General features: G+C 39.1%; 2 pseudogenes; one reads left to right on the top strand and one right to left on the bottom strand.

Moving 5' to 3' along the window:
- Positions 1 to 43,745: 43,745 nt before the first annotated feature.
- Positions 43,746 to 45,779, bottom strand: LOC137236004 (apoptosis-inducing factor 3 pseudogene; annotated as a pseudogene).
- Positions 45,780 to 62,373: 16,594 nt separating this feature from the next.
- The window catches only part of LOC137236003 (putative ATP-dependent RNA helicase DHX57), a 17,108-nt pseudogene continuing 7,392 nt past the window's right edge, over positions 62,374 to 72,089 (top strand).

Genomic DNA, 72,089 nt, shown 5'->3' with positions numbered 1-72,089 from the left:
GGGACATTTCCCCTATTGGCTATATCCTCCCGATAAGAGCCACAGCTCCTGCACCAACGCCACGTCTCCAACTGTCCTTTTATTCTTAGGTTTTTGAGGTCTTTTCGACTTCGCAGTGCATCCTCCGACTTCATCACGCATGGTATCCTTACCTTAACTTTTGGTACCGTGGGGATTTGCGTTTTATCCACCACCTCAAACCGCGCGTTCGTGCCTTGCCTTTGGAAGAGTTTGGAACCACTTCCTCCAGCCACCGCAAGCTGGCGATGTTGTCTCACGCTATCAGTTATTCCCCCCCCCCCCCCCCCCCCCCCCCCCCCCCCCTCCCCTCTGGGACTGGGTCCTTTCTGCCGCTTAAAACCAGGCTTTTTACCTTCCGCCGAATGTTGCCTCTTCATTCCGCCATTCGACGCTTCTTCTTCGTACAGCTTGCTGAGCAGAGGGTTTCTCGCAGCAAACCTTTAGACCTGTCTTCGACCTACTTCTAGCTCCTCATGCGCCAATTCCAAGCGCTCGATCTCCACTTCTGTTGGGTCGACCACTGCTCCCAGGTGTTGGACAATCCTTAGTGATGCACGGTACTGCGAGAGAGCTATCTTACATCCTCTCCTCCATACCTTTCTCCACTCTACTACTCCGTTTTCATTCGTATGCTTTTCCAACACGAAGTTCATTGAATCAGCACTACACTCGCTCCCCGAGTCCGACGCATCGCTTAATGCGTATTTGTTGTCCTTGGCTTGCAACTCAGTTCTCATCTTATCATCGTCCTTATTACAATTAGGTAATGGATCGTTCATCTTGGTCGGTCGACCACCTGCCCGAAAAGGCGGGCACAGCGGTCCAGTATTATAATATACGGGGAAAGAACCGTTCGCCACAGCAGCGCCGCTGTCTGTGGTAAGACCATCAATACTTGCCGAGGTGGCCCGGTATCGGGAAGGCTCCGTTCGAATACAACTGAATTTATACCCTGGCTGCAAATCCTCCAATAGGCACGGTCCGCATAACACCCTGGATTAGGAGGTTTGTTGTTCTTGGTCAACGACATCCCGCCGCCACCCTATGAGGTGAAACGGCGTAGATGCCAGTCCTAAACAGCTCCGCCTAATAGTCGGGCGCTATGGAGTTCGGCTAAGCCCTCACACCAACGACAAAGTGCCTACCCTATTTAGGGCATTGACTTGTAGTAATTGGACAAGTTTTGGGGGTTGAGATCGCTACCTATCACCATGTCAATTTTAGAGGAGTGAAACAACTTGGCTCAGCCAATGGAAATGTTGCAATTTCCCGTAAATTGATGTTTCACACATTGACGCTGGGTAGGAAGTGCGTTGGTTTCGGTAATAAGATGGTTTGTGTTTTTATTTCTCTCTTTAGATCCGCTGCGTAGAGTGTTTTCTCGCAGATCTTGTTTGAAATTCAAATTACCGATCACCCCATTCCTGATATTTTATACTGAGTTGCCTTTGTTCGCAGTTGTAAAAGCTTCTGTATTCGTGAGGCTACAAAAGTATTTTCCGATCCTTGGTCTAGCAGAGCACGGATCTTATGATATCCGCCATTGGCTGTCACTGTGACAAACGCTGTTGACAACATAGTAGTTTCGCTGCTACCTGCGAAGTGAGTTGAGATCGTGTATTTCTGACCGGGGTTTTGATTTCTTCCGGAATCTTTCGAAGTTGACGGTCTATTCGGGTCTTCGCTGGCGGTGCCCTGTTCCTTTCTCATGTGCCTGGAATATGAAGCTTGCATGTGATTTAGATCTGGCAACGTCACGTTAAAACTGTAATACGTTCACATAAAAAGTATACTACTTTTATTTGCTGCATACTTTTAAGGTTGACATGATTTGCTTTAAGTTAAACTTAAGTAAAAACAAGTAAGGAAGGCTAAGTTCGGGTGTAACCGAACATTACATACTCAGTTGAGAGCTATGGTGACAAAATAAGGGAAAATAACCATGTTGGAAAATGAACCCAGGGTAACTCTGGAATGTGTTTGTATGACATGTGCATCAAATGGAAGGTATTAAAGAATATTATAAGAGGGAGTGGGCCATAGTTTTATAGGTGGACGCCATTTAGGGATATTGCCATAAACGTGGACCAGGGCTGACTCTAGAATCTGTTTGTACGATATGGGTATCAAATGAAAGGTGTTAATGAGTATTTTAAAAGGGCGTGGGCTCAGTTCTATAGGTGGACGCCTTTTCCAGATATCGTCATAAAGGTGGACCAGGGGTGACTGTAGAATTTGTTTGTACGATATGGGTATCAAATGAAAGGTGTTAATGAGTATTTTAAAAGGGCGTAGGCTCAGTTCTATAGGTGGACGCCTTTTCCAGATATCGCCATAAAGGTGGACCAAGGGTGACTCTAGAATTTGTTTGTACGATATGGGTATCAAATGAAAGGTGTTAATGAGTATTTTAAAAAGGCGTGGGCTCAGTTCTATAGGTGGACGCCTTTTCCAGATATCGTCATAAAGGTGGACCAGGGGTGACTGTAGAATTTGTTTGTACGATATTGGTATCAAATGAAAGGTGTTAATGAGTATTTTAAAAGGGCGTGGGCTCAGTTCTATAGGTGGACGCCTTTTCCAGATATCGCCATAAAGGTGGACCAAGGGTGACTCTAGAATTTGTTTGTACGATATGGGCATCAAATGAAAGGTGTTAATGAGTATTTTAAAAGGGCGTGGGCTCAGTTCTATAGGTGGACGCCTTTTCCAGATATCGCCATAAAGGTGGACCAAGGGTGACTCTAGAATTTGTTTGTACGATATGTGTATTAAATTAAAGGTGTTAATGAGTATTTTAAAAAGGAGTGGGCCTTAGTTCTATAGGTGGACGCTTTTTCGAGATACCGCCATAAAGGTGGACCAGGGGTGACTCTAGAATGTGTTTGTACGATATGGGTATCAAATTAAAGGTATTAATGAGGGTTTTAAAAGGGAGTAGCCCTTAGTTGTATATGTGAAGGCGTTTTCGGAATATCGAACAAAATGTGGACCAGGGTGACCCAGAACATCATCTGTCGGATACCGCTAATTTATTTATATATGTAATACTACGAATAGTATTCCTGCCAAAATTCCAACGGCTTTTGATTTCGCCCCACAAAACTTTTTCATTTTCTTCTACTTAATATGGTAGGTGTCACACCCATTTTACAAAGTTTTTTTCTAAAGTTATATTTTGCGTCAATAAACCAATCCAATTACCATGTTTCATCCCTTTTTTCTTATTTGGTATAGAATTATGGAATTTTTTCATTTTTCGTAATTTTCGATATCGAAAAAGTGGGCGTGGTCATAGTCGGATTTCGGTCAATTTTTATACCAATACAAAGTGAGTTCAGATAAGTACGTGAACTGAGTTTAGTAAAGATATATCGATTTTTGTTCAAGTTATCGGGTTAACGGCCGAGCGGAAGGACAGACGGTCGACTGTGTATAAAAACTGGGCGTGGCTTCAACCGATTTCGCCCTTTTTCACAGAAAACAGACATCGTCCTAGAGTATAAGCCCCTACCAAATTTCACAAAAATTGGTAAATTTTTGTTCGACTTAGGGCATTAAAAGTATCCTAGACAAATTAAATGGAAAAGGGCGGAGCCACGCCCATTTTGAAGTTTTCTTTTATTTTTGTATTTTGTTGCACCATATCATTACTGGAGTTGAATGTTGACATAATTTACTTATATACTGTAAAGATATTACATTTTTTGTTAAAATTTGACTTTAAAAAAATGTTTGTTTAAAAGTGGGCGTGGTCGTTCTCCGATTTTGCTAATTTTTTTAGGCATACATACAGTAATAGGAGTAACGTTGCTGCCAAATTTCATCAGGATATCTTCAACGACTGCCAAATTACAGCTTGCAAAACTATTAAATTACCTTCTTTTAAAAGTGGGCGGTGTCACGCCCTTTGTTCAAAATTTTACTGATTTTCTATTCTGCGTCATAAGTTCAATTCACCTACCAAGTTTCATCGCTTTATCCGTCTTTGGTAATGAATTATCGCACTTTTTGTGTTTTTCGAAATTTGCGATATCGAAAAAGTGCGCGTGGTTACAGTCCGATTTTGTACATTTTAAATAGCGATCTGAGACGAGTGCCCAGGAACCTACATACCAAATTTCATCAAGATACCTAAAAATTTAATCAAGTTATCGTGTTAAGGGACGGACGGACGGACATGGCTCAATCAAATTTTTTTTCGATACTGATGATTTTGATATATGGAAGTCTATATCTATCCTGATTCCTTTATACCTGTACAACCAACCGTTATCCAATCAAAGTTATTATACTCTGTGAGCTCTGCTCAACTGAGTATAAAAATGTCTTAGTACCTCTAAATCGCGGGCCCCCTGAGAAACACATTTTTGTTTGATGTTTTTATTGTTTCCTCAGGCCCAGGCAAAAAATCATTATCAATATTCGTTGCTTTTGAAATTCGGCTTAAAATTTGCACATGGAACAACTAAAGACTTTGCTGAATTAAAAAAAAATGTCTTAGTACCTCTAAATCTCGGGCTCCCTGAGAAACTCCGGTCCCGGGGGAATCCCACCATACCATCTGGGCCCGGCGATTTAAACTTAGAAAACGTCTTCACTGCCTATTCGATCTTGGTATCAGTCACCAAGCCCGGCACTATCCGAAGTGTGAGTGCTGTCTACTGGCTCTTCTAAACCATCTCCCGATGGGAAATGTGTATCGAAAAGCACCTGAAGTGATTCCTCACTATTACGTGGCCATTCCCCGTTCTCTTTCTTTATTAGTCCCTGGACTATGTTTTCTTTTGCTAGGACTTTTTTCAACCGTGCTGTTTCGCTGGAGCACTCTATATCCATACAAAAATTTTTCCATGAGATTCTCTTCGCCCTGGAAATTTAACGCTCGCAGATCCTCAGTAGATCCCTGTACTGTCCCGACACGCTTCGCTTTCCGCGGTCTTCGCTAGCTTAAACATTTCCTTTACCTCTCTTCGTAGAAGACTCAGCTCATTGCTCCACCATGGCGGCTTTGCTTTTCCTGTGAATCTTCTTAGAGAACAAGTTTTGCTATACGCAATCTTAAGCGTCCTTTTTAGGAATTCATTTGACTCCTCCTCCACATTGGCAACCTCTTTGGGTTTCCCAGTTTTGTTTCTACCTGTTTCTGGAATTTAGTCCAGTTCGTTGACCTAGGGTTTCTAAAGGTTCTCCCTTCTCTACCCTCTTTAGGGGATGCTAAAGCTGATATACCCATGGTCGGAGATTGATGGTGTATCAAGAACTATCCAATCATACCTTGATTATCACCTTCGGAGCTCAATGTAATATCCAGAACATTGATGGATATTGGACCACTGCATGTAGGGACATTTCCCGTATTGGCTATCTGCATACGCCAAATCCGCTCGCGCTAAGTCCTTATCCTCCCGATAAGAGCCACAGCCCCTGAACCAGCGCCACGTCAAACGAATACTCCTCAAGGGTTAGGAGGAGTTCGCTGGATGCCACTTTACTGTGTTGGAGGTCGAAGCACCATTGTGATGTTTGTCACCCACCAGCACCTTCGTCGTGACGTCGTGGTCCTCCTCTTGCCCTATTGGTTTAGAATATTCGAGGCCCCCCTCAGCCTCTCATAAATCCTGTGCCGTGTTTTCCTCTGTGCGACTCGCAGCACCGTTTGGCTTTTGGTCCTCTTCTAACACCTTCTTGGTGATGTCGGCTACCTCTGTCCTTTTTTTCTCAAGCTTTAGAGGTCCTTTTCGACTTCGCCCACTTCTAGCGTGTTAGGATTTTTATCCTCGGAACATCTTTTCCTGAGTGGCATGTAAATTTTGCATGTACCAAAGGACACTTGGCAAGCCGCGTGTACAATATCTCCTCCGCCTGCTTGTTTATTTGGAAGATGTTGAACTGACCTTTCTCCGTAAGCCGAGATACAGTAAGTACCTTCCAACCCTGTGTCGGTATGTTCGGATTCTGATTCTGAAGAAGTCGCAGTATATCCTCCGACTTCATCACGCATGTTATCCTTACCTTAACTTTTGGTACCGTGGGGATTTGCGTTTTATCCACCACCTCAAACCGCGCGTTCGTGCCTTGCCTTTGGAAGAGGTTGGAACCACTTCCTCCAGCCACCGCAAGATGGCAATGTTGTCTCACGCTATCATCTTCACACAGTTATTCTCCCCCCCCCCCCCTCTGTGACTGGGTCCTTTCTGCCTCTTAAAACCAGGCTTTTTACCTTCCGCCGAATGTTCGACTCTTCATTCCGCCATTCGACGCTTCTTTATAGCTTGTGTTTTTATTTCTCTCTTTAGATCCGCTGCGTAGAGGGTTTTCTCGCAGATCTTGTTGGAATTTTAAATTACCAATCGCCCCATTCCTGTTATTCTATACTGAGTTGCCTTTGTTCGCAGTTGTTAAAACTTCTGTATTCGTGAGGCTGCAAAAGTATTTTCCGATCCTTGGTCTATCAGAGCACGGATCTTGTGATATCCGCCATTGGCTGTCACTATGACTAACGCTGTTGACTACAGAGTAGTTTCACTGCTACTTGCGAAGTGAGTTGAGGTCGTGTTTTTCTGACCGGGGTTTTGATTTGTTTCGGAATCTTTCGAAGTTGACGGTCTATTCGGGTCTTCAGCTGACGGTGCCTTGTTCCTTTTCTGTCTCGATCCACCCAATTATTATAAGCCGGTGTTAAGCTCATGAATTCTTAAATAATAAGTATAAATTGAACACACCATTAAACAAACCACGCAATAAAGTTCAATTAACTTACCAAGCAAGTAAACTGTTCCTCACTTTAAAGTCAACTTTAACGATTTTCGTTTTCTCATGTGCCCTATAAAATGAAGCTTGCATTTGATTTAGATTTGGCAACGTCACATTAAAACTATAATACGTTCTCACTAAAAGTATACTACTTTTATTTGATGCATGCTTTTAAGGTTGACATGATTTGCTTTAATTTAAACTTAGGTAAAAACAAGTAAGGAAGGCTAAGTTTGGGTGTAACCGAACATTACATACTCAGTTGAGAGCTATGGTGTCAAAATAAGGGGTTGACATGATTTGCTTTAATTTAAACTTAAGTAAAAACAAGTAAGGAAAGCTAAGTTCGGGTACTCAGTTGAGAGCTATGGTGACAAAATAAGGGAAAATAACCATGTAGAAAAATGAACCTAGGGTAACTCTGGAATGTGTTTGTATGATATGTGCATCAAATGGAAGGTACTAAAGAATATTTTAAGAGGGAGTGGGTCATAGTTCTATAGGTGGACGCCATTTAGGGATATCGCCATAAATGTGGACCAGGGCTGACTCTAGAATCTGTTTGTACGATATGGGTATCAAATGAAAGGTGTTAATGAGTATTTTAAAATGGCGTGGGCTCAGTTCTATAGGTGGACGCCTTTTCGAGATATCGCCATAAAGGTTGACCAGGGGTGACTCTAGAATTTGCTTGTACGATATGGGTATCAAATGAAAGGTGTTAGTGAGTATTTTAAAAGGGCGTGGGCTTAGTTTTATAGGTGGACGCCTTTTCCAGATATCGCCATAAAGATGGACCAAGGGTGACTCTAGAATTTGTTTGTACGATACGGGTATCAAATGAAAGGTGTTAATGAGTATTTTAAAAGGGAGTGGGTTAACGGCCGAGCGGATGGACAGACGGTCGACTGTGTATAAAAACTGTGCGTGGCTTCAACCGATTTCGCCCTTTTTCACAGAAAACAGACGTCGTCCTAGAATATAAGCCCCTACCAAATTTCACAAGGATTGGTAAATTTTTGTTCGACATATGACATTAAAATTATCCTAGACAAATTAAATGAAAAAGGGCGGAGCCAGGCCCATTTTGAAATTTTCTTTTATTTTTGTATTTTGTTGCACCATATCATTATTGGAGTTGAACGTTGACATAATTTACTTATATAATGTAAAGATATTAAATTTTTTTGTTAAAATTTGACTTAAAAAAATTTTTTTTTTAAGTAGGCGTAGGCGTTGTCCGATTTTGATAATTTTTTTAAGCATACATATAGTAATAGGAGTAACGTTCCTGCCAAATTTCATCATGATATCTTCAACGACTGCCAAATTGCAGCTTGCAAAACTTTTAAATTACCTTGTTTTAAAAGTGGGCGGTGCCACGCCCGTTGTCCAAACTTTTACTAATTTTCTATTTTGCGTCATAGGTTCAACTCATGTACCAAGTTTCATCGCTTTATCCGTCTTTGGTAATGAATTATCGCACTTTTTCGAAAAAGTGGGCGTGGTTATAGTCCGATATCGCTCATTTTAAACAGCGATCTGAGATGAGTGCCCGGGAACCTACATACCAATTTTCATCAAGATACCTCAAAATTTACTCAAGTTATCGTGTTAACGGACGGACGGACGGACGGACATGGCTCATTCAATTTTTTTTTCTATCCTGATGATTTTGATATATCGAAGTCTATATCTATCTCGATTCCTTTACACCTGTACAACCAACCGTTATCCAATCAAAGTAATTATACTCTGTGAGCTCTGCTCAACTGAGTATAAATATATTGTTGCGCCGAACTCGATAAGTCGCCGCTACTTTTTGCTGCTTTGAAAAACGCAAAGTGCGCTGGTTCGAATCTCACTGGTTTTTATTACGTTTTTTTATTTACGTTTAAACATAAAAATAAATTTTAAAGTGCAGAGGAGCTGCTGGCAAAAACAAAAGTTCACTTATAAGCAGGATAAAGATGAGAAAGCGGCCCTTAAGCTAACATCAACAGCTTCCATTTGATACCCACATTTTACAACACATCCAAAGGTTACCCGGGCCCACGTTTTGGTCTATATCTTGAGACCCTTGTCACTCAGCGGTATAAAAAATTCCCTGTACAAAAGCACACATCAGCAGCTTCAATTTGATATCCATAATGTAAAAAACGCATCCTAGTGTTACCCTGATCCACGTTTTGGCCTATATCTGGAGATCCTAGTCACCCAGGGGTACGAAAATTACTCCATACTAAATCACTTATCAAGAGCTTTCATTTGATGCCCATATTGTATAAACATGTTTTAGGAGTAAACGGGTCCACGGTTTGTCCTATATCTCGAGACCTTAGTCACCAATAGATATGACCTCTTCCTTTTCCTCTTCCTCTCCCTCATTCTCTTCATCTTCCACATCATCTTCCTTTTCCTCTTCTTCCTTTTCCTCTATGTCTTCCTCTTACTTATAATAATTTCCTTATAAGAAATTCCTTGAAATAGGTAGGTTCCTGGTTCACTTCCCGAAAAAACCTTCATGGTTGTATGTAGTTTTGAATACTGTATCATAAAAAAATAAAAAAAATGTTGCAAAAACAAAAAAAATAAGTGGTGGACTACCCTTAACATTTATTGGACCATACCGAGATATATGTAGACAAATTATCAGACCTACCCGATATGACATCCCATTCATTTGATACCTATCTACTGGTAGCCCTTGAGCAAACGAAAATTAATTTATAGGCAGGATAAAGTGAGCGCTAAAATTAAAGGCTAGATGAGAAAATGGCCACTAAGCTAACACCAACAGCTTCAATTTGATACTCATATTTTACAAACATATCCAAGAGCTACCCAGGTCCACGTTTTTGGTCTATATAACGAGACCCTTTTCACACAGGGGTATGAAAATTACCCTCTACTAAAGCACTCATGAACAGCTTTCATTTGATATCCATATTGTATAAACACATTCTAGAGGTACATGGGCCCACGTTTTGGCCTATATCTCGAGACCTTTGTCACCCAGGGGTATGAAAATTACCCTCTACTAAATCACTCATCAACAGATTTCATTTGTTATCCATATTGTATAAACACATTCTCGAGATACCTGGGTCTACGTTTTGGCCTATATATCGATACCCTAGTAACCCAGGGGTACGTCCCCTTATAAAGTATTCATAAACAGCTTCTATTTGATACCCATATTGTACAAACACATCCCAGCATTACACAGTTCCACGTTTTGATCTCAATTAATTCAATGAATTTCTAAGTTCAGTACTAGTGGGTGAAAATGACAATAATATTAATAATGCTAATAACAACAAAAACAAGAAAAACACCAGAGTAATCCATTCTAAAGCAAAATGCATTGAGAGTTCGACTAGTCTCTCAGTGAGCAACGTGAAAGTTTCCCCGCTGCATACCGTTGTTGATGTGTATGCTGTTGATGTTGATGGGGCTGTTGTTGCTGCCACGAAAATGTATCTAATGCGAATGGTGGTGATCAGCATATGCAATCTACTAGTGTCACCCAGTCTTTGCATACTCTTTCTTCAGTTTCGCCGTCAGCCACTAATGTGTATGCTGTTGATGCTGATATTGCTGTTGTTGCTGCCAATAAAAATTTAACTAACACGAATGGTGGTGATAAGCATATGCAACCTACTAGTGCCATTCATTCTTTCATTCTTGCATACTCATACAGTTTCGCCGTCGGCCACTAATAAAATGCAAAGTCATATCATCATTATCACTGCCAACGTCGCTGTCCCTCTATGTGCGCAATTATATTCGGATGCTTTGAAATCTCATTCCGCTGTTACGTCACCTCGCACAGTGGGGCATGCACACACAGATGCCTGAGAATGAGTTTAACGTTGTTGGCTTCAATTCTAACCTAGAGCTTGGGGTTGCGCCCCGTATGCAATGGGTTCATGGAAGAAGAAAGCTTCCTCCCAACCATCAGTCACCCCAGATAATATTACTGACTTCATCGTAAAATATGCGGGTGTAAGTAAATGCGATCTCGTGTGTAATAATTTAATAAAAAATAATACGCCAGTCGAGTGAGTTAATAGGGTGAGCTTCAAACTTGGAATTTCTGCCGCACTCTTTTGTAAGCTACTATCAGCTGAGCTATGGCTAGCTGGTGTAAGTATTCGCCCTTTCGATTTCTTCGCAAGCGGAATAAAACAAACAAATAACATTATTAATGCAATTGGTTAATCTAATACGATCGCTAATAACAGTCTCGGCATATACTATTAACAGCGGTTCGCCACATTCAATGGGCACGACCACTCACAAATTGTCTTCAATATCCTCTAACGGGAGTCGAAGGAGACTTGCTGTTTCAACGGGGGTGGACCATAATGAGAGACGCATACATTTTGTATGTCGGGGTTGATTCTGGATAGGTAAGAATTTAACCTGTTACAGTATCCAGATCGAAGTTTAGCTAGAGTGACTCGCTTTTCCCTAGGAGGTGTTCGTTCCTCATCTGCAAGTAAGGGGATTTTTCTTTTAGTACAGGATTCACCGGGCAATTCCTGACATAGAGGTCCGACGCCTGCTTGTGGAGTTCACTGAGGACCTGCTTGTGTTTTTGGTTTGATACGGCTGTGTTATCAGGTGCCGTATTTCCTCGTAATTCTTACGGAGATGACTCCTTAAGCCCCTGGACGGTGTTGGCTCATCAATCAGATGTGTGTTGGGATGCCCAGGTTTCTGGGTATTCAACAGGAACTGAGGGATAAGTTTTCCTATTGGTCGAGAGTGTAGTAGGCTAGGACCAGTTAGAATCAATTGGGATTAGTCTGGGTCAGTTGGGATGAGCGGCAGAATTTACTGCTGGGAATTTCAAACTATGTGAATGTGGCCGAATTTGCTGCTGGGTATCCCTAGTAATACTGATGTGGGGATATGTATTTATATTATACCGCAAGAGACACAAGTTAACTTTGTGAGAGTATGATAGGGATCCGCCGGTTTTTAATGCACCGATTTTATGTACGTGTGTATGGGGGTGGGAATATATATATATTTATTGCGCTGTCATGCAGTTTTTGCGGGAAAATATTAATTTTGGCGCGAAAAGGCTTACGTTTGGCGGGAAAAAGATTATTTGGCGAGAGCCGCCAAATTTTCCGGGGGAATATGCTTTAATATATGTATGTGGTTTTTGAAGTTGCTGGTTTCTTCAATGGCGACGAAGGACCATTAGTTAATTAGTCAGCCTACTGATCGTTGTTGTGGGGTTAGTTGGGGTGTTCTCCCTCCACTTCTGGGTGAGAATGAGCTTTAGGAGGTAGTGCGCTAAGACTTACTGCTTCAAGCAGGATATCGTTTCTTACTTCACTATATGAGGGACTTACCGTCGTATTTTATGAAGCAAATTACCTGGTATTGTGTACACGATGGAGATTATGGCAATGTAAAGTATCAGTACGTATGCGGGTGTGCACCGATTTGTGTGGCAAAATACGGCTGATAGCCGATAAAAGGATACGATACGCAGCCTTGTCCACTGTCCGCACTTCCAGTGATCAGAAACTTGAGTAGGTGATGATCCCGGCGTATTGTTCTCTGCATATGGGGCTTATTTAATCAAAGAATTTTGTATCCGTTGAAAATTGCAGCTCGAAGAAAACACTCGTTTCAATAGCTAATTGCTATATTCATATGATTCATCCAAAATAAAGGAAAGTTGTTAATTCGTATGATCGCAAAATATTGTATAATAAGCAAAGGTATTGATTTGCATAAAAAAAAGGAAAGCATAGAAAAGCATGTGAACTTTTTCAGATGACAATGATCAAAGTTTTTTTTATACACAAAAGGTGGTGGTTTTTTGACAGGTGGCGATCATGCCAGATCGCCATCCTGTACTTGCGGCGAATTCGATTTGGTGGATTTTGCGCGGTGGAGGCTGCCACACGGCCATGAGGATTCCCCATAGGGAATTTAAGGGTAAATACAATGCATTGATTTTAGGGGATAATTCAATATAATACACTTCAATAATCGAATACAATACAAGAGACGGGATATATATATATAAATTCATAGATATTCGATATAATACAATTCAATAGTCGAATATAATACCAAGTACGGGTTATATATATAAATTCATAGAGATACGTATAAAAAAGGGAGGGAGATGGGAAGGGTGACAGCCTACACCGCGTAACCAAAAGATTTACTTTACTTTTCGCCCGACGTTTCGCTGAATATTTCAGCCTCTTCAGGGGCTACACAATTTTTATTTTCAAATAAATAAAGAAATAAAATATCACAACACATAGAAGTTAACATGAAAACATTAAATTACACTTACAACAATATAGGACAATATGAACATACATATAAAGGTAAAAAATCGGTACCACCCTGCGTGGTAGTCTTGTCATTACTAATTTGTTTAATCAGGAATAGCAAATATGCAGCGGCGATATTGTCGCTGTCCTCCTTTCTGTTCATCGTCTTTTGTCTGTTGTTTAAAATGTGTAAGCTTTCAAGTGTGTGTCTTACCATCTCCCTTTTTTCCTTATCAATAATTTTAGTGTTCGTGAAATCTGCTGTATGGCCACAGTTGAGTATGTGCTGTGAGAGTGCCGCATTATATATTGTCGGCAAAAAGCGCTTGCGCATTTTTTCGCATCCGACAGCACTTTATCCTCAAAGGGGATGGACATTTTTTCATTGTGTTGGACGGATTCGATAGGGAATTTACGGTGGACCAAAGCTTACCCACACAAAGCTCATCCACAAGCAATCTGATGCGTTGGTTTATATCCCTTCTTTGGGGGTCGCCGGGATCGAGCTGTCTTATAAGGTCACGTTCTCTCGCTAAATTTTCGGCCTCCTTCGGAAAATGAGGCTGAATTTCGGGAATTCTTCTGGCGGGAATAAAGCGGGCTGAGACGGATTCAATGACTTTGCGGAAAGCACGCTCCCCTTGGTGAGCATCAGTCGGGATAGGGAGGGCAGCAAAGCGGTTGTCTGTAAAGGATTTGTATTCATCACCCTTTCCCTTTTTAAAGTTTATGAAAGTGCATTTTTCGGTGACGATGAAGTCGGCGGTATGCTCGAGTGAAATAAGTATTGGCAGGTGATCGGTTGCTTGAAATAAATGTTTACATACATTTAAAGCAATACGGGCAATCCCCGATTAACTCATACGAACAGACAACATTTGGTTAATTCGTTGTAGTTCTATAAATAGAATAAAAATAGCAACAATACCAAGTTCCTCTGAAACTGCCTTACAAACATGCATAACTTCAACACATAATTTACATACGAAGTATGTGATGTGAAGAAGAATATATGCAAAAGAAGGCAATTGGGAAATACTTTACAACAACTAAGGCATGACGTAGCTGAATGCGTTTGTAACCATTTCATTTCCCATTCCCGGGAGAAAAGGCTTTGAAGAGATTTACAAGGTATAATCGAAACAACTGTCGCCTTGTCCGTTCTGATGTCACGTTGTTTAAATTTTTCCCAAATTATTAAATATATGATATTGCACTGAGTGGTGTATGATAAACACGAGACCGCCTCCATTTCCGCTCTCGCGATCTTTCCTGTGGACATTATACCCAGAACAGGTCTGCAGAGCAGATCTTTCTGTGAGTTTAGTCTCTTGAATCACAGCAATGCGGATGTTGTGCCGCTTAATTGAATCGACTACCTTCGTGATCAGTTAATCCATTACAGTTTAACTGCAGAATTCTGAAGTGCAGCGGGGGAGACGTCGTCACTCTAGGAGTAAGTGTCGGGTGCCTACACCTGAATTGTGAAAGGCTAGGACGCAATTGCTCTTGTGGCCCTGGGACTGTACGCCCCTGGGAAAGCATTGTGGTACCCGGTGTATTTGGGCTTGCGGCCTGGCAATATGGCGCAATGCCCGTCGGGGGGTTTCCGTAGCGGATACGAGGACATCTAGGAAAGTGGCACCATCCAATGCAGGAGGTGCATTGGGCGGATGTCGCAAACATATATATTCTGTGCTGGCAAACGGTGCAAAAGGTGGTAGGGTCTAAGAGTCTTTTTCCCTGACCTACACGATTGCTGTCGGAAAAGAGGTGGGGAGAAGACAGGGGCGGGGCTGATGCTCGGAATTGCTACCCACTCTACTACGGAGATTGTAGTTATGAGTGGGAGCGGCTGTATGAGCTGGTGGCGCCGTAGGGCGCGAGCACCAGCGGGTACTTGTTGTGGCTTGTTGAGCAGCAAAGCTGATGAAAGGTTGTAAGGAGGGGGGGGGGGGGGGGGGGGGGGTGGCTAAGGCGCAGACTACGGGACGCCTTTGGGCGTGAACAGCAAGGAGCCACAAAAGATTTATAAAAGTTATGAGGACGTCTGGTTTTGGGTTCTAGCCTAGAACAACCTGTCCGTTTCAACCATCTCTTGCACGTGACACACTGACAAGGGTATGACCGTCCTAAAATGATTATTTTCCGGCAAACACAGTATAACCATTTCTCAGGACCGGGGTCAGGAGACGGACCCGGATTGGGTTCGATACCTTCCCGTAGCAGGAGAGTATGGCGCATTCCCGCTGCGAGAAGCTGCTGGGAAAATGACAATTTGTGGGAGGGATACAACAAATTAAATGGGGTTGTCTTATCGCTTAGCTCGCAACTGGAATATGACATTTTTGTTATTTCGTAAAGACAGGGACGTTGACAGAACTGGTCGGTCGAGGGACGGTGGTTTCGTCATTGCAGTCCAAAACAGCTGTTATACTAAATTTCTCAAAAAAAGAATCCAACCCTTCTAATAAGGGAAAAGAGCGAACCACGCCCACATTTTTACTTTTTCAATTTGCTGAACGCCTTAACAAAAAAATTAAATACAATTTCGAAATATAGAATTTCGAGCTTCGAAATTCGTAAGCCGATATCTATTTTTTGGAAGCTAAGTTCGAAAAACGGAGATATTACTTTGTTTACTTAAGCCTCAGTCTCTACGAAAAATTGGGTTTTGTCCAATACCCAGAAAAAAGGGTGGGGTGCGATAAAGCCATGCGAGATAACGCCATATGGCTCTATCTCACATCCAATTGCGAGGTAAAGCCATATGGCATTATCACGCTTCGTATTGAGAGATAATGCCATATATTTTTTTTGTCAATTGTGAGTTAAAGCCATATGGCCTTATCTCTCATATGAATTTATTTGTCATTGTGAATGTGCATTTAATTGTTATTCATTTCACCTGGAAACTGCATATTTTCATAATCCACGTGTTTTGTGCTTTGTTTAAAATGGAAAATCAAGAAATAATTTTTGAATATAAACATGTTTTGCAATATTTGCAATCAAATGTCATCGATTTGAAGCCGACGTCAGTAATCACTGATTTTGAATGCAGTTTACGTAATGCTTTTAAAAGCGTATACCCAACAGTGAAAACGGTTGGATGTTGGTTTCACTACACGAATGCTCTTCGACGGAAAGTTACGCAAATTCCTGGATTCACAGCTAAATTGAACAGAGATAAAAATGCAAAAAACCTATTTTCCAAATTTATGTATCTACCATTATTGAAACCGGCTAATATTATAGAAGCCTATAGCATTTTAAAACAAGATGCTATGGATGTAAAATTTGTTAATGCATCAAATAATACAGAAAGCTTCTTTAAACCATTTATAAATTACTTCGAGCGACAATGGATGAAAAAAGTGAGAGAAAACTGATTGGAAATAAAGCCGTATGGCGTTATTGCGTATGGCTCTATTGCACCCCACCGAAAATATTCCGTAAAAGGGAAAACCAAATGAGAGATAAAGCCATACGAGATAACGCTATATGGCCTTATCGCTCTTTGAAATTGGAAATAAAGCCATACAGAAATTTTGGCGCGAATATGGCTTTATCTCTCTTTGAATTGAGTGATAAGGCCATATGGCGTTATCTCGCAGGGCTTTATCGCACCCCACAGAAAAAAGTTGATTTTGTCGCATAGCGTTATTATTATAAATACGAAACAACAGGTTTGACTCACTTATTTACTTTGACTTCCCCTATTCACGATATTTGGCATATCTTTGTTAACTTTTCAATGCAAACCATGTAACTTTTCCTCCAAAAATATCATGAGTTTCAGATCTAAGTATAATAAGAATCAGGTAAAATAACAGTTGCAATAAATATTGAAAGTGCTATAACTTCGTTGTATATTATTTTAGTAATATGGTTTCAAAGCAACATTTTCTTGAATTTTTAAGTACTTTCGTTTGGTAAGGAAAAAAACATACATTAGGGGGGGTTAAATTTTGTTAGCTGACCTAATCATGTGAAAACGACTTCATAGCTTAAAAGGACATTAAACGGAAATGTGAAGCTTCTCAAGGCCAAAATACTGACATATCAATTTTAAAAATCGGATGTCAAATAACCAAGTTACAACGAAAATACTTTTTCGGCTGTATTTCTAAGGATCAAAAAAATTTTAAAAAAATTTCCCGAAACCCTCTCAAAATAATCTTCAAATTTAGGGGCGGACATTAGCACCTTTTTTTTTTTGTATGGGGGCCAACCCAGTCTAATTTTGATCCACTGCTTGATCAGCTTTGTGTGTGCATTGGTGGATCTTCTTTTTCCAGTTCGCTGTATATCTTTGCTTCGTATATTTCACTGAATCCATATCGCGCATGCTGATAACATTATAACGTTTGTACACAATAGACTGGGCGAGAACCAGATTTTTGTTTTTGGTGATTTTAATCTTGGTGGCGTTAGCTGGTCAAATAGCTATTCATGTACTTGTCTTGTTCCTAATAATCTGTCTTTTTTTCATGAGACCTATGTTTTTGATAATCTATTTAGCTTAAATTTATGTCAAACTAACAATTATGTTAACAAGCTCGATAGAATTTTAGATTTAATTTTTGTTGACGATGGATTGCATCATGATCTATCTGAATGTCTTGATCCAATATCGTTACCAGGGTTGCATCATGTTTCTCTGGTTCTGAAAATTAATTTTTATCACTTTGAACAGGCTTCTCCGGAGAAGGAAATGGCGTTTAATTATGCTCGTTGTCATTTTGATCATCTAAATATTATTTGTTATGATGTTAACTGGGGTGACTCTTTGGATGGCTTAGATGTTTCTGCCAGTTTTAACAAATTCAAAGAAATTTTGTTAGCGATTTGTACTACCAATATTCCTTTGATAAAAAGCAAACCATATAAGTTACCTTGATATAACTATCGTTTCAAGAAGTTAAAAAATCTTCGCAATAAATTTTACAAGAAATATAAGGCAACCAACAGTCAATGCTATTATAATAAATGATGTATATTGGAACGATTTTCCGTCATCCCTTGTCAAATTTGGTTTTGAGACAAACCGGTTTCGGCGTTGTGCCATCATCAGTGTCGATTTTCGTTCTGATCTGTTGTTGTCATTTGTCCTGTATTTATAGTTCGTAGGTATATGAGCAGGTATTGTCAAATTGATGCTTGTGTATATTTAGTTATGTGTATGTGCTGTGTGTTCGTTCAGAACCGAGGGTGGTTTACTAATCGATTTGTGTGGCTGACTGGGGTAGGTAGAAATCTGTGATTTTAGTCGTTTGACCTTCTTTGTCGGTTTTTTGTTTTGGTGTGTTAATTGTTTTGTGTTTATTTGTTGTTGTGCGTTTGTCTGTTGTACCTGTGTGATTAAGTTGTTTCCTGTAAACAAGTTTTAAAGGCTCGAATATTGTGTCAGAAATGGTGTTTATCTGTTCGTTTATTATTCTACCGTCGAATGTTTTCTGTTTGTAGATTTCCATGTTTTCGAGTACGTTGAGACGTCGGCCCTTTTCTTGTATGTGAAGAACCCTAACTGTTTTATTGATGTTTGCTGGGGAACATTCATTCTCGACCATGTGATTCGCGAAGTTAGACTCGGGTATAATGTTTGGATTCCGTAGTTTTTTGTTGTAATCTCTAATATGTTCTCTGAACCTCGTTCTTATTTGCCGTCCAGTTTGTCCTATGTAACTATGCTGGCATCCGCAGGTAAGCTTGTATACGCCGTGGCTGCTAAACGGATCCTCTGAGTTAATGTTAGTTCTTAGTTTTCGCCCTAGATTGTTCGATGTTTTGAATGCTGTGTTAATGTTGTATTTTTTAAAGAAATTTGCCAATTTATATGTTGCTTTTCCAGTATATGTCATAGTCGTCCAGCTATTATTTTCTTTTTCATTATTTCTTTTTGGTTCTCCATTTGTCCTTCTGAGCTTATCTACTAGTGCTTTTTTATATCCGCTGTTTGCAGCGATATTATATATGACCTCAAGTTCTCTCTTATATGCCTCTTGTGTAAGAGGTGTTCTTTCAAGTCTATGTACCAAGTGCCTTAATGCTGCATTTTTATGATGTTGAGGGTGATTTGAGGTATTGTGTATTATTGTGTCGGTGGCCGTTGACTTTCTATATATGTCATAGTTAAATCTTTTGGCTTCTTTATCAATATTTATCGTGAGGTCTAGATAGTTGATTCCTCCGTCTTTTTCGGTTTCCATTGTAAATTTTATATTGCCGTGCTGTTTGTTGAGGTACTCCAGTACTAGCTCTTCGTTATTAGTAGTTAAAACGCATATTATGTCATCCACGTATCTAGCATAAAATGATACGCCTAATTTGGACTTCAGCTCCTGTATGTACTTTTCTTCCGGATTTTGCATGAACACTTCCATAAGAATTGCTGATGTGGGGCTTCCCATTCCAAGACCGTTTGTTTGTCTATATATTTTATTGTTGAATTTAAAATAGTTTTGACGTAAAGTGGTTCTTAGCGTATTTGTGATTTGCATACTTTTTACTTTGTTTTTTGTGTTATGAACTATAGTTGAGCTAACTATGTCCAAAGTCTCCGATAGTGGTATAGATGGGTATAGATCTTTTATGTCAAAAGATACCAATTTGCTGTTTCTTGTTAGCTCTACGGTCTCGAGTCTCTCTATTAGTTCTGTTGTGTTAGCTATTGCATATTCGTTCCTTAGCTCCAGAGTGTCTATCAATATCGTTTTTAAATATTTGGACAGTTTGTAACATGGTGCCGATTTAAAATTAATGATGGGCCTCATTGGCGTGTCCGGCTTGTGGATTTTTGGTAGCGCAACCAGTGGAGGAGCCGAAGGGTTCATTTGGACCAATCTGTGTGCCATGTTAGAATCTACTATATTTGTTGCATTTTTTATAGCAATTTTGATTTGTTTTTGGTATTCATCTGTGGGATCCTCTCTCATTCTACGACATTTCATTTCCTCTATGAGATCCTCGGTTTTGGATATATATTTCTCTTTTTCGATTAGCACAGTGGTGTTTCCTTTGTCCGCTTTCGTTGTGACAATATTGTTTTTCCTTAGTTTATGCCGTAGATTCTTTATTGTTTTCTCCTCTGTATTCGGTTTTTGTCCTTCCTGTGCTTTCACCTCCTTTCTTATGATTTCTCTGCACATGTGTCTTGCGTGCTCCTGTTCTTCCTGTGCAGAGAAATCATAAGACAGGAGGTGAAAGCCGAGGATCTCATAGAGGAAATGAAATGTCGTAGAATGAGAGAGGATCCCACAGATGAATACCAAAAACAAATCAAAGTTGCTATAAAAAATGCAACAAATATAGTAGATTCTAACATGGCACATAGATTGGTCCAAATGAACCCTTCGGCTCCTCCACTGGTTGCGCTACCAAAAATCCACAAGCCGGACACGCCAATGAGGCCATCATTAATTTTAAATCGGCACCATGTTACAAACTGTCCAAATATTTAAAAACGATATTGATAGACACTCTGGAGCTAAGGAACGAATATGCAATAGCTAACACAACAGAACTAATAGAGAGACTCGAGACCGTAGAGCTAACAAGAAACAGCAAATTGGTATCTTTTGACATAAAAGATCTATACCCATCTATACCACTATCGGAGACTTTGGACATAGTTAGCTCAACTATAGTTCATAACACAAAAAACAAAGTAAAAAGTATGCAAATCACAAATACGCTAAGAACCACTTTACGTCAAAACTATTTTAAATTCAACAATAAAATATATAGACAAACAAACGGTCTTGGAATGGGAAGCCCCACATCAGCAATTCTTATGGAAGTGTTCATGCAAAATCTGGAAGAAAAGTACATACAGGAGCTGAAGTCCAAATTAGGCGTATCATTTTATGCTAGATACGTGGATGACATAATATGCGTTTTAACTACTAATAACGAAGAGCTCGTACTGGAGTACCTCAACAAACAGCACGGCAATATAAAATTTACAATGGAAACCGAAAAAGACGGAGGAATCAACTATCTAGACCTCACGATAAATATTGATAAAGAAGCCAAAAGATTTAACTATGACATATATAGAAAGTCAACGGCCACCGACACAATAATACACAATACCTCAAATCACCCTCAACATCATAAAAATGCAGCATTAAGGCACTTGGTACATAGACTTGAAAGAACACCTCTTACACAAGAGGCATATAAGAGAGAACTTGAGGTCATATATAATATCGCTGCAAACAGCGGATATAAAAAAGCACTAGTAGATAAGCTCAGAAGGACAAATGGAGAACCAAAAAGAAATAATGAAAAAGAAAATAATAGCTGGACGACTATGACATATACTGGAAAAGCAACATATAAATTGGCAAATTTCTTTAAAAAATACAACATTAACACAGCATTCAAAACATCGAACAATCTAGGGCGAAAACTAAGAACTAACATTAACTCAGAGGATCCGTTTAGCAGCCACGGCGTATACAAGCTTACCTGCGGATGCCAGCATAGTTACATAGGACAAACTGGACGGCAAATAATAACGAGGTTCAGAGAACATATTAGAGATTACAACAAAAAACTACGGAATCCAAACATTATACCCGAGTCTAACTTCGCGAATCACATGGTCGAGAATGAATGTTCCCCAGCAAACATCAATAAAACAGTTAGGGTTCTTCACACACAAGAAAAGAACCGACGTCTCAACGTACTCGAAAACATGGAAATCTACAAACAGAAAACATTCGACGGTAGAATAATAAACGAACAGATAAACACCATTTCTGACACAATATTCGAGCCTTTAAAACTTGTTTACAGGAAACAACTTAATCACACAGGTACAACAGACAAACGCACAACAACAAATAAACACAAAACAATTAACACACCAAAACAAAAAACCGACAAAGAAGGTCAAACGACTAAAATCACAGATTTCTACCTACCCCAGTCAGCCACACAAATCGATTAGTAAACCACCCTCGGTTCTGAACGAACACACAGCACATACACATAACTAAATATACACAAGCATCAATTTGACAATACCTGCTCATATACCTACGAACTATAAATACAGGACAAATGACAACAACAGATCAGAACGAAAATCGACACTGATGATGGCACAACGCCGAAACCGGTTTGTCTCAAAACCAAATTTGACAAGGGATGACGGAAAATCGTTCCAATATACATCATTTATCCACCCTGTCGGAAAATCAACCAAACAAGATAAGTCGGCTATTATAATACCTACAAGCGTTTGCTCAAAGAGTTTAACTGTCTGGATAAGTTTTTGCGTAGAAATTATATTCTTAATATCGGACATAGCATCAACTCTAATCCGAAGAACTTTTGGAATTTTTTGAAGTCGAAAAAGTCCTGTTCTGTAATACTACCAACCGGTTTTCTTAATGATAAATCAGCTCATACTCCTGTAGATGTGGCAAATTTGTTTGCCGACTTCTTCAAGTTTAATTTTGATAACAATTATTCTCAGTCAGACCTTGATCTAAATTTTTCTTCTGACGCAAATTTATCGTCGGGTTTTCTGTCGCTTCTTCTCACATATGAAGATGTTGCTAATGGTATTTCGAAATTGAAGCCTTCCTCACGTACTGACGTAGATGCAATATCTGCAGTGTTATTAAGGAATTGTCCAGCTTTGATATTCCCTTTACTAACTATCTTTAATAGACAGCTATCCCCGGATGTCTTTATAGATGGTTGGAAATTGGCATCCATAACCCTGGGTTTCAAAAGTGGTAGCAAAACCATGCAAGCAAATATAGACCAATTTCCAAACTATCTACTGTTTCAAACCTCTTTGAATGTATTATTAAGGACAAAATGTATTTTTCAGTCAAAAGTTTAATTGTTCCAAACCAGCATGGTTTTATTGCAGGGCGCTCTACTGTTTCAAATTTGGCAGTGTTTAGTGAGTATTGTTTATCGGCCTTTTCTAGTAGATGTCAGGTAGACTGTGCTTTTCGAAAGCCTTTTACAAATTGGCGCATAGGATTCTGATTGCGAAGCTTGAGTGTCTTGGCTTTCATTCTGGATTTTTAAATTGGCTTAAGTCGTACTTATGTCACAGACCATGCGTGGTTATGGTTGATAATGCCTCTTCTTATTCGTATGTTGCGATATCAGGTGTCCCACAAGGTAGCATTCTTGGTCCATTGCTCTTTGTGTTGTTTATAAATGATATTTCCTCATGCTTTAAGTTCTGTTACTTTTTGCTATATGCCGATGACTTGAAGATATTTTCGAGAGTTACCAATCTAACTGACATGGTTAAAATGCAATTAGACCCTAATAATTTATACTTGTGGTGCCTTAAGTCACACCTTTCGCTTAATATCAGCAAATGTTTTCGTGTTTATTTTTCAAAATCGAATAATCTTTTGGCATCATCTTACAGTATTCCAGCTCATACTCTGCAGATATTCAGTGAAATAAAGGATATTGGTGTTATTTTTGATGCCAAGCTCTCTTTCAACTTTGCTAGGTTTTCTTAGAAGAAAAGTTCTGAATATTAAAATTGCTTTACACCACTTTTGTACGTCCCTATCTGGAGTATGCAGTCTTTATCTGGCGTCCATTTCATCAATTTAGGACAGACAGGATAGAACGTGTTCAAAAAGTGTTTCTTAAATATGCTTTGCTTTGCCGTCGCTTCTCGGAACCAGTTCCTTCCTACAGGCCTCGATCATTGTTAATAAATCTTGGATCTTTAGAAAAAAGAAGGTCTGTCCTCTGGTTAACTTTTGTATTTGGAATTATACAAGGAACTGTTGACTGAACTTGCCTTCTGGAGCGCATTTATCTTAATGTTCCGCAAAGGACATATGAATTCAATATAATTTCTACTTCTTTCTGTATACTTTAAATTTAATATAATCTATTAAGTTGCTACATTTTAATATACTCATAGTCTGTAAGAATATTTGCTATGTTCGTAGACTAATTCAAACAAATAAATAAATAAATAAGGTCAAACCCGCACTCCTACGATTGTTGAAATGGTTACAAACATGCATAACTTCAACACATAATTTACATACGAAGTATGTGATGTGTAGAAGAATATATGCAAAAGAAGACAATTGGGAAAAACTTTACAACAACTAAGACATGACATAGCTGAATGCGTTTGTAACCATTTCAACTATCGTAGAAGTGCGGGTTCGACTCCCACTCCCGGGAGAAAAGGCTTTGAAGAGATTTACAAGGTATAATCGAAACAGCTATCGCCTTGTTCGTCCTGATGTCACGTTGTTTAAATTTTTCCCAAATTATTAAATAAAAATTATAAAATCAAAAATTGCTTGAAATAAATGTTTCCATACATTTAAAGCAATACGGGCAATCCCCGATTTACTCATACGAACAGACAACATTTGGTTAATTCGTTGTAGTTCTATAAATAGAACAAAAATAGCAACAATACCAAGTTTCTCTGAAACAGCCTTACAAACAGGCATAACTTCAACAAATAATTTACATACGAAGTATGTGATGTGTAGAAGAATATGTGCAAAAGAAGGCAATTGGGAAAAACTTTACAACAACTAAGGCATGACGTATATTCACTGAATGAATCGAAAGAACTGAAAGATTGAAAATAACATTCGAACGCTCGAGAAAAGTAATAGCAAGAATACATGAGCTGCTTATTATAAAGAAATTTGGAACCATGGTATAGTCCAAGTGGCATAGCCCAGAGTTTTTTACTTGGGAGTATGTCACCCCCACTGCGGCGAAGTAACTCCAAGTTTTTTTCTTTCATCATTGTTAAATATCGTTTTGGTTCAACTAGTACCATTGAAATAAATTTTTCGAACACAAACGTCTGCAAATTTTGGCCTTCATTTAAAAAAATGTATCCAGGGACCCATGCAGTTTTAGCGTAAAGAAGTACAGGGGCCACCTAAGGATTAACTATTTTCACCCGTTAGTTACCCAATGATATCCACTTAAACAGCTTATGGTTTTGGAATAGTTATTCTCTAAGGTATTAAGATGTTTCAACGATTATTCGTTTAATCTCTTGTAACCTACGTAGCTCGGTAACATTGCGCTGAAGTGGAATTCAAGGGGTTGATAAGCGCAATACAAAGCTTTGTAGTTTACAAGCTTCCGCAACCCAATTGTCAACCTCACCTACGCGAGGGTAATCCCGTTACAAATATGAGTGTCTCATACACATATTTTACAGGTGAGGCTCTGGCGACCCCAAGTCACTCATGGAGCCAGGGGGTGGGTAGGGCGGAATGGCCTAGAAGGTTTAATGTGGTCATATTAATCGTTCCCGAGATGGTCGGGCTAGTACCTTAATGGTGCTTTGTTACCGAAACGTACCGGATCCATATCCTGCAAAGGACCATCAATATCGATAGCACTCACCAAAGCCTTCGGGAAATGTCTTTATCGTAGACATACGGTGCACACGGTGTGAGTCATATTATGATCTTGTCTCACATGAATGCTTGTGCCGGAAATGTTGGTGGTATGGTATTTCGAGCTTGTGAGATTGTATCTATTAACTTCAGGTGCCTTTTAGCGCTAGCAACAGACGACAATTTTGTCTGGCTATCAGACCAGCTTTGATGCTAATAGGTGATGAAGGAACGGAGGTGCGCTTAAACGCGGCGCGAATCGCTCTTGGTTGTGAACAGAAAGGAGCCAAATATGTTTTAAAGAAATCGCGTCGACAACAAATATTAAGGGTTAGCCTAAAACATCGCGTTTTGCATGTGACAATATGTGCCCGTTTAATAAATATGTACTTCTTCGGTAGATGCGGCAGTGCTAGTCTCTAGGACCGAATGAAGGACAGTCTATCCACAAGGAGCCACTCATTGTATGACAAATTTTGAACGATCCCAGAGAAATTGAGCCATGCTACATAGAAATGCCATGCTTTGGTCCCGGAAAAAAACTCGAATGACTCCAGTACATATACCAAGCTACCGGTGGAGGTGCAGATTTTCTACGTACGTATTTGTCTTTTTTTTTTAGTACAAGCATGCGTATATATGTGTGTCGGTGGTTAAAACAATATAAAAACAAGAAATACCTACCTTTAGATGAAGGCCACTACGATCAATACATTGTTTGTATATCCCTTTGAAAATCAAATATTTCTGCTGAAATAACAAAAAATTTACTTTTACTTATTTTCAGCAGGTAATTCGAAACCAGAATTTCGGCTGTTAAGAAAATGAAAAATGGTTACTTAAAAATAATTTATCATGAAATACTTATAGCTTCCAAGCACAGTAAAACATTAAATTTTTTTTTCCATTCAACTTACATCTGAAGTAAAATGAAAAAAAAAAACAAATTTGTTTGCTTTGCTTTTTTCTGTTGTTGAAATATTTTTCAAATACAAATTTAAGCTGTATACAAAATTTCCAAGCCGACAAAAAACTCATTGCTGATAAAGCCAAAAATTTGTAAATTTTACTATTTTTCAGTAAGCAATTCAAACCCTGTTTTTATGCACGGAAAAGAAATAACAGCTGTTTTTTGTTATCCGTGGAGCTACAAAACTAACGATGGTACTATCTATAGTTTTATTTTAGGAAAACCATAGATTTTTTTCTGTCGAATGTTGGGAGTGGTATGATAAAACACGCTTCGACCTCATGAGCGTTTATACTTCATCTCATGCACATACAAATTGTATGAGAGCAACCGAAATTGAATTTCTGCGGAAAAGTTGAGATATTGCAAGCATGCCACTGTCAAAGCATTAAAGCGAAGTGACGCGTGAAGCGTTCTATGTAAACGCGTAGTTGCGTTACTTCGCCTGCTATATCTATCTATAAATCTTATAAAATAAAGTCGCTAAATGCCATGTATGCACATAACTTCAAACAGAATACTCCGATTTTAAAACGGTTTTTTGCATTTGAAAGCTTAGCTACGTGAGATGGTACAGTTAATATAATTTGAACATATATAGTATAGGGGCGTGGCAAATTGCCAAAATGTAGCAAAAAATCATAAAATTTTTGTTTACACAGCTATAACTCATATACGGATGGATGGATTTCAAAAATTCTACTTTTCAGTAAAACTTTGAAATATTTACCTTCGATCGTTATCAAAAAAAAAACTTGATTCCTTTCTTATATCAGCCAAATTGTTTAAACACAAGTAACATTTTTATCAAAAAATGCGTATGTGTGTTCGTTCGCTGTGAACTGTCCGCGCTAATTGCTTTTGTGTGAGGCTTCGCTGCGTTATTTAACTTCGGGCGTAGGTTTATAGGTATGTATGGATGTACATCACTACATAGTATAAAACAAAGTCACTTTTTATGCCCCTATTAGGTCCGACACATAAGCAGCTTTTCATATAGATGACACAAGCTTATGCATTATGAGTAGATTGCACGCATTTTTATGGAGAACCGTAGAATGAGCGACACTGGCGCCATCTGATATTGAAAAGTAGCCATCTCCCAAATTTTGTTACAAGCAAATCATAAGAAGAAGAATGTGACATTTGTTTTGGTTAAGGGTGTTGACACACTTTGCAAGAGAAATTATTTTTCCCACTGGTTGGTAAATTTTCTAACATTTTTCGCAAGTAAAAACTGTAATATAACAAATGAATACGACACAAAATATGTTAGCAAGTATCTTTGTTGTATAGGGATAATGTTTATACCAGTGCTTTGCGCAATTTTTTATGTGAATGGGCAAGGCGAAATAAACTTCAATTGCCAAGTCTGAAGTTCTTTCATATTTACAAACGCAACATCTTGGTTGATTGTGGCGATATTATTGGAATGCATAAGCTTGTGTTAAGCGCATCTTTATGAAAAATGTCATTGTGTCACGGCCTTATGTCCCTTTGAATGCTTAAACCTTTAAAAATACGCAACGGATTTTGATGCGCTTTTTTAATAGATAAAGAGTGATTGAAGAGGAAGTAACGGATGTACATATTTGGCTGAAAATTGGTGGAGGGGTAGCTTAGAACGAGGAGACAGGCATAGGCTATTTTTTATCCCGTTCTGGATAGGGCCTTGAGATCAAAACGTGGACGTGGGTAATCCTGGGATATGTTTGTACAATATGGGTATCGAATGAGTACTTTGATACGGGGTATTTTTCGTACCCGCGGGTAACTAGGGTCTCGAGATATAAGCGAAAACGTGGACGCGGGTACCCCTAGAATGTTTTTATAGAATATGGATAACGAATGAAAGCTGTTGATGAGTGCTTTAGTACAGGGTAGTTTTCATACCTATTGGTGACTAGGGTCTCGAGATTGAGGCCAACACGTGGACCCGGGTACCCCTTGAAAGTGTTTATACAATATGGATAACAAATGAAAACTGTTTATGAGTGCTTTAGTACAGGGTAGTTTTCATACCTATTTGTGAAGGGTCTCGAGATATAGGCCAAAACGTGCATCAGGGTAACACTAGGATGTGTTTTTACATTATGGGTATCAAATCTAAGCTGTTGATGAGTGCTTTAGTACAGAGTAATTTTTATACCGCTGGGTGACTAGGGTCTCAAGATATGGGTAAAACCTGGACCCGGATACCCCTAGAATGTGTGTGTAATATGGATATCAAACGAAAGCTGTTGCTGAGAGCTTTAAAGTAATTTTCATTGTGATATTCTATTTAGTTGCATTAACCTGGCAAAACTGACAAATGTGCATGCGAAGCCACATAACTATTTACATACGTCCTATGCGATTTGCCTGGCAATAAGGAATGAAGAAGAATGGGAAAAACTTTAGAGAAGAGAAAAGAGAGAAGGAGACTGAGAAAGAGATAGAGTGAGACGAAAATAGAGATAGATGTAGCGAAAATACGGAAGGAGGAGTGAATAAAAGGATCTGAGGGGGCCCGCGATTTAGAGGTACTATGACATTTTTTTTTAATTCAGGAGAGTCTTTAGTTGCTCCATGTGCAATTTTTAAGTCGAATTTCAAAAGCAACGAAAATCTGCATTTCGTTTTAATATTGTAGTGTGAAAAATAAAAATCTATATATATAAAAAGAAAGGCTAAAATGTGTGTTAGTTGGTCGCCGGTGTTTGAAGAGATGCGTAGGTCGATTTTGTTCAAACCTTCAAACAAGTTGCGTAAACCTCGCGCGGTAGTTACTACATAGGTTTGGTTGCGATCGACGTACAGGGTCTCGAGATATAGGCCGAAACGTGGACCCGAGTACCCCTAGAATGTGTTTATAGAATATGGATAACAAATTAAAGCTGTTGATGAGTGCTTTATTAGAGGGTAATTTTCATAGCCGTGGGAGACTAGGGTCTCGAGATATAGGCCGAAACGTGGGCCAGTGAATGCCTGGACAGTGTTTATACAATATGGATATCAAATGAAAGCTGTTGATGAGTGCTTTAGTACAGAGTAATATATTATGCAGAGACGGACTGGGACTGGGATTAGGACTAGGACTGGGACTGAGACTCGGAGTGGGACTGGGACTGGAATAAAATACGTACCACCCTCTGGGACAGGCAATAAGGGATGCAGAAGAATGAGAAGGAATTGAGAGGAGAGAAAGGAGAGAAGTAGATTGAGAAAGAGGTAGAATGAGACGAAGATGGAGATAGATGAAGCGAAACAGACGGAGGGAGGAGTGAAAAAAGGATTAGGAAAAAGTGAAAAGAGGGGAGGGCAGAGTCAGACGCAAAAAGTTTATTAAAACGTATGCAGATAAGCCAAATTTAGAGCAGGACAACGTCTGCCGGGTCTTCTAATATTCAATATATACAACTTGTGTAAAGTAGAACGATGCATGACGCACCAAGTATTCTATGTAAATCCTGCCTTATATAGAACGCTTTTAGGGCCGTTTAAACTTGACGTATCCATATCCATATAACACAGCTGGTCCAACCATCCTTATTGAAATCAATGTAATTACAATGGTGCCATACCATAACGCCCTAGCGATAACCATACCATAGCCAACCAATTGGTTTTTCGCCATATCCATAATCTAAAAATATTTGAGTTGGAGAAATTAGTAACTTTTTGTATATTTTATTTATTTTTGGATACGCTTTGACTAAGAGACTTATTCTTTGTGGTATGTGTTTGTAATTTTTTGCGTTTTCTTCATCTTTATGAAAATTTCACGATTTTTAGGTTAAGGTACCGATAACTGATTACAATTGATATGGTTAAGCAAAAATATGGTTATGACTCTGTCAGCTTTGCCAGACCCTTTTCCCAGTTCTTTGATTTGACATATGATCTCAACTATACAAGTTTAAACATTGTTTACAATTTTTACAAAAAAATTGCATGCAATATAATTGGTATGCAGTCAAGCTTTTTTTTTATAAGATAATAATGACACGCCTTGACGTTTTCTTCGGGTTGAAGCGACCAGACTATACCGGCAAATAATATATCTGGCGTGCATATTCATAAGGATAAATGTCAAAATGTACCTTATTTAATTTATTTGTCACAGCGGCTCAGTAATACGTTTTTCCTATTATCGGAATAGTAGATGAGCTATCACAATTCTATCGATAAATTTACGTGTAATGTAATCGGTATTTGGTGGTCATTAGCTTTGGCAAATTAAAAGTGATTAGTGGAAAATCAGACAAAAAGTTTGTGTTTAAATAATAAATTTTTAGATAAATTAAATAATCAACGATAGAGCGCAGAATGAGTAAGGTAAGTAAACGCCATATGCGTCGATTAGTTAGTAAGGAAAGGGAAAAGTGTCGTGCAAAATTGAGTTTGGATAGAAGTGAGACTGGTCCGGCCGTGATAATTTCTAGACCGGCAGATATTGAAGAAGTGCTTCCTGATGAGCCAAGTTGCTCACAGAAAGCACATCTTTGTGAAAAACTGGAAAAGTGGGGCATTCGTAACAAAATAACACATAAAAGTCTTTCCGAACTTTTAACGATTCTTTTAGAAGAAGGTATTAATGTACCCAAAAGTGCGGAAACTCTTTTAAAAAATAAGTCAGGAATTTTAGTTAAAAATATGAGCCCGGGATTCTACTGTAATATAGGCATTAAAACGCAACTAAATAGAATTTGAGAAACACTAAATAACTATAACAACATAACTGTTGATGTTAATATTGATGGGTTACCATTATATCGTAGTTCGATGGTACAAGTTTGGCCAATTTTGTTGCGAATAGTTTATAAACCAAATACGGCAGTTTTCACTATTGGCATTTATCTAGGCAAATCGAAGCCATGTTCAATCACCCAATTTTTGACTGAATTTACTGAAGAAGCGGCAGAACTTCGGGAAAATGGCTTCGATCTCAATGGCCACTGCATCACATTTAAAATAAGGGCGTTTGTTTGTGATACGCATGCAAAGGCTTTTCTTTTCGGAATACTTGGGCATACTGGGGGACATGGTTTTCCAAAATGTACTCAAGTGGGACACAAAATTAATGGCGTCTTACCTTATAGCACAGATGTTGGAACGCTTGTTTCTAACGAAGATTTTTTAGAACGAAAATTCCCTGATAAACATGCGCCTGCTTTTAGAAATATTTATCTCCTTTAGAAAATATTGGCATTGACATAATAAAACAAGTACCCATATATGTCATGCATTTAATTGATTTAGGTGTAATGCGAAAATTTATCATGCGTATTATTAGCAATGAGTCAAACTATAAATTTAGAAGAGAATCAAAAATTAACATATCCTCAAAACTAGTAGTTTTACGTCCCCATATAACAAAGGAATTCGTTCGAAAACCAAGAACTTTGGTGGAAATATCGAAGTGGAAAGTTACAGAATTTCGTATGTTTCTTCTCTACTATGAAATATAGGTTTTTAAAGACGAAATTCCTGGAGATGTATACTGTTAGGAATATTAGCAACACTAAGGGGTACTGCCATCTTTAAGCCGATGCTAAGCAGTGATTGTATGCACATCCATATATCAATCATTATGTATCTACATAAACGAATCAATCATTATGTCTACACAAATGTACGTACACGCAGCGGAGAAGCAACGCATTAACACATGCAGATATCTTATCTGAGATGCTCCCAAAACCATGCAATTGTAATTGTGGAAGTGTCGCTCACAAATAACGCGCATATGAGAGCTACACACGTGCATCTGTAGCTATAATTATATACCAGTGACTAAGTAAATTCTGGAAGCGCCTAGAAGATGCAACGAGGAAATCACACAGTATAAAAGCAACAACAGTAGAGGCGCGAGAATCAGTTTGAATTAAGTAAGCTATCTGTCGGGCAATAGTAGTATTATTGTACTTTAATAAAGGCCATTTTGCATTATTGAAAAGTGGAGTTATTTATTAAACAGTTTAGTGATTCGAACCTTAGTAGAAGATTTGCAATAAGCGGAATTGCAGTAAATTCGTTACAATTGGTGTCAGAAGGGGAATTGTTGAATAAATTCCGAAGACTTCGAATACAACTTGGACATGGAAAAGTTGGGTGAATTGACGATCCAGCAACTGAAGGAGGAGTTGGAAGTCCGTGGATTGGCTACTTTTGGCGATAAATCCCAGCTACAAAGACGACTAAGTGTGGCTATGGTATTTGAAGGAATCAATGCTGAGGAGTATGTTTTTCATTATGATAGCGACAAAACAACAACAAAAATGGAAGAAAAAAACGAAACATCCCAGACAGTGACGAGCAGAGTATCTGCACAAACATCGACAATGGCACCTCAGCTGGAGTCACAGGAGGCACGCATTTCAGAAATGGCGTCGCAAATGTCATCTCAATTGGAAGAACAGAAGACATATATGTCATCTCAACTGGAAGCGCAAGAGGCACGTATATCTGGAATGTCGACAAAAATTTCGGAACACGTATCATCGCAGCTCTTTCCGAAACTGGAAGAGCAGGATGCAAAAATTTTACAACTCGAGGACAAAATTGATGCCGAGATAGAAGCGTTGAAACGTCTTATGCAACAGTTACAACTAAATCGCCTAGCTGTTCCAGCGAGCAATCCGAAGGTAAAAACTCCATCTTTTGACGGCTCAGTTCCTTTCGAGGTATTCAAGCTTCAATTTGAAAAGACGTCAGTGAACAACTGAAATGCTGAAGATAAAGTCGCTGCACTGTTCGTGGCACTGAAAGAGCCTGCAGTTGAAATCTTACAGACAATTCCAGAGTACGAACGGAAGAACTTTGCAGGAGCAATTCAGAGCAAATTCAGAGCTTTATAAATGGAATACGGGATGCCGAAACGCAACGAGCTACATATGCGAACCCAAAGCCAACATTTGCTGGATATCCCATGCACTAACTCAGGAACAGCGTCACTTTTGAGTAAGCCCGCATACAAAGCTCATCGCGTGGAAGTGGAAAGGCCAGATTAGGTAGACACAATTTTGGAAGCACTGAAGGGATTAAAACAAAAAATGCCGAAGTTATGAAGTGTTTCAAGTGCGGTAACCCAAGTCACATTGCACGCCATTTCAGCACCGGTCATGGTAGTTCCAACTTGGCTGGCCGTAAAGGCAAAGCTGGAGGAGATAAGCAAGTGCGAGCCAAAAGTAAAGATCGAGAACTTGCCCAAGCTATTGAATTTCGTATGATAACTATCTCGCAAACTGGAAGGAAATCGAGCAGTCTTACCGTCAAAGGAAATGTGGACGGCAAAGAGCGTGTACTGACTGTAGATACGGGCGCATCTCATTCTTGAATCCGATCCGATTTGGTCAACAGGAGAGTAAAGCCATTACCTAGAGCAAGATTGCGTACGATAACTGGATAGTATAACCAAGTCCAAGGAGAAGTGGTATGTGGAGTATTAATTGGGGAAGTCATGGTTCTACACAAATTCGTTGTGGCAGAGATCGTTGATGAAGTCATATTGGGTGTGTATTTCTGAGTTGACTATGACATATGGATCGATATGCAGAGAAGGATTATGCAGTATAAGAACAAGGATGTGCCACTTAACCTCAGTTTTGAGCAAGGGTTCAGCAGTAAGCGAGTGCTGGTGAAAGAGATTCGACAAAAACCACAAAACTCAAAGGAAGCAGATCGGGAAAGGGTTGATGGAAGGAATGGGCCAAACAAATCAAAACCGAAGCTACCTGCGAGAAAAACACTGGCATTGACAAACCCTAATGGACGCACTGAAACGACTGAAAAATTTTCCAGAAAGAATGCAAGGTTGGTTTCAAGTCAGCGCGCACTACTGTTGTGAAACGTCAAGACGATACTGATGATGCAAAGTCAATCCGTCAGGATCAAGCTATGCGAAGTAGTTCTTCATTAACCAAACAACAGAGTGCGAGGAAATGATCCAGGATAATGAGTATTAAGATGAAACGCAGGTACGATGAGAACAATTATTCGGAAGGTTTCTTGGAGGGAGATTTGGTACTGTTATACAACCCTCACCGGCGGAAAGGTGTTCAATCCAAGATTCGGTGCAGTTGGGAAGGCCCGTACAAAGTTGTGAAGAAGATCAGTGATACCATCTACCGCATACAAACCATTGGGAAAGCACGGAGTAGAAGAGTGGTACATTTGGAGATGCTAGCGGCGTTTAGATCGGAAGATTTGTCTGATCGGGACGATCAGACTTAGGTGGACGGCAGTGTTACGAATTGTTTAGGCAGGATGCCTAACTTTTCCGCATCTGATTGCGACCCCCCCCCAATGCAACTCTGCAAATCGATACTCGAATTAATTTGTAACCACCCACACCATCGCCGCCACATGCATGTGCATGCACGTACATGCATGTGTATGTGTGCTTTTTGTCAGCACTCATGCATATGCATGTCGGGGTTGATGTGTGGGTGCCTTTCCCCTCCCAAACGGAGGATTTTGCGGGTCAACGGTTGTAGCTTGCTATACAACCGGCCTCTTTGATTTCAACCGCCAACCAGCACGCATCTGCCGCCAACGATCTCCACTGTTTTCCAGAATATATTCAGGTAATATTGTAACCAGGTTATATATATATTCACATAATAAATTACATCCATTATAACGAGAAATCTCGTCTACTTTCTTATTTCCACACGCATATTCCCACTGAGATCGACCCGGTGCGCCCACCTCTCGCAAGGATCAGACGCACCCCGGCCGAACATTTGGTCCTATCACCCCGAGAAAGGAATATACAGCACCTAAATTACAGTCCACAAAATACGACCATAGCTGACCGCACAAATTTCAAATTCCTTACATAAAAAGTTATACGGAGAGTTTTTGCCACAATCAACAGCGATAACACAAAAAGTTTAAGAACGGCTATTATTTAACACCAGCATCAAACACTGAGCAATCGACAGCGAGCGGAAGCCACTGCAACACCGAGTTATCTTGCCACATCATCACATCATCACCAGTATACAAGTCACCAAAAAATACCTGAGTAAGTGCAATATTTCTTGCCACATTTTTTTTTGGTTAAAACAACAAATAAAAAGTGCGAAAAATCAATTTAAAGTGCGTAGTGAGTTGTTATATTAGCGCGCGCACTTATTTATAACAAATTTGAACGTTGAAGTGGCGAGTGGCCCCTTTTAATTCCATAAAAGACGTTGTTGTTGCTCTCCCCTTCTCCCTGGTTTTCGGCACAAATAAGCTGCAAAGTCAGTGAAAAAATAAACAAATTGAAAGCGTTAAATAAAGAGTTTTTTCTATATTTTAATCATTGTTGGTTGGGTGATTCGCACAGGTTTTTTCAGTTTTACAACCCCTTTTTAATTTGATCACAAATTTTAATCCATGAACATGGAATCATATATTAGATTGGCCGATCGAATAATCGAATTCGAGGCCGATTTTAATGACATCAATGCGGCTCTGCACACTGTACACACTCTTGCAATACAGCAAAAAGAGTTGCAAGCTAAGTGGGAAAAAGCAGAGAACGCCCTAGAGGAGTTGCTTGGCTCTGACACGCTCGACGCAAAGAAAATTGCAGCGGTCAAGATCAAGCATAAAGCGGCATATGCCGTATTCCTAAGATGCATGTCGAACATGGCTGAACTTCAAGCCAAATTGAAGGAGGAAAAAGATAGGGCAGTCAAACCTGAGGGAGAACGTGCGCGCGAACATAGTATCCGCCTGCCAGCTTGTGATACTGAGGTGTTCAAGGCGACTACCTATCTTGGCCTACGTTTCGTGACCTGTTCACGGCCATATACAAAAACAACAGTCGCCTAAGCCCGGTAGAAAAGTTGTTCCACCTCAATCAGAAAACTCAAGGTGAGGCAAAGGACATCGTCAAGAAATGTCCCTTGACAAATGAAGGCTTCGAAACAGCCTAAAAAACTTATGTGAGAGATACGAGAATAAGCGGATTCTCGTAAACTCACAACTACAAATTTTGTTTAATCTAAAAAAGATATATAGCGAGTGCGGCAGCTCTATCAAAACCTTACAGCGCGACATAAATAATTGCTTGGCATCTTTAAAAACACATCAGATCGATGTTTCAAATTGGGATGCGATTATTACCTATTTATGTTCGACAAAATTACCAGAAAATACGTTGGCTCTATGGGAGCAGAGCATTGACCACAAGACGGACATATCCAAGTGGGAGGATATGGACAAATTCTTGTCAAATCGTTTCCAGACACTTGAAACCGTGTCTGGTTTTACAGGGAATGCCACTTCTAAAGTGCAAAAATCAAATACGTCGCGCCAGACGACGGAAAACCCTACAAAAAGACTTGGTGCTTTTCAAACCAAAGTAACCAAGCAAACAACAAAATCAATGTGTAAAATGTGCAAATCTACGGAGCACAGATTACGCAACTGTTCACGTTTTTGCGATTTAAACCCGGTAGAAAGGATTAAATTCGTCAAATCCACAAATGGCTGCCTGAATTGTTTATCCCCAGGACGCACAGTGACGAGGTGCACCAGTTCATACAACTGTTCCAAATGCCACTCTCGTCACCACACGCTCCTGCATGCGGACACACTTCAGCAACCGGCGGTACGAAATCCCTTCAAAGATGCGGATAATGCCCCATCAACTTCGGCACAGGCAAGGAAAAGACAGGAATCGGGACAACCACCTTCCTCTGCGAATCAGAATGTCAAATCCTGCCATGCCAATTCCAGCACAGGCGTGCTATTAGGAACTGCTCGCGTACACATTCACCATAATGGTACCGACTTCTCCGCGCGGGCATTAATTGATTCTGGGTCTGAATGTTCCTTTATAACTGAAAGACTGAAACGCAGAATCAATTTGCCAGCGAGGAAAATGCATGCCCATGTTTCAGGCATCACAAATGCGGTGTCAGCTCAGGTGAAAGAAGCATCCAACATCGAACTACGTTCACCAGTGGATCCCTGCTTCAGCCTGACTACACCCGTACTAGTTCTAGCGAAACTCACTGGGAATCTTCCATCCTGCCATATGAACGCAATGACTATGCAGGCATTCCCAGACTTGATTTTGGCAGACAAGAGGTTCTACGTCAACGAAGACGTAGACCTCATACTTGGCGGAGACATATATCCCCACATTATAATGAGCGGTATAAAGAAGAATGTGCTAAACACACTCTTAGCCCAAGAGACAGTGTTCGGTTGGATACTAACCGGTCGTATCGAATCACCGAATCCAACTAAGAGCATTATGTCTTTTTACAACGAGGTTGCGTTAGACAATCAACTCAAAGCTTTCTGGGAGGTAGAAAATGTACCCAAAAATAAAATATTAAATGAGGATGAAAGGTACTGCGAACAACTATTTAAAGAAACAACGCAGCGAAGTGAGAATGGAAGGTACACCGTGTCACTATCGTTCCGTCAGGATTACCCTAACAATATTAACTTGGGACCATCCCTGAAGCGTGCATGCTCTCAATTCTTCCGGAATGAGTGGCGGCTAATAAAAAACCCAGATTTAGGAAAAGAATATGTTCGAGTGTTGTCAGCATATGAAACGCTTGGACATATGAGAAAATTAAAAAAGAATATCCCATCCGACGATTCGGATCATTACTTCCTGCCCCACCACGCCGTTATTAAAGCAGAAAGTACCACTACAAAGGTACGAGTAGTATTTAATGCCTCGAGCCCTACGGCCAAAGGTAATAGCCTAAACGATATTCTCCTCCAAGGCCCAGTTCTACAAGCCGATCTACCCATCCTTATCTTACGTTGGAGACTATACCGTTTCGTCTTCAATAGCGACATCGAAAAGATGTATCGACAAATTTGGGTGAACGATAAGCACACCAAATTTCAACGTTTTGTGCATCGCAAGTCCCCGAATGACCCTATTAGTCTTTATGAATTAAAGACGGTTACCTTCGGGGTGAATTGCGCTCCATATCTCGCGATAAGAACGCTCCTACAACTGGCAGACGACGTGTCAGACTCACACCCTACAGCGGCTAACATACTACGAGAATACATGTATGTAGATGACGTGTTAGCGGGTGGACATACGATCACATCGACTATTAAAGCCAGAGATGAAATTCGTCAAGTCCTACACTCAGCGGGCTTTCCACTTCGCAAATGGACATCCAATTCAGAGGACATTCTAAGGGACATCCCCAAAGCAGACCTACTCAATGAAAACTTCCTGGCATTCGAAGATACCAGTTCAGTTAAAGCGTTAGGCATTCGATGGAATGCCCTCTCATATTTATTTTATTTTCAAGCAGGGACGCTGGACAACCCGGAAAACATTACGAAGAGAGCGATACTATCAGCAATCGCCAAACTTTTCGATCCCTTGGGATGGCTGGCACCAATGGTCATTGTGGCAAAAATACTCATGCAGAGTATTTGGTTGGAAGGCACCGCTTGGGACGAACCAGTATCTACCAGTACGCTGGAACGATGGAAAACCTTCACCGACCAATACCATGAAATCGATAAAATCCGGATACCTTGATGGGTCAACTTTTCTCCAGGAACCGACATCGAGATCCATGGATTTTGTGACGCATCCGAGAAGGCTTATGCAGCAGTCACTTACATGCGTGTCAAAACGGATGATAATGTCTGCACAAACCTACTTCTAGCCATAACCCGAGTAGCCCCAGTGAAAACTCTTTCTCTTCCACGATTGGAGCTTTGCGGAGCCGTGCTGTTAGAGGAAATCACCGAATCAATTCTCAGGAATCTCAAGTTGGGACCAGTGAAAGTGCACCTGTGGACGGATTCAACAATCGTCCTCGCATGGATAAGGAAACCGCCCTGTTCCTGGTCAACCTTCGTCGCACATCGGATCACCAAGATCATCGACATGGTCGGACATAGGGACTGGCTGCACGTGAACTCAGAGTCCAACCCAGCAGATTTAGGTAGCAGAGGATTACCTGCGTCTGAATTGGTCAACAATTCGTTGTGGTGGCAGGGACCTTCTTGGCTGCAAGAAGACACTTCCCAATGGCCAGCACAAGAAAGTGACTACCTCACCTCCGTAGAGGAAAAGAGGGCAAAGACCTGCGCAACAACAACCGTCAATCCTACCGATATTCTTCAACGCTTTTCCGACCTACCTAGGGCTCTACGGGTCTTATCATACGTTATGAGGTTCTACCGAAGAACCCACACCGAAACAAAAAATTCATTCCAGGTCATGTCGCACTTAATCTCCCCTGATGAAATTAAGGCCACTACACGACTTTTAATTAAAATCTATCAGAAACAACATTATAGTTCCGAATATAATTATCTAAAGGCCGGAAAACTAATTGCAGGGAAAAGTGCAATACTTTCACTTAATTCCTACTTAGACCAAGATGGCATCATTCGGGTAGGAGGGCGACTCGGGGCGTCAAAGGACTTATCCTTTAATGAACGCCACCCAACCCTCCTCCCATACAACTGCAGGTTATCCCGTCTTACAGTCCTAATTTTTCATCAACAAAGTCTGCATGGGGAAAATCAACTCATGTTGCGTCTGATACGCACCCAATACTGGATACCTAACATCAAAACCATGATTAGGGCAACCATTCATAATTGCAAAACCTGCACTATTCACTGAAAACAGGCGCAGTCCCAACTCATGGGCACCCTTCCCTGCGAACGGACTACTTTTACCCGCGCGTTCACCAATACCGGGGTAGACTTTGCGGGGCCTTTCGACATCAAAAGCTACCGCGGTAGGGGATGTCGACTGTCAAAAGGCTACGTATGCCTTTTTGTCTGTTTCTCCACTAAGGCCATCCACTTAGAAGCCACTAGTGACCTTAGTACTCCATGCTTTCTCGCAGCCTTTGCGCGTTTTATCGCGAGAAGAGGATGTCCGAAAAACATCTACTCCGACAATGGTACAAACTTTGTCGGAGCGTCAAGATCTTTACGATCCGAGTTTAAAGCCTTCCTGGCAGAAATCCGAGACAAAACAGTCTCAAAGTACAATCATCAAGCATTAAGCTGGCATTTTATTCCCGCCGCTGCTCCACATATGGGCGGCTTGTGGGAGGCGGGAGTGAAGAGCTTCAAAAGCCACTTCAAATAGATCGCGTCTCCCCATAAGTACACCATGGAGGAGTTCCAAACCCTTTTGTGCAGGATTGAGGCGTGCCTCAACTCGCGGCCACTCAGCCCAGGGTCGAATGACCCAACGGACCTAGAGCCACTTACCCCAGGCCATTTCCTCACTGGCAGCCATCTACTGGCTCCGCCGGAGCCGGATGCTAGTGAGAGCTCTGCCTCGATGATCAATCTGTGGCAGAAACTCAAAGCCCTCCATCACACTTTCTGCAAGCGATGGAAAACCGAATATCTATCCGAACTTCACAAACGAGTGAAGTGGAAGCATCCCAGACAGAATATAAAAGTAGGAGATCTCGCTGTCCTCAAAGAGGACAACTTATCTCCCAACGAATGGAGGTTAGGTCGAGTTGTCAACGTACACCCCGGCGAAGATGACCGAGTACGCGTAGTCGACCTCAAAACCGAGAAGGGTCAAGTCAGACGACCTTTGGTCAAACTGATCCTTCTTCCCCCGGAAGATACGGATTGCGAGAAGGTGACGAGCTCCTAACAAACACTTCCGTTCCTCCATATCCCTACTTTCAAAAAAAAAATCAAACCCAGCTCTCGTTCACCCGGAACGAGGCCAACCAACTATCCTAATCAGATCGCCCATCTGCCACAACACTATTTCCCCCGACTACCTACAACTAGAGGCCCACGGTTAGTGATAGCATCGAAAGCATATTAAGGAACCCACGTCTTCGTGTCTCTCTATCCCTAAGCTTGTGTTTCTCCCGAGCCATATATTATCATCAACCCCCCGGTCTCGTGAGGGTGCGAGTCTACCGGAGGGGAAACCTAAGGCGTACTACGCGATGGCAATGGGGAAAGGGAGCGCGGGACATAAAGACGCGTTCAACCACGCGCCGTGATGCCCCGCTATCCCTAAGCTTGCGTCGCTCCCGCGGCCCTAATTATAATCAACCACACCGGTCTCGTGAGGGTGCGAGCCTACCGGAGGGCGATCCTACATCTTATTTTTCTTTTTTTCTACCCCCGGTCTCGTCGTGTCGAGTCTGCCGGAGGGAATCCTACACCTGACTACTGTTGGGCAATGGGGAAAGGGAGCGAGATGCACGAAGACACGGTAGAGCTTACCAAAAGCTCGCAAACAAAAAGCATTTTTTTTTCTATGGTTTTTTTAACAATACTAACCGTGGCCCCCATGAACACAAGACCCAGGACGCAGATCTACTATCTGCAACCGAACATAAATCCACTCAACCAAAAGCACGAGACCAACAGGATTGTGTACTTAATGAGTAGGGACAGTCATATTCTAAACATGGGTTAACCTCGGCTTATAGAATTTTGCGGAAACCATGGAATCGTGGACTTTCGTAAACCTATGAACCTACGAAACCTAAACCAAATCAAAATTCATCGTTCAACGTCAAAACCCTCGACTAGTAAAATGATTCGCTTAACGCAAAAGGAATACATATCGTAGGTAACTAGTGGAGGTACCATAACGAAATGCATTCAATGAGCATGTTAAATGATTTTTCGGAACCGTCGTCTCTATTTAAGAATTTGGGGAAAAGGTTATATTTGAGAAATTAAAGGTTCACCTGGAATCCTTCCATGAAGTCTTAAAAGGACAAGAGCTTTCCGAAATTTCTGCATAAACGGGTGACAACTCCTTGTTTAGCAGGAGCGCACAAAAGTTGGACTCTTCTGTCCTTGCTAAGGTCGGAATATAGAGCCAGCGGCGGCAGCGTAGAGTATACCCCAATCACAAAATATTTTTCAAAAAAAATTCCCATTGCAGGAGTCGCACAGAAACGTCCTATTTCGGAACTGGGTTCAAGAGCGCCGTATCTCAGAATGCTTTTCATTAACTCAACCCCTCAACTTTGAACTTATGCTCGTAGAGGGAGTTTTGGCAACATAGTGCATTTTTCGAATAAAAGTCTAACGTACGGCGTTCTCTAAACAATTTCTGAAAGAGTGACCAAACCAACATGACCTTATCATCACGAAATCTTCAGTAGAAACTGAATCATTTCCCCCCCACAACTTACAAACTTATTATCACTACCCGATTGATCAAGTCGTTACATATTTTTTGGACTCTTTAGTTGATTACGAACGTGAAGGTAAACCCACAATCAAAAAAAATCCTTTCGTAATTTCATATAAGTCAAAAAATTTTTGGAAGTGGAAAAAAGTTCCCTAACCTTGAGCAGTATCCGGTACCCCTTACCACTGGTGGGGGGAAGTACCAGACTTACAAAAGGTCGTTGAAAGCGGGAGTGCATCCCACCGGGTGGATACTTCCCTTACCTCGAACAGTATCTGATACCCCTTACCACTGGTGGGGGGAAGTGCCGGACTTGAACGAGGTTTTAACAAGGAAAAACCGACTAATGTCATTTTTACATCTTTACGCAGTATCTGCTACCCCTTACCACTGGTGGGGGAAAGTAGCGGACTGACGCAAAGCTTCACAGTTATTTTTCGAGAAAATGGGATGCGCTGTTGATCACAAAAAAAAAAGGGAAAAACGCTTTTTATGGAATGAAAAGTTCCTACAACCATGAATTAAAACAGACCCAGAAACCATCCCATTCACTCGTTATCCCATTACGAGGACATCATAAACGCCTACCGCAGAAGGGCGAAACGATCTGCCACAAAACACTTATTTTTTTTAAGAAATTACAAAATAACACCCCGGGTCAGTCGCTCACCGAGAGCGAGGACCCCAGAAAAACAAGTAATGACAACACGATACTTTGTACAAACAAAGCTGCACCACTCGTATCTGGACTGCGCTGCATTTCGCGGACGACCATTCCGGCAGCAGCGTTATATGTAGAACGGGATGTGAATGGGCGCACCACAGGACCGCGATGCGGGAATATAAGTGGTACCCACTACTTAAGCTCCGTCCTCTCCCAATTGTGCATTTCAAATACAGAAGTATTGTCGGAAATAATAAAAAAGGGGAGAAATAAATAAATCAAATATTACCGAATTGGCGGCGTTTTGCATGGCCGTATGCTTTGTATTGCCTGATCAATTTGCAAAGGTGTTGTCTTAGTCGATGCCTTGAGTAGGAATGGATAACTCCAATGTCAAATGCCTCTGGCTGCAAAGAAAAGCAATAGAGGAATAGATTAATACAAATAAACATTTTTTTTTTGCTCTTATGATTTTTATTTTAAAGTGTTTAGTTACTTCACAAGCGAATTCGATATAAGGAATATGTAATATGTAGTTTTATCCAAAACATAAATAAACATGAGTTACCAATAAATTATTGTACATTATTTTCATATGAAAGCAATAACTCTCTCTCAACAATCACATTTTGGTCGCGCATTCTTCTCCTTTAACATATTCGTCCAATCCAAATGATTTTCGTCCTCTTCAATTTGTGAACGATGCAAATGTTTACCCTGATACAGAAATTCGCCAAATTGTGATGCTACCGGATCGTGACCAACTGTTAAAACGGCCAACACCTTTCCATCCGAATCCAAGTAATATGCAACAAATTTCCAATTTTCCAAATCACCTTTAATTATCACCTCAGTAAAACGTCCATAACCGGCGTAGCGTATACCTTTGCCGAATACATTTGAAAAGAAGAATGGCACCGTTTTTAAATCTTCAATTGTACCAGTCATATTTAATGCAGCAACACGGCCATGATATTGTGCCAATTGTATGTGACCAATTGCGCTACGTTGATTGGCATGGGCGAATACGGGTGCTTTGGCTATATCACCGCCAACATAAACACCGATTACATTGGTCATCAGATGCATATCGGTATCGATAGATCCATCGGAATTAACTTTAATACCTGAATCGCGCAGGAAGTCGGTGTTAAAAGTTGAACAGGTACCCAATACAACAACATCGCAAGGATATATGCTACCATCGACAAGTTCGACTTCGGTAACAACACCATCGGCGTTTCCATTCAACTCCAACAATACACTATTATTTTTCATAATAATACCTTTTTCACGATATAATCGATAGAATAGTTCGCCCACTGGCTCGCCGAAAATGCTAAATGGATATTGGCTTGAATATACTATGGTTACCGATTTAACTTTGCTGTGCAGCGTCGACGCCATTTCCATTGAAATAAAGCTGCCACCTACACACACTAGTCTCGTTTCGGGTGTTATCGCTGCTAATATTGCTCTAGCATCGTCATATTCGCGTACAGTGAAAACATTTTTCAAAGATGTTCCTTGCACTGGTGGCTTGCGTGCATTCAAACCAGTACAAATAAAAAGTGTATCATATGAGATCTCTTCGTTATCCGAACAAATGCCTGTCTTAGAAGCTGTATCCACTTTTGTCGCTGCCACACCAAGCATAACTTCAATATCGTAGTGTGCATAGAAATCCGATTTGCGAAACTCCAACTTTTCTAGTGGTACATCTATGGTTTTTGTTAGTTTGACACGATCATAGGGTAGACATTTTTCACGACACAGCATAACAATGCGACCGGTAAAACCCTCTTGACGTAGTGTTTCTACACAAATACCACCAGCGGGTCCACCACCAATAACCACCATACAAGTATTATTCGCCTTATCGCGTTTTACCATATCCTTTACTCGTTTATTATTTTCCAAATCTGTACGCTTCGCTCGCAATTTAACTTTGCCGTCGTTTTCGACACGCACCATAAAACAGGGTAGCGAGTCAACACCTGGAAAATCTTCAATATCACCGGTGCGTAAATCAAAAGCAGCACCATGCCATGGACAACGTACACGTCCCTGGCCCAAGGCGCCGGTATTCAGTGGTGCACCGTAATGTGGACATTTATTTCCAATAGCAAATATTTGACCTCCTTGTTTTGCCACCAAGACTTTTGTGTCCACATCAAACTGGAATTGTTTCATTTCATTTTCCTGTAAATCGTCAATGTGACAGACTTCAACAGGACCGGTATATTCTGACATTTTGCCTTCAGATTGATAGGTACCACTTTGCTCCGTATCTCCTGCCTTGCCCTTCTTTTTAGAAGTTGTTGAATATTCTTTACAATTAGCACCACCCATTATGCCAAATACTGATTTTTTACACCCCAACAAATTACTTTTAAGTACTTTTTGCTGTTGTTGCAGTGTTGATGTTTGGTAAAACCTTCCTTGTTTTTTTGTGGTGCTGAGCTAAGGTGCGGACTGTTGTGAAGTTGATTCGAGTACAGCTGGCCGAATATCGTATTGTTGAGTTTTTCTATAGCAATTTAAGAAAAATGTCATATCGAAACAATGCCACGGAAGTTGTTGCTCTTTATATTGTCGCCGTACTAAACCGTGGGATGAAAGAATGTTGGAACAACGCCGCGATATTAAATTCCTGTGTGTAGACGCAATTTTTTTGTGATGGAATGCCAAGCTTATGAAAGGCGTTAGATTGGATTGCGGTTGATTTTTTTTGGAGAGACGAATATGGAGATTTACATATATTGAGCGGAATACTTCATAGTAGCAATATCGGAGATAGTATTATTATGGGTTATTCATCCAATACGTGCGAGCAACAAACCACGAATTTTACAAATACCTTTTAATCCTTGTAAACTATCTACTGACTAAAATAAAAACCAGTCACCTGAAAATAAACGAAAAATGAATTAAAAATCTGACATACCATAAAAAATAGTCATTGCAATAAAATTATTGCAAAATATTTTACTACTTACCCTTGTGTCCAGCAACGCGTAAATTTTACATGAATTGAAGCAAAAACGGTAAAATAAATCTTTCGATTCATTTTTTGTTTTTGCTTCAAGCTCTACACTGGAATGTTCAACCAACGTATGTATGTATGTATGATACATACAAGAAAACGAGAAACGACAGAGTTGCCATGTTACCCAACTCGACCACCCAATGGTGTGTTTCTTGTTTGCGTCTGTCTAAGAGTAGAGAAGACAACACAAGGTTAAATCACAAGAGCCCCCCCTCCCCCCCCCCCAACCCAACTAATCAGGCCGAAATCATATGAAGTATAAAATAAATCCATTTATTTTTTTTTTTTTCAACAAATATTAAATTAAATTACTGCACAGCCGTAACTGAGTGGCACAGAAACCCACTTCAGTGGCGAAGACGGCGATGCACGGAGAGCGCTGCGGACGACGCATACCGCTTGGGGCAACTCCAACACCTATACGGGTAAAATTGCATATGCCCATTTAGATGGGCAATCAAGCCTCCAAACGACCGAAGATGCCGTTGGCACACACGACATCGATACCCCCCCCCCCCCCCCCGAGGCGTTGGACCCTGTGCTGGCTGCGGCTCCCACAACACGTTCTCGTGCGCCTTATGGAACCTGGCGTACCAGGCGGTGGTGCTCCCGCGTAACTTAACCACCAGAGGCGTCTGCAGGGCCCGGAGCACACAGGGCCTAACTTGTCGCAACACCTCCTCCACCGCCTGCTGCACCAACTCGTCCGGCGCGTGGCAGATATAGGAGCCCCTCCGCCGCTCCGGGTATTGAACATCCGCCACCACCTGGATTGGCTCCTCTTCCCCAGCCTCCAAACACACTAGAAATAGTTGCATCGGTTCCATCTGAAACGAAAAAAAAAAAAATCCATTATAGAAAAAATTATCAAAAAATCCGTTAGGAATGTGTCATACTTACGTTTTACCAGCTTGAAAATCCTTTTCCAAATAACAATGTGGTGAGTGTAATTTATCCACCACAATCCTACATTAATGTATCCTGGAAAATTCCTGTTACGGGAAAACAACTGGATGGCAACCCGCAACATACCAACGGCAGCCTCATTAGTGCTGTCATATTAAGAAAGAAAAAAAGCGGATACCGATAACTACACCAAAGCAGTACCGAAAACCGCAAAACATCAGAATCGGTACTGACGTGTTTTTGCCGAATATAGGCATCTACTGCAATACCAAGTAGTCATACACAACAAAAGAACCCAAAAAAAGGGGAGGACAAAACAAGGAAAACAATCTTTCCTTGCAAAAAATTCACATTTTTTTTACAAGAAAATTTTTTTTTGTTGTTTTTTTAACCTTTCCGTTTCTTGGGCACGGTTTTCTGGCTGGGGGGCAGGACTTGTTGTTTTTCAACAACAAACATCACAAACAGTCATTATAAGGGCTCGGTACAAAAACAATCCGAGTCCCGAAATTAAAGAATCCCGACACGACCAAGTCCCGAAATTAGAAAAAGTCAACTGTTTTCTACCGGCCTAGTGTGCTACTGCCCCAGTGACCTAGTTTTTTTTCAAGGGCAAGCAAGTACATGTATGTATATATATATACTCGCACACCACAAATTCACCATACCAGCTGTCAGCTAACCAATAAATACACGACAGGGCTGCATGCAATCTAATAATGATACGTGCAGATAGAACGCGTCGTGAAGAACGCATCGCCAATCTGCATGTAAGCAGCGGCAGTTGGTACATTTTCCAATTTAATTACGATGTTCGCTATTCGTCATGAGCTGTCGCACAAAATTAAATCAATACCGTCGTTAGCCTCTACGGTTCGTTTTAAACTCGGTTTATTCATATATTTTAACGTAGGTTTGTTAATAAAACACCACGCATATCACGAAAACAAGTAATTTTGCGCGGGTGGCTTGGAATCACGTCCGCTCCAACCTCCCACACACCGCAATCTTGCTGGTTTTTGTTGAAACACATAAGCTGCTCGAAATCACAGCACTAAATACTTTGCAAAAAACGCTCTCGTCACTCCACGTCATTTGACTAGTCATCTTACGGTGATGGGTTATATTCGTAGTCACATTTGCATGGGCGTGGGTAGGGTTTGTGACCAGGTGTTTTGTAGGGTAATAATATAATACCCAACTAACGAAATGCATGCGCTGCAGCGAAAACCCGCATCACATAACCAACCTCACGGCCACTCGTCCTGGCACATCCATAAAATGCCACAGTCGCCCTGAGAGCGACACGACACGTTATACGCTGGAACGGAGACCTCGGCCTCTTCGTCCAGCCCAGAAAAACCTCAAAACCATCGAGTCTGGAACGGAGACCTCTGCCTCTTCGTCCAACCAACAAAAGAAAACCGCAAATCTGGAATGGAGACCTCGGCCTCTCCATCCGGAACGACAAAAAAAACCAAACAATAACAAAAAATGGTGCCACTCTGGAACGGAGACCTCGGCCTCTTCGTCCAGCCTTACTGACCATCGACAATACAAATGTTACATTCTGAATTTCTATATTTAAGAATTATGTATAATTCAATGGCAAGAAATATTCACTTCACTGTTCATAACCGCTAATTCTTTCATCTTAGCTCAGGTGGCATGCTAAGCAAGTCGAAAAGGATTCCCGGCCATTTTGCGTCGCAGATGAAGTCTTCATTTAGATTAAGTTTAGTGTGTAAGTCCTATATTAATTTTTTCTCGTTGCAGCGGAGGTCATTGGCGAAAAACGATGTTGCGTGTCGCAAGGGGGGCCGGCATGTTTAGGCAGGATGCCTAACTTTTCCGCATCTGATTGCGACCCCCCCAATGCAACTCTGCAAATCGATACTCGAATTAATTTGTAACCACCCACACCATCGCCGCCACATGCATGTGCATGCACGTACATGCATGTGTATGTGTGCTTTTTGTCAGCACTCATGCATATGCATGTCGGGGTTGATGTGTGGGTGCCTTTCTCCTCCCAAACGGAGGATTTTGCGGGTCAACGGTTGTAGCTTGCTATACAACCGGCCTCTTTGATTTCAACCGCCAACCAGCACGCATCTGCCGCCAACGATCTCCACTGTTTTCCAGAATATATTCAGGTAATATTGTAACCAGGTTATATATATATTCACATAATAAATTACATCCATTATAACGTGAAATCTCGTCTACTTTCTTATTTCCACACGCATATTCCCACTGAGATCGACCCGGTGCGCCCACCTCTCACAAGGATCAGACGCACCCCGGCCGAACACGAATATTAGCAACACTAAGGGGTACTGCGATCTGTAAGCCGATGCTAAGCAGTGATTGTATGCACATCCATAAATCAATCATTATGTATCTACATAAACGAATAAATCATTATGTCTACACATATTTACATACACGCAGCAGAGAAGCAACGCACAAACACATGCAGATATCTTATCTGAGATGCTCCCAAAAGTATGCAATTGTAATTGTGGAAGTGTCGCTCACAAATAACGCGCATATGAGAGCTACACACGCGCATCTGTAGTTATAATTATATACCAGTGACTAAGTAAATTCTGGAAGCGCCTAGAAGATGCAACGAGGAAATCACACAGTATAAAAGCAGCAAGAGTAGACGCGCGAGAATCAGTTTGAATTAAGTACGCTATCTGTCGGGCAATAGTAGTGTTATTGTACTTTAATAAAGGCCATTTTGCATTATTGAAAAGAGGAGTTATTTATTCAACAGTTTAGTGATTCGAAACTTAGTAAAAGATTTGAAATAAGCGGAATTGCAGTAAATTCGTTACAATACTATGAATTTCTTCTTTTACATTGTGCTTGCCGCTCATTGTATTATCCTAAACAATTTAACTCAAATATTGATTTAGCGAGTGATATTCTAAAATTATTTGTTAAAAATGGGGAAAACAACAAACAGTGACGGTCGCATAAATTTTTGCTCCGCGTTTGTAACAAAAAATATAATAGTAAAAACCGCTTGCAAGGCGGAGAAGAGTTGCTGCAATCCTAATAACAAGTGCTGGAAGCTGTGTACAACAAGGCAGATCAAAAGCAGGTAGAAGTGCGGAGGAAATCAATAGCTGGTGAGTTGCACAAGCACAGGCCTACGCTGCTGCTTTCACAGCAACCACTGCGCTGCTAGCTTCGGCATTTACATACATACACTGACGCCTGCAGATAAGCTGAGCACGGGTGAGAACACCAAAAATTGTCAAAACACCTTATTCTTGCTACGCTTTCGCTGATGGTTTCCCTCTCTATTTTGTGTTTTTTGCTTTTTCTCTATCATTAACACAGTGCAAAATATTAGCGCCGGAAAATATTTATTTATTGATATTAACGAATGATGGAAGAAGCAAAGCGAAAGGCACACAAAGAAAGAGTAGAAGACAAGAGTTAAAGTAATTACGTAGCAGTGCTGCCACCACGGTAGAATACGTTTTTATATTTATTAACGCACAAAACTGCTATGTAAAGTTATAAGTATCAGTTTTGCTATTCTAGTTAGTTTAGTAATATAACATTATTGCATATCTTTGCCATATATTGAAAAGATATACATTAATTATGCCAGCAGAGTGCAAAGACTGTACTGCAAAGCTGCTTCAAGTAGATTATATGATAGCTTGCTCTGGTGGGTGTGGCTATAGCTTCTGCTGAAAGTGCAGTAACATCAAAAGAAACGAAATCAGAATAATAACCGATAATATTAATTTGAAATGGTTCTGTAACCAATGTGCGTTATCAGATACACATACAAAATTTGTGGAAATTAAACATTTGATTAGCAGATGTGAAGAAACAAAAATGAAAACAAGTGATATTATGCAAATAGTTAAACAGATATTTAGTAATAAATGCTCTCAAATAAAAAATAGCACTATCACGGACTTTAACTCCCTCTTGGAACACAATATTGAAGTAAAAATGAATGCAATGTAAAATGAAATCGTAAGGGAGTTGTCGAATGAACTTAAGAAGAACAATGAGTTGTTAGACAAATTAAGTGTAACAAATTAGCACCCAATTTGCAAACAATCTTATGCTCAGGTCGCTGCCGCAATTGACAATAAAATTGTTATCAAGCCGAAAAAGAAAGGTAAACAAGCTAAAGAAACTAAGGAAGCTCTCAAAAAAGTTGTTGAGCCTACTAATGGCCTAGTAAGAAATGTTAAAGAAATAAATAGTGGAGCCATAATAGTAGAATGTAGAAATAAAGATGCTTGGGAGAAAATTCAATCAAAAGTAAGGGAAGCGATTGGAAATGATTATGATACAGAGAAGACTAAAAATAAGAATGAAATAAATAAATTATTAAAATAGTTGGGATCAAGACAAAATTTTCAATGAACGTTTGGTAGAATGTTTTGTTAAGCAGAACTATTCATGCGCTGGGAAAGATTTTAAAGTTTTAAAGCTATATGAAAACTCAAATCGTAGGGAAGAAAGTTATATTGCGTTGGTAGAGACAGATGCAGTAACATCTGAACATGTTTTGCAAGAAAAATAATTGTATATAGAGTGGGACACTTGTGTCGCTTACGAACATGTGAGCGTTTTGAGATGTTTTAAATGCTCGGGATATAAGCACAAAGCCAATGATTGTACAAATAAAGTAGCGTACAGCAAATTTTCTGGAGCCCATTAAAGCAAAGAATGCACCTTAAACATACCTAAATGTGTTAATTGTAGCGAATTGGTAAAAAAAAAAGTTATTGACGTCGATGTAAATCATCACGCTTTTAGTAAAGATTTTCCTGCGTATAAAAAACATACGCAGTCGAAAACTAAGACACGGGTCTAGCAACGAATAGTTAAGGAACTGAGTTGTATATATTTGAATATTAGTAGTATTGTCGCTAACAAAGCAGAACTAGAGCGTTTGATAGAATCACAAAATCCTCATTTTATCTTTTGCTCGGAGACTTGTTCCACTGATGAAATCACAATTCAAGAGTTGGAAATACAAACATATAAAAATATGCGGTGCGATTCACACAGAAGGCACACGAGTGGAGTTCTAGTGTATGCAAAAGACTCATTTGAATACACAATAGGCTACAACAAAGCACTGAACAAAAATATCTGGTGTATTATTCAAAAAGTAAAAAATATATTTCCCCAACTCACCAAGCTCGAGTGATGGGGACTTTATTACGTATTTGCAGGATATTTTAAATAATAATTGCTTAACACAGGATAATATTATCTTAGTCGGCGATTTCAACATAAACCTCTTTAAGAGCACTACCTATACTAAAGAGTTAGTTGACTTATTTCGCTCCTTTGCTATGGAACAAAAAATAGATTTTTACACACGAAAGGGCGATAATACCGAAACATTGATAGACTTATTATTTACAGATAGTAGCTCGATATCATGTGCAAAACTAGAAGAATATCAGATGTCAGAAACTATTCAATTTAATATCAAGTTAGATAAATTACTTCAAATGCAAACTAGGAAAACCATAATTTCTTGGGCAAATTATACATGTGACAGTCTTATTAACCAATTACGACAGTTCAACTTCACTGACTTTGAAAAATTGAGTATCGAAAATAAAGCTACCTTGCTACATAATACCCTGTCAAATGCTGGCCACACTGACATACTCCAAAGAAGTCAGTGTTAAGCTTATGAACAAGTGGTATGAGTTTGAACTTTCAAATTTGAACAAGCATAAACTAGATCTTTACAAAGTCGCTATAACAACTGGGGAATGGTATGAATATATCGCTATAAAACTTAAATATAAACAGCTAATTAAGATTAAAAATGCGAAGCATATGGAACACAAAATCGATTGTAATGTTGGTGACAGCAAGGCCATGCGGAAAAGCTTAAAGAATTGCATTCGCATGGCTAAAGAAAATAATGGCATTAAAAAAATAATAATAAATGGCCAACTTTATAATCAGGAAAGTGAAATAGCACAGCCTTTAAATGATTACTTCATTGACAGTATATTGGAGATCAGCCTGCATATTCCGGTTATTTCCGTTAATTATGATAGTACTCTAGGTGGTCAAAATGGCAAAAATATGTTTATGTTTCAAAAAGTTACTGCAACTGACGTACTTGAAATAGTAAGCAGGTTCAAAAACAAAATTGGAGGGAAAAAGCTCATTTTGGAAGGAGTTATTAAAGACGCCATAACTTATACAGGGTTTTTTTACGCTCAAATTGTTAACGAAAGCTTAGACACAGGTATAGTTCCTAAGTTATGGAAATCTTCCGCAGTTGTGCCGATAGAGAAGGTTAAAAATACCATTAAAGAGGATGAGATCAGACCAATTAATACGTTACAGTGTGACGAGAAAATACTAGAAACAGTGGTAAAAAACCAGCTTGTAAAATACTTAGAAGATAATGAAATTATTATCCCCCAGCAATCTGGCTTTCGGAAGAAGCATTCCTGTGAAAGTGCTTTGAATTTTGTTGTAGCGAACTGGAAAGTAGACCTAAGCAGGAATAAACATACAATAGCTGTATTTTTGGATTTAAAACGTGCATTTGAGACGATAGACCAAAAGCTACTAATAAAAAAGCTAGCCAACATAGGTGTCACTGGTAATGAGTCAAGATGGTTTGAAGACTTCCTCATTAATAGAAATCAAAGAACAATAGTTGAAAATTCTTATCGGAGAAAAGAGAGGTACCAGTTGGCCTACCGCAAGGATTGGTGCTGGGACCAACACTGTTCAATATTTATATCAATAATATAACTAATTCTATAAACTACTGTTGTTACGCCGCTTCCAGTTTAACGCCGTACACCGAGACTGAACGGCGTTGTATTTCTGAGTTTGCTTTTGCTTACGTTCGCGAATACAATTCGCTCTCTTTGCGCTACCTAACTTCTGCTTAGCTGTGAATGTATTGCCTACGTTTACAATACATTTAATTCTTTTGCGCTGCTTTGCATTTACCTAGCTGAGCTGTCAATTGCTTTCCCTACGTTCGTGAATACAATTCGATCTTTTTGGATTCTAACTTGATTGGAGAAGGGTGCTTCTTAGCACGAAAAATATAAGTGTAAGAATCTTGTAAAATATATACATATACTTGAACTGTTAATAAATTAAATAAATATAGACTTTAGCATTACTAACAGCAATTGGATACGCTGAAAATACGTTTTTTGATTTGATTCGCACCCTCTCCAATAATCTAAAATACTTTGGTGCTTTCGCATCTTGTGAACGATCGAATAGGCACGTGTAATCATAACCTGAAAAACGAAAATGAATGTTCAAACAGAACAGCATTCGGTTTACCAAAATGCAGCCACTGTTAACTTGGATGGCAAAATCGCTCCAACCGGCGCCACAATAACTGTGGCTGGTACTCAAACTCAAACATTCGTCGCATCTACACCAATGCCCTTGCAAGCAACCTCACCTGTACATCAACCATCTGAATTGTCTTCACGTGATCCTTCACCTCGGCGAACTCGGGCGGGAACTTTGCTCAAAGAAAGGGAAAATCCGAAAAAGCGAGCACGGTCTGCACAAGCAAATATTGCCAGAGACGCCACAAGTATTGAAAGTAATCTGCAAGTAAGATGGGGTACCAGTTCTAGCCGCTATGTTCCTAGTTCACTGCCACCTATATCTATTCGTAAAGATGCGTCGCTAGAACTGGGAACACAGTCGTCGGAAAAGGGGTTGCGCAATAAACCTACTGTCAGTATGTTCCATCAACCGTTTTTGACATGCGGTCAGCCGCAAAGTAACTTTCCACCTCTTGAATTAACTAATTACAGCCTTTCTCAAAATTTTCCCGCAACGACCGGCGTGATTGGTCGCAATTATGCACAACAAATGCATACGACTACTTGTTCTTCTGGAATATTTTCTGAAATTTCTTCGCAGAATTCTGTATCTAGCGGCACAAACGTATCAAATGAACTCGCACCAAATCTGGGTCCCGTGTTCAGCATATCGGGCAACCACCGGGAAGGCATGTCCTTATTCTCTGGTATACAGAGTTGCGGAGCCCGTTCAAACAGATTTCCCCATAGACGTGCCGACGGCTTCATTGCATTATCCGATAAGTTCTTCGCAACCGTTTATTGGTTATCAACCAAACACATTTCGGAATTTTCCAAATCGCTCTAACCAATATGACAGCGCTTTACCGCCAACGTCATTCCATAACCTACCAAATTTTTCCAACGCTTCCTTTGACAATCAGCTATATGGACACAACTCGAAGAACGGCATAACGTTGTCTGCATCTCATATTTTTGCACGACATGACTCAGAATGAATTAAAATCAAAGACAGTTAGAGTGAAAATATCAGCTCAGAATAGAGGAGCGCCAGATTTCTATCTACATAATGCTCGTACAGTGTCAAAACTAAATTTACCATTACAATCTTTGGATGAACAAGACATATCAGAACGTGAACATTTAAAGAATGTACCAGTTTATCCCTATGAAGCAGTACGAGCCAGAGTTCTTATAGGCTTAGACAACACTGAACTTTGCGTACCACTAGAAATTCGGCAATCGGAGTTAGAAAACGTCATCGCAGTTAGGTGTGAGCTAGGGTGGTCGGTATTCGGTAAGAATAGCAACAATGAAGATACTTCGCAGAGGGTGATGCACGTTTGCGATTGCGATAATAGCGGCCGTTTAGAGAAGCTGCTTCAGTCATACTTTTCCTTAGAGTCGGTAGGAATTCGAGCAGTTGAACCCCTCATCCCAAAGGAAGACGAACGCTCTCTTCGAATTATGGAGTCTACAACAAGATATCGTCCTAACGAAAGAAGATGTGAGACGGGTCTTTTGTGGAAGTCCGACAACGTAAAGCTACCCGACTCCTTTCAAATGGCAAGCCGCAGTCTGCAGTGTTTAGAGGCAAAGATGACACGCGATTCTAGTTTGAAACAGTTTCTTATGACTACCATCGCAGAATACGAGCGCAAAGGGTATGTGAAAAACTTGGTAAACATGATTCATGTCAGAGTGATAAATCGTGGTATATTCCAATTTTTACTGTTGCTAATGTTAACAAAAACAAAACTCGTCAGGTGTGGGATGCGGCAGCGGCTGTTAATAATATGTCCCTAAATTCCTTTCTTATGAAAGGCCCAGATCTCACGAAGTCTCTTGTAGGCATACTAATCCGATTTAGGGAAAAGCCAATCGCCTTATGTGGCGATATTCGCGAAATATATCATCAAGTATTAGTGAATAAAGACGACCAAGCTGCGCAGAAATTTTTATGGCGTGAGGGAGACAAATTGAGAGATCCCGATATATATATCATGCAGGTAATGACGTTCGGAGCCTCATGTTCGCCTTCATCAGCCAATTACGTAAAAAACAAAAACGCTGAGCGATTCCGGGACCAGCACCCTACCACGGTAGATGCGATAATCGAAAACACCTTTGTAGATGACTGGCTTCAAAGTGCAAATACAGAGGAGGAGATGATAGAACTGTCTTCAGTTGTACGTGGTATCCACGCTGACGGTGGTTTCGATATGAGAAGCTGGAAATCGAACTCGACAGCTGTGTTGGGTGCCTTAAGCGGACATTTTCATCAAGAGGGCAAACATATCGAAAACCCAAGTATCTATCAAGAGAAAATTTTGGGAATGTGGTGGTCTCCGGTCGACGACGTGTTCACGTTCTCTGATAGGTTTTCGAGAGAAGTTTATGGTGTGGATAAATCTCCAACTAAACATGAGATACTTCGGTTAATAATGACAATATTTGACCCCTTAGGACTTTTGGGATTCTATCTTATTTATGCGAAGGTACTAATGCAAGAGATATGGCGATCAGGTGTCATGTGGGACGAGTGCATTAAGGCTGAGCAAGCGGAAAAGTGGAAGACCTGGTTAAGCCGCCTAGGATCTATAACAAATGTGCGTGTTCCTCGCTGTTATTCCTTAGTTAACTCCGCCGAGAAGGTCGAGCTGCACGTTTTTGTGGATGCCAGTATGGACGCTTACGCAGCGGTCGCATATTTGCGCGCAGAAAGGAAGAACGTATTTTTTTGCAGTCTCGTGGCTTAGAAAGCCCGCGTGGCGCCTTTGAAGCCCATTTCGATTCCCAGATTGGAATTAATCGCTGTGATTCTTGGGTTACGATTAGCAAAATTTTTAGCAAAGGAGCTTTCGGTTTCCCTTGAACGCAGTATTTTTTGGTCTGATTCGAAAAATGTATTATACTGGATCCGATCCGATGCAAGAAAATTTCAGCAGTTCGTGGCTGTAAGGGTAGGCGAAATATTGGAAGACTCGTTAGTGGATGAATGGAGGTGGATTTCCATATCAGAAAACGTGGCCGACGAAGGTACCAAGTGGTCGAGGGAACCGGTGTTAGACTCGGACGTCCGATGGTATAAGGGCCCTCATTTTTTAACCCTTCCTGAAAGTGAATGGCCGAAGGGAAATCTAGTCTGTGAGTCAGAACCTCTGTTTCATATGGAGTTAACACAAAAACGACGTCACCTTTTAAGATCATTAGCCCCGAATCTGATAGATTCTGTAGGTGGGAGAGGCTAAGAAACGCGCAAGGCTATGTAATACGCTTCCTCAACAAAATCGCGTTGAAGATATTGCAGTCTTCCAAAATGTTTAATTTGTTGAGTAAGCTAGACGTCGAAGGATACGAATGTGTTATTATTCGCAATTGTCAAGAGGAAATTTATTACGAAGGGATCTCATGTCTTATTGTGGGTGGAAATATATCTCCGAAAAGTAGCATTTACAAATGCTCTCCCTTCTTGGACGAATATGGAATCTTATCCATCGACGCAATAGAAGGAGTTAGTTACTCGGTAAAGCGCCCTACGATTCTGCCCTGTCATCACCAGGTGACACGTCTCATAGCAGACTTTTATCATCGTAAGTTTCACCATCACCATAACGAAATCGGAGTGAACGAAATGCGGCAAAGGTATTGGATACAAGGCTTGAGGGCATTAACAAAGGACACCGTGAAAACCTGCCAAGTGTGCCGCAATAATCGCGCGACCCCATATCCACCAGACATGGGAGCTTTACCGATAGAAGGGCTTGGGGCCTTTACTCGTCCTTTCACAGATACGGGCGTCGACTACTTTGGTCCAATTGAAGTTATAGTTGGACGACGACGAGAGAAACGCTGGGGTGTCCTTTTCACTTGCTTAACAGTACGCGCCGTCCATATCGAGTTGGCGTCATCACTTTCAACTGACTGCTTCTTGCTTGTGCTGAAACAGTTTGTTTCTCGTCGTGGGGTGCCAGCGTGCATTTGGTCAGATAATGGTACGAATTTTCGTGGAGCCAACCGCATACTGGAAAGCGAAATTAAAAAACTGTCAGCCGATAAACTCAAAGACCGCCACCCGGACATCAAATGGAAATTTATACCGCCCGCAGCACCACATATGGGAGGCTGTTGGGAGATAATGGTACGCTCTGTTAAATCTGTACTTATGAACATATTACCTCCGGCTAATCTACGGGAAGATATACTTAGAGCGACTTTGGCAGAGGTGGAGTTCATTTTAAACTCTAGACTACTTACATACGTTCCGCTTGAAGCACCAGAGGCAGATGCGATTACGCCTAACCATTTTCTGCTGGGTAGTTCAAACGGGGAAAGAAAATTCTGCTTTGATGATACTGATAATGCGACACTGAATAAAAACCTACGAATCTCTGGAAAATTGGCTGAACATTTCTGGAAAAGAAGGTTACGAGAATATTTACCTTGGCTGACAAGAAGGACAAAATGGTTCGACAAAACCGCTACCCCTATACGAATTGGGGATATAGTGATCGTCGTTGACGAAAACGTTAAACGAAATACTTGGAAAAGTGGGATCGTGGTGGACGTCAATCAATCAACTGACGGTAAGGTACGCAGTGCTGTAATCAAAACCAGTGAAGGATTTTATACCAGGCCAGTTGTTAAGCTTGCGAAGCTTGATGTGCGAAGTGAACCACGTACAGCGGAGCAGCACGAAGTTCAAGGAGGGAGTATGTTACGCCGCTTCCAGTTTAACACCGTACACCGAGACTGAACGGCGTTGTATTTCTGAGTTTGCTTTTGCTTACGTTCGCGAATACAATTCGCTCTCTTTGCGCTACCTAACTTCTGCTTAGCTATGAATGTATTGCCTACGTTTACAATACATTTAATTCTTTTACGCTGCTTTGCATTTACCTAGCTGAGCTGTCAATTGCTTTCCCTACGTTCGTGAATACAATTCGCTCTTTTTCGATTCTAACTTGATTGGAGAAGGGCACGTCTTATCACGAAAAAATATAAGTGTAAGAATCTTGTAAAATATCTTGAACTGTTAATAAATTAAATAAATATAGATTTTAGCATTACTACCAGCAATTGGATACGCTGAAAATACGTTTTCTGATTTGATTCGCACCCTCTCCAATAACTGTAATATTAAACTCTTCGCGTATGATACACTACTGATGCTTAGTGGAGAAAATATAAATTAAATATATAATAAAATTCAAGAAGATCTGAATAGTGTTTATGATTGGTTATGCGTGAACAGACTTAAACTGAATGTCAACAAAACCAAATTTATGGCCATTTCCAGAAGAAATTTCCGGAATAGTAAATTTAAACATTAACCACGAATTAATCGAAAAAGTTAATACCATGAAATATTTGGAAATAAAAATAGACGATAAACTCAATTTCAATGAGCACGTTGATTATACAGTGGGAAAAATAGCTAAAAAAATATATTTCACACAGAGAAACTGCAAATATTTAAATAAGAAATACAAAGTAATGGTTTATAGATCAATAATCGAACCACATTTTATTTACTGCCCGACTATATTTTTCATATTGCGAGTTAGTCAGATATACAAGCTACAAAAGCAACAGAACCGAGCTATGAGATTCATTCTCAAAAAACGCTATGACACACCTATCAGCGACATGCACTCTGCTCTAAATTAGCTTAGCATTAGACAACAACTTTTTTATTTTACTATGAAATTTATTAAGAACATAATAGACGGTAATTTGCCTGCGTACTTAAAGAGTAATATCAAATATGTAAAAGATATGCTTTCTGTAAATAATCGAAGCAAAAATAACTTCAACCTACCTGCTTATAAAACTGAAGCAGACAAATGTAACTTGTATTATAAAGGATTAAAATGCTATAACGAGCTACCTAATGATATCAATTCATGTAATGCCAATAGATTCAAAAAAAATTGTATATTCATTGCAAAACACTACCAATTTAGTACTGTATAGGCAGGCTTCCATAGAATCAACAAAAATGTATGCCTGCTAAGTATTCTGATATGAAGCGTCTTCCAACAATTTCACTTCCAAGTTCTCGTGCGCATACAATAGAAGTCGCCGAAGCACATACTGCAACGCATCACTCGATCATATCAGTGCATCGCCATTCGAATGTTGCCTTCGCGCTTTACGAACATTCGTAAAAGTCGCCGAAGCACATACTGCAACGCATCACTCGATCATATCAGTGCAGCGCGGTTTGGATGTCGCCTTCTTGCTTATTCGTAAACGGCCTTCATACCAGAGATAACTGGCATCAAAATAATGTTGGCATGATTCGGAGGTCTGCCACAGTTCAGTCCAATACGGTAGTTCATAGATATAACTAGGTTAGAATTATATGTTAGTTTAGTTAAGATTATTATATATATATACATTGTAAATAGATATAAGCTAGGCTTAATTAAGCTGTAATAAATAAATAAAATTATGCTTCTGTGTTTGGAGAAAATAGTCAGTGCAAAATAGACCTTTCTTTCGTCATTTTATAAAGCCTGGTTTTTATATATGGTCTTTGTCACGATAAAAGAAGCCACTAGCCTCATTGTCAGACATTTTCCATAGTGGTTTTGATTAGCCAGACACTTTTAATCCTTCTAAACTTCAAAGAACATCGAAGCAATTGTATACTGAAATTCAAACACAAAATCTTTAAAAAAAGTTTTCAAATTTTGTTTGCCTTAAAAAACTTTCAGCTTATGAAAAAGTATTTAGCTTTATGAAAAAGTACAGTATTGCATTATAAAAAGTGTCTGGCTGGACAAAGCCACTATGGAAAGTGTCTGGCAATGAGGCTAGTTGCTTCTTCTATCGTGACGAAGACCATATATGAAAATCAGTCTTTATAAAATGACGAAAGGATGGTCTATTTTTCTGCAATATTCTTGCACGATATCTGTTAAAGCCACTATGACTCAAGCTTTATAATAGACCAACGATCCTGCTTCAGTTAGAAGTATGCATTGGCAAAATGTCAACTTTTATAAAATGACGAAGGTCTGGCAGTCACGGGCTCTTAGATTATAAGACAACCAAGACAAATATTACGACAAATATGGTAATGCAGGAAACAATCATCACTGATTCAAAATTTTCAGAATTTAAGACTAAAGATAATTACATAACCAGTTTTTATTTTGACGTATATATGCTATCCACACAACGTCCAAATAATTATTGTTCGCTGAAATCACAAGATTATGTGGAAATAGTAGAATTCAAAGATCAAAATAGTAATGTTATAAAAGGAGAGAAATTACTGAATTTAGACAGCTTTTTCACAGAACCTATCAACTCTCTACATTAGGAATATGCTCTCACGACCTCGCTCCTTCGCCTACTGTAGAAGAATTTTATCTGGATGATGTCGAATACAAATTGATGTGTATTCCTCTAAGATATAAACTTCTTCTAATTCCAATTCTACATACATCCATGTAGTTATTTACTTCCTTACTTTTATTTATTTACTCACTAACATATTTTTCTTTTTGAGCACATTTTCAAAAAATTCGAGGTGCAAAACAAAAACTCCTCTACGGCGGCAATCCCAGCAAAGAAATTTAAATGTAAGTAAATACCCCTTCTTTTGCATGATTTATTACCAGAGCTGCGCAGTAATGAATACACTTGGTAATTAAAAAATTTAATTTTCACTTACAATTATTTGTTACTGGTACTTGGCAACGAGTACACCGTTTTTCAATTCTTGATCGATTATTTCAAATACTATAGATTACTTTCACTTCTTTTCAATTATTTGCTCATATCTAACTATTGAAAATTAAACACCTAGAGCACTGATGACAAAAACGAAAAGTTGTCAAAGTATCTGTTTAATGAAACCAATGAAAATCAATCCAGAATTGGTAGAATCTGTGCTTAAATTTATTGTGGAGGGTGAGCATGATTGGCTGAAAGAAGGCAAAATTCTAGTATTTCTACCAGGTCTGCAGGAAATACAAGCGATACACGAAGCTCCTACAGATAGTGTGTTGTTTGAAAAAACGGTGCGTTTATGATATTAATCATATAACATTATTCCACTATTATTTTTTATTCCGTACAGGGGCGGTAACTTCATTGGCATACAACTTCACTCATCGCTTACCCGCGAAGAGAAATCGCTTATTTTCCGTCCTGCATCAAATGGCAAACGAAAAATTGTGCTCAGCACCAATATTGCTGAAATTTCAATCACCATCGATGATTGTGTATTTGTTGTTGACCTTGGTCTAATGAAAGAGAAACGTTTTGATTCCAATCGTAATATGGAATCCTTAGTATTAGTCTGGGTATCACGTGCAAATGCTTTGCAACGTAAAGGACGTGCCTGTCGTGTCATGCCTGGCGTTTGTATACATCTCTTCACGGGACACTGTGTTAGGCACAACTTCCTAGCACAACCAGTAACCGAAATACACCGTGTACCATTAGAGTAGTTAGTATTACCCATAAAAACCCTGCCATGCATTATTGCAAAAAATACTCTCGAAGTTTTAGGTCGCACACTTGAACCACCAACGGAGGCAAATATTTTATCAGCTGTACGGCGTCTACAAGATGTTGGAGCTTTGGGTGAAACACAAAATTCAACATCTCTCGGACATCATTTGTCTGCGTTATCGGTTGATTTACGTATCGATAAACTTATGTTGTATGGCGCTGTATTACAATGTTTGGATAGTGTGCCGACTGTTGCTGCATGCTTGAGTCACAAATCATCCTTTTTTAGTCCTTTTAGTAAGTGTGCTGAGGCTGAGAAGCGTAAAAGGGAGTTTTCTATTGGTGATGCTATTTGTGTATAAGGTATGATTCAGTTAGGTATTATTACTCGAAAAAAAAACAAAGTATAATATTATTTGTTGACGCCGACGTGAATATTTTAATTCTCACGGTTTGGGAGGAATGCAATGCAGCTAACAAAATTCATCTCTAATTTCGGCTGCATTCCTCCCCAGAGGTGTGACTTTGATCTGTTCGTACATACATACATACATATGTACATACATGCATCTCTAATTCCGTCTGCATTCTTCATCAAACTTGTGATTTTAATTTGGGCTTAGATTGCAATAAAATCGTGTGAACGGAGCATCTACACATACATACAACCATGGTCAGGTACTTTGGCGTACTTGAAGTCACATAGAGAATTAATATAAACTAGTATCGCCTGTGGTCGAAATTCGACCAACGTGTATTTTTTTCAACTCAGCAATATAGCAAACTGGTCTAACTTACTTAACTTTTTCTTTAAAATTTTTAATTTGATCTAAGACTGTGTACTTTTTGATTGTATTTTCTTAAATTTTCTACAAACGTTTCAGGTGTAATTATAACGTGGTTTGGTATGGAGCTCCTTAAACAAAAATATAAAAATTATGTCAAACCAAATGAAATTGACATAGAATTATGGTGAAATTACTTGAAATTGAATTGAAAAATAGGCTTTTCCACACCACCCGGAAGTTCCCCGTTGGCGCGCTACCGAAGTTAGTTTTGGGAGCTCGGTTCCCCAGTAGGCCTATATAACCCATATACATATATCGCCCATTTACTTCAATAGTGTCATAATTCAAAAAACACGAACTTTTAGTTAAAAACGAAGAAATTTGCTAAAGGAATTTAACCTATTTCACGCCACCCGTTTAATTTTGTATAAATACATATCTAATATGTAAGTGTGACACAAAACACAAATTTCGAGTACAATAGAGGATACCTTCATAAAAAATAAAATAAAAATATAAAAAAATTATATAATGAGAAAGAGAGTTTACTAAAAAATGTTTAATTAAAGAAAAAAATAAAGTACTTAAATTGCGAAAAAATTAAGTGAAGTGAACAAACAGTTCCATATAAAAACGCAATAAGTGCACTTAGACTTTTTCCGGGGTTTAATGTGATCATTGTGGAAATATGAAGATTCTAATGTTCGGATATTTAATGTTGGGATTCCCATTGAGATCTATGTACGTAATTAATTTGTATTAAATTTGTAAACACTCCGTTTCATGAATATATATGACCATATCTACCATAAAAATTATCGTCTGTGAACAATACAATACTAAGATATAACAAAGCAGAATAAATTAGAAAGAAAAGAAAAACAAACAAAAACATTAAAGTTATTCACGCAAACATATTTACTAAAATAAAATTGATTTCATAACTTTAAGCGACACAAAAAAATTAGGGTTATGGGGTCTAAGCATCCGATTAATGGATATATCTGTGGTCACAAGTCATAATCGCCTAAGTCTGTTTTTCAATATTTTCAGGATAGCAATTTAAAGTATCAAATCATTACTGCAAATCATGGTATGATATTTATTGCTAATCGTTTAATAAATACACAAGGTGTATCGGTCTTCTTTTTAACTTTGCAAGCAAACTGTTATGTTTTTGCTTAATTTGAAAGATATAAAGGAAAAAAGCAGTTAGGCTATTATGGCTTGTTGAATGAAAAAATTTAAAATCTCTTAGTTTGAGTTGGGCTGTTATTCCGAATAAAAAAATGTTTAGAAGTGCCTAAAGTTGAAATCTTATGTGTAGTTGTGCTATTATTCCTTACTTTTAATTTATTAATTTTATTCACTTAAGTCAGTTTTATATAGTAAATCTTGAAATGCGGTATTTTCAAAAATACTGGAATACAGACATATAAGGGCATATTTATAGTTATTGTGTCAAAAAGCTTTAACTAACTTAAAATCATATTCTTTTTCAACTATAACTATGCCCCATAGTTTAAAGAACTACAATTAAAAATTTTTATCAATATTAAGGATCCATTTTATTCAATTCAGTTAAAAATTCACATGTACATATTTTTATTATAAATACATAAAAATATTATTTCAAAAATCTTCGTCACTGTCACACTCCGTCAAATCGGGATGGGTATTAAGCTGCTCTATACTTGTGGGAATGCTGTCATAAAATGAGTGAAATTCTGGTTTTATAAACTGCTTCAAGTCCATAAGATCTTTCTTTTTTTCTTTAGAAATGCATGGTAAGTTCTTTATATTTTGTATTTCTCCAAATCCTTTTATAGAACACCCTCTTTTGCCCACCTTTAAGATTTTAAATGGTTCTTCATTATCTAATGAAGTTTTGTATTGGACTTTGTTGGACATCTTGGTATAACGAAGCCATCGAATATCGTGCCATACAAATTTTTCGCCATCCTCATTGAAACGTTTCCAAGAAATTTTTGATTTGGATAAGTCCGAAAAGTTATAAAGATCATTTGGCTGCATTTCAATAGTTTGCAATTTGGGTCCAATAGTATTTACGAATTGGTACCAATCTCTTGGGGTCTCAATTTCGACATTTGTTTTTTTTTTTTCGCTCAATAAGGGCGTGATCACTATCGCACTCCATATGTGTATGGCCGGGTTCGAGGAATTTGTGGTCAATGTGATCCAATGTAGACGCGTTGGAAATAAATGAAATAAACATGGCAGAAACAAACGAATTTTTATTTTGCCCTGCGCACGAATCGCTATAAAATGTAACTGTTTTCGTTTCTGCTGGCAACATTTTTAACAATTTAAAAAGACACGAGGAAATTTCATTTCCACCACGTCTAGCCATAGCTTCGTGCCACATGAAGCATTTTGCTGCATTAGTTACAAGATCGTGAACCGTTAAATTAAACGTCCATAGTTGTCTTTTGAAGAAACTGATAGAATTTCGAAGAAAAGGTGTTGGTAAACATTGCTGTAAATCGAATGCAAAACTTTTAATAGTGTTCGATTCCACCGAGCGCTTTTTATCTTGTCGTTTAGATTCATAAGCCAATTCAGCTTTAGCTTAATGAATTTCTTTTTGCTCAATCAATGAAGCTTTTTCATCTTCGGTTAGAGCGATTTTTATTTTTGCAACGTAAGTGTCGCAGGTGCTACAAGTGTCTACCTTAGGTTCTTTAAATTTAAGACCAAGAGTTTTGAAAATTTCAGAGTATTTAGAAAGGCTTACTGGATTGCTTACTTTTTCCTTGTAAAGGCGGTGCATAGACGATAAATTGAGACTAGCAGGTAAATATTTTTGAGAAGTATCGCGCCGGTTGTAATGGCTTTCGTATGCAGGGAAACTTAAAATGTGTTCTTTAATTTCATTTTCCATTGAAGTATCAATTTTAGATGTAGGAGTATGCTTGCCTCGATGATCACTGAATTGCATAGACGGACAACAAATTTTTTTTCTAACGACCGATTTAATAAAGCTATCACTTTCATCGAAACATTGTCTAAAATGCTTTTTGCATACTTTGATTGTATTACTATTAATCTGGAATGAATATTGCATTGAATTTTCTCGATTTCGTCTGCGTTCTACTGTATTGCATAGGGTGTCACATTTTTTATCCCCAACAGCTACTAATGATCCAATGTAAAAATTCTTTGGTCATAACTTCCCAGGGACCAGTAATGTTTAAATAGAGATTCTATTTATTCAGTTGTAAATTTTTTTTGCATTTGTTTCTACATAAATCAAACGATGGATTGCAGACCCTGGCTTTAACTATTCTACCTGAACACGTTGTGTATGATTTTCGCCTATTTCTAAGGTCACGACGAAGCTTTTTCTTTGACTTTGATTTTGGTTTCGCAAGGCCGTTTAAATTATCACGCTGGTGAGAAGTTTCTTCGTCGTTTGATGAGCAATCCATACTAGTAGCAGATCGTGATAAATTAAAGTCCGGATCCCTTATGGAGTTGTCTGAGTCAAATTCTCCACTATGAGGAAGGACGTCTTCATGTGCCTCATGACTAAGTTTTTTTGGATTATGCAAACCTAGTTAAAATAAAAGTTACCCTCGTTAATTTTAGTAATAAATACGTTTAAACTCTGGCATAATCTGCGTAAAATGCTTACTTTCAATAACAGTTAAATTAAAATCGATTCCTAGGATTGATGACATTGTTTCATTTTGTACACATGGAACAAAATTGGAATAATAATTTTGGAATCGCCCATCGCAAGGCCTTTCAGGAATAAAGTTTTCTGGTTCGTTAGCATCTCGGTATTTTTGAATGTTGGTGCTGGCATTTTCGACATGAGATGTTCCACTTGTACCAAGAGTGACTATAGTAAAATTGAAAACAATTGTTTAGTGTTTTGTTTGGGTTATAGGTAAATACAACATTGCAATCTAAAGACGAAAATGTTTAAAATTCCGAGGGTGCTTACACGTTTTTATTTAAAATATTAAAAACGACACTAGAAATAAGGTTGGTTGTGCGATAATAAAAATGTTTGGCCTTGGGGTTATGTCACTCTTTCATATTTCAAATTACATGCAAATAATTTTGATTTGCAAAATAACAAGGACAACCTTATTTCATTTAATTAATTTTATTTACTTACCTTCGTTGTTTCGACGCTCTGGCAATGACCTAGCCAATTCAACCATTTTTGCTGCTCTGTCGGACATTTTTTTATCACTTTCCACAACAAATATTACTTTTAAATAATTGCTATATAAGCTGCACAACTCTCTGACACAACTTAACTCAACTTAATGATTCGTTTAAAAAAATATATTATTGAATACCAAAAACCTATGTCTACTTAGGTACAGGTTTTTTTGAAATAAAATTTGAAATAAGAACGTAATTCAATATAATATTTTCAAAATCATGGCTTCCTATTGAAAAATAATTTATCTTAATTTATGCTAGCCAATGGCGGTTATTGTAATTCGGAACAACATCCTAACTCAAGATACAAAAAAAATATATTTGGCGCTATGTTTTGTAATAACGACTTAAATTTATATATGCCGTAATGGAAAAAATAAGTTACAATCTTAAGTTGAAATAGGCTGTTATGCCCCACAAAGGAAATAAATTATGAAAATGCTTAACTTGAGCTAGGATACTTTGACGGAGAGTTTATGAGTTAGGCTTTTATGCCAAAACAACCAAGCGAAAAAATAACTTAAGCTGTTAGGTTTTTTTTTAATAACCTTTTTCTAAAAAAAGATACAGACATAAAAAGTGGATGACCCATAGAATTGATTACGCTGAACATGCTGGCACTAATAACTAAATTTTGTCCTAACTCGAGTTAGGAGATTATGGTTTGTGACCACAGATATAATCCAACAAAGTTAGCCTAATAATAAATATAGTGGGTAATATACTGACTATGCACGCTATGATGCCGGTTGCCGTTTTCACCTAAAATCAAAGACGTTTTTGGGACGTTTTTTTGTTTCGTTTAATATAAAACGTGAAATTTTCCGATTCAGTCAAGTTGCAGTTATATAATAATAAACCAATTTGAAATAGGAGAATATATATTAAAATAAAATAAGAACTAAAATAAATTAGCATAAAAGGCAATATAAAAAATTTAATGTTATATTTTGTAACTTTTTTTTTTCGTTCAATATAAGACGTACTTTATCTAAAATGAGGATTAAATCTGCAAATGCAAAAACATTTTGTGGCAAATTTGCCATTAATTGTTATAAATAAATTAGTTAGTTTCAACAAAACTTAACTCATTATTTGTGTTTTCATGTTTTTTTGAAAACAACTAAAATAAAAAACAAAGAATCTGTTAAATAAAGACATATGTATTTACGTGTAGGTAAATTTGTCACAAAAAATGGGCCGGCCAAAAATTTATTCTATTTAAGATTTTTGGTACGCTATAAATTATTTTGGAACAATTTTTTAGGATTTTGGTAGAGGTATTATAGGTAAGCGGCAACAATGGGAAACCATATTTGTATGCAGGTGAAACATGTGTGCCTTCGAATTTAGCGGGGATACATAAAATTTGAAATTCACAACAAACACTTAGATAATTGTTCCCAAAGGCGGCGCGCTTGTGCATAAAAGTTTAGGTCTTTGAAATTCGCATTAGCAAACTTAGATAATTGGTCCCAAAGATGGCGCGCTTGTGCACGATAATGAATTACGATATTTGTATGAATTGTTCGAATTTACAAAAAACTTTTTCTATTAATTATAATCAAATAGAGTAATATTTGTTAACAAAAATAGGCCTATGCACTGCGGCTGATCAATACGAATCGATTCATATAACTTTTATATGATTTTACGTATGCTAAGTATGCGAAACAGCCTGTCAATTGATTGTATGGAAATTTTGTTAGCGTATTAATATATAGATAGTGGGTAATATACCGCCTATGCAAGACGGCCGCTATGATGCCGGTTGCCGCTCTGACCTAAAATCAAAAAAATTTTTGGGACCTTTTTTTTTTGTTTCGTAATTAGCATAAAAGGCAATATAAAAAATGTAATGTATATTAAAATAAAAATATATTAAAATAAAATAAGAACTAAAATAAATTAGCATAAAAGGCAATATAAAAAATTTAATGTTATATTTTGTAACTTTTTTTTTTCGTTCAATATAAGACGTACTTTATCTAAAATGAGGATTAAATCTGCAAATGCAACAACAATTTCGAGCAAATTTGCCATTAATTGTTATAAATAAATTAGTTAGTTTCAACAAAAGTTAACTCATTATTTGTGATTTCATGTTTTTTTGAAAACAACTAAAATAAAAAACAAAGAATCTGTTAAATAAAGACTTATGTATTTACGTGTAGGCCACAAAAAATGGGCCGGTCAAAAATTAATTCTATTTAAGATTTCTGGTACGCTATAAATTATTTTGGAACAATTTTTTAGGATTTTGGTAGAGCCTATTATAGGTAAGCGGCAACAATGGGAAACCATATTTGTATGCAGGTGAAACATTTGTGCCTTCGAATTTAGCGGGGATACATAAAATTTGAAATTCACATTAAACACTTAGATAACTGTTCCCAAAGACGGCGCGCTTGTGCATAAAGGTTTAGGTCTTTGAAATTCGCATTAGCAAACTTAGATAATTGTTCCCAAAGATGGCGCGCTTGTGCACGATAATGAATTACGATATTTGTATGAATTGTTCGAATTTACAAAAAACTGTTTCTATTAATTATAAACAAATAGAGTAATATTTGTTAACAAAAATAGGCCTATGTCCTGCGGCTGATCAATACGAATCGATTCAAATAACTTTTATATGATTTTACGTATGCTAAGTATGCGAAACAGCACATCAATTGATTGTATGGAAATTTTGTTAGCGTATTAATATATAGATAAGCGAATATTTTTATTCTATGTTAGTTTCAAGTCAACTATTCAATAAACATTATTCATACAAAACATTCTGGTGACCCCGAGAACAAATAATGGCAGCCGTCAGTGATTTAGTTAGTCAACAAAAAGTAACCGGCAGCAATATAGAAGCTGTTATTCGCAACTATAAGAAGGACTCTGCAACAAGAAAGCAACAGTCAGAGTACTATGAAGAAAGGCTGAGAAGGTTGGAAGATGAATGGGCGAAATTTGAGTCCACAGATAACAAAATTCGGTTGATTGAAAACCTGCCTATGGACCACGAATACTTCACTGACGAGTATTACCACTCCATAATGAATGTGGTTTCAGAATACAGACAGCCCTTCAGTTGGCTCAAACTCAGGCGGCAGAAACACAGCCCCAAGTAGTCGAAATACAAAAACAACCCCAGCAGCCGTTTGTACAACAATCAGAAACAAAAAGCTTCATTAAATTGGTACGCAGGCAAGGGTAATGATGGCGTCATTGCAACGGGCGTTAGATGACACAGTTTCAACTAGATGCCATCCGGCGCTTGACAAATTATGGACGAACATCGAGGATATTCATTTCCAAATCTATGAAATGTTCGAGGACCCAACTCAAGAGGGCTACAACATGAGGCAATTCGTGGCCCTGGAGGAAAGAGTTCGGTCAGTTTCAACAAAGGGGAGAGTGACTCGCAAGCAATGCACTGTTCAGGCCCCTACAAAAATCCATCAGTCTCATTGCCAAAGATAACTATTCCAAAATTCGATGGAAATTATTTAAAGTGGCAAGAGTTTTATGACTTGTTTACGCAACTTTTGATAAATCGATAACTATCAAAAGTCCAAAAGATGTATTATTTGAAGACTCACGTGTTGGAGGAGGCTGGAAACCTCATTAAACATCTTGCCTCGACAGACGAAAACTTCGAGGCTGCCTGGTACGTGCTACTAGAGCGTTATAACAACAAGCGGCTGCTGGTTAGTAAACTTATAAAAGAGTTACTCAGTTCTGCGGGCGGCGCATCTTTTGAAAACATTAAGAAGCTGCATGACACCACGAAAGAGTGTCTTTTAGCGCTAAAAAACCTCAAAATAGACACTTCAACATGGGATCCGCTGCTGCTCCAACTCCTACTCAAAAAATTAGATCACCCAACACGTTTGCGCTACGAGCAATCGCTATCAAAACTACGTGAAGTACAAACAATTCCAGAGTTTCTGCAATTTCTGGAGAAGCACTTCCAATCCATGGAAGCCATGGGTGTCAAAGTACCCTCCCTCAAGCAAAGGTAAGCACTTCAGTAACGGCAAAGAACAACAACGACGCTTGCAGACAACTTCTACAACAACCTCCATCAG

Source organism: Eurosta solidaginis, unplaced genomic scaffold, assembly GCF_040869045.1.
Source record: "Eurosta solidaginis isolate ZX-2024a unplaced genomic scaffold, ASM4086904v1 ctg00001153.1, whole genome shotgun sequence".
Lineage (NCBI taxonomy): Eukaryota > Metazoa > Arthropoda > Insecta > Diptera > Tephritidae > Eurosta > Eurosta solidaginis.
Note: the sequence above shows the minus strand (reverse complement) of the source record. Positions and strands in the feature narration are given on the sequence as shown.